Source organism: Adiantum capillus-veneris, chromosome 28 (assembly GCF_014529385.1).
Source record: "Adiantum capillus-veneris isolate H3 chromosome 28, ASM1452938v2, whole genome shotgun sequence".
Classification (NCBI taxonomy): domain Eukaryota; kingdom Viridiplantae; phylum Streptophyta; class Polypodiopsida; order Polypodiales; family Pteridaceae; genus Adiantum; species Adiantum capillus-veneris.
The window spans coordinates 80,098,482-80,170,570 of NC_140958.1; the positions used below are offsets into that span (position 1 = coordinate 80,098,482).

Here is a 72,089-nt window from a genome sequence, read left to right on the forward strand (position 1 = left end):
AACCGCCGCAGCGGTTACAGCATACAGTGGGAAATTTGTGGATGTATGACTTTGTGGGAAGTCTATGTACTGTCAGATTTACTGCAGCCTTTGTTGAGCGTCAAGTGAGGTTTTATTGAGTTGGGGGATTCTCGAATGTTGAGATCCTTTCAGTGATACAGGTCTTGGAGCGATCCCTCGAGCACCCTTAGATAGGCAGCTAGGATGTATTGACTGTGAGTTAGACAGTTGGGATTGCATCTTTGCTTTACTGCCATTGAGGCATTGTCGCAGTCTATGCTTACAGGACAGTGGACAGGACAGTGAGAGACAATACAGGTGCAGGACAGGTTTACCCACAGCTTACAGTGTTAGAGAGATAGTGGTTTTTTGAGCTGTTTTTTGGTCTGTTTCTGAGTACACCATAGCCATTTTACAAAGGAGACTCTACCGAAATTTCTGTAGAATCTGAAGCTTTCTTGGTTCATTTGACAGGTTGATATTGGTTCAGAGGTCAGTTTACAGGGGAAACTCTGCCGAATTTTTCCCAGGAAAGTAAACTACTGTGAAGCGTAGCTATGGCTGGATCACAAGACACTGCTCTTTACAATATCAAGAAGCTGGATGGAACCAATTTCCCATTGTGGAAGAAGCAGATAAAACCTATAAAGCTCAAGGCGATAAAACCAGAAGATATGGACAAAGATGAATGAAGCAAAATGGATGAATTGGCACTTTCTACCATTATGCTGACTTTGGCAGAAAGCGTTTACTTCAATGTAGCAGACGAGATGTCGGCTTATCAAGCATGGTTAAAGCTGAGTGATCTTTATGAGAAGCAGAGTGCAGCTTCACAGGTATACTGGCTTAAGAAGCTTGTTGACTTGAAGATGAAAGAAGGGACACCTATGTCCAATCATCTGAATGAATTCAACACAATCTACAGTCAGTTGTCAGCTCAAGGTGTCAAGTTTGATGAACCTGTTAGAGCTATGTTCCTATTGATCACATTGCCGGAAAGTTGGGACACTTTTCACACAGCTTTGAGTAATTCTGCACCTCCAGATGGTTTGACCATAGCAGGTGTAGAAGGCAGTCTACTTACTGAAGAAACCAACAGAAAGACAATGGACAAAGGCAAAGGAACAGCCTTAGTTGTCAGGGGAAGTACCAAAGAAAAGTACAAAGGTGGAAAGAGGGATCAGTCTCGGAGCAAGTCCCGCAATGCTAAAGGCAAGAGTGACATAGAATGCTACCATTGTGGCAAGAAGGGTCACATGAAAAGAGACTGCAGAGAATGGAAAGCAGAAAAAGGCAAAGAGAAAGCTGAAGACCATGGTGAGAAGAACAAGTCCTCATTGAAGATTCAAGAAATAAATGTGACAAACACTGTTGTAGAGGATGACAATCTAGTGTCAGGAGACATCTACTTCTTGAAGAATACAATGGACTCAGGTCTTCTTACAGCATCTGATGGAAATGCACTGAGTGACTGGATTATAGACTCAGGGGCATCACTTCATGTGTCTCCAAACAAGGAGTGGTTTACCTCTTATGTGACCACTAAAGATCATGTTCGGCTAGGCAATGGGCAGACATGTGAGATCTTGGGTGTTGGAGATGTTCAATTGAAGTTTCAGAATGGCTCTTCTTTCACGCTGAAGAATGTGAGACATGTTCCCGCAATTACAAAGAGCTTGATCAGCACATGTTTACTTGATGATGCTGGCTACGTCACCACTTTTGGAGAGAACATGTGGAAGATATCCAAGGGTTCTATGACAGTAGCACATGGAGTAAAGTCTGGAGGACTTTACATGATTTATGTATCAAATGTCTCTAAAAATGTAATCAATGTAACTGAGCAGCAGAACGTTTCTTTGTGGCATAGCCGGTTATGACATATGTCCAAGAAGGGAATGGAAATCTTGTCTCGTTCTCGTTATTTGCCTGGCTTGTCATTTAATGATTTTGAATTATGTGAACATTGTCTGTATGGTAAGCAAACAAAACAGCCACATAAGCATAGAAGCAGTAGAAGAGATACACAGTTGGCACTTGTTCATAGTGATTTGTGTGGACCTATGCCTAACCTATCTCTAGGGGGAGCTTCTTACTCTATGACATTTATAGATGATTACTCGAGGAAAGTATGGGTTTACTTTCTCAAGCACAAGGATGAAGCGTTTAGTATTTTCAAAACGTTTGTGACACTTGTGGAGAATCAGAGTGGCAAGAAGCTTAAATGCTTACGCACTGACAATGGTGGAGAGTATGTTTCAAAGGCCTTTCAGGACTTTTGTGAGTCAAAAGGTATAAAACGTGAACTTACTGCTCCTTACAATCCTCCTCAAAATGGTGTTGCTGAGAGGATGAATAGGACCATACAAGAGAAGGTCAGAAGTATGTTGTCTAATGCACGGCTGCCAAATGGGTTTTGGGCTGAAGCTGTATCAACAGCTGTTCATCTTGTAAATAGATCTCCTAGCAAGGTTTTGCAGAAGGATTCAGTGCCAGAGATGGTATGTTCAGGCAAAATGCCCTCATACAAGCATCTCAGAGTCTTTGGATGTGAGGCATATACTCACGTTCCAAAGGAATTTAGGAACAAACTTGAGCCAAAGAGTAGAAAGTGCATCTTTCTAGGCTATGGTAATTCTGGTGAGATGGGGTACAGACTTTGGGATCCCGAATCCAGAAAGGTTATCCGCAGCAATGATGTTCACTTTAATGAAGCCAAATATCATTCTAAACGAGAGAGGGTTGAGGAGATTAGAAGAGTTGTCTTCCAAGAAGATGGACCTGCACGTGCAAGACAAAATGTCAAGGCTCAAGAGGAGCAAGGACAGGATAGAGTGGAACCACAGGTTGTGGCTGAGCCTGAGCCACCTATTGTGCATAGATCTGGACGTATCACGCCACCTCTTGATAGGTTTGTTCCATCTATGAACTATGTCATGTTGACTGATTGCAATGAGCCTTCATGTTACAAGGAAGCAGTGCAAATGAAGGACTCCGGGAATTGGCAATTGGCCATGCAGTCAAAGATGACAGCTCTGCATAAAAACCAGACATGGAAGCTAGTTAAATTACCACAGGGCAAAAAGGCTCTACCCTGTAAATGGGTTTGCAGGTATAAGATCATCGCTCATGATAGTCAGCCAAAGTACAAAGCAAGGCTTGTTGCCAAGGGCTTTAAGCAAGAACAAGGCATTGACTTTGATGAAGTCTTCTCTCCGGTGGTCAAGATGACTACATTGAGATGCTTTCTTGCATTGGTTGCCATATTAGATTTGGTGTTGCACCAAATGGATGTCAAGACAGCGTTCTTGCATGGTGATTTAGATGTGGAAATTTACATGCAGCAGCCAGAAGGGTTTGTTGAGAAAGGCAAGGAAGATTTGGTATGCCAATTGTTAAAGAGTCTTTATGGCTTAAAACAATCACCAAGGGCATGGTACCATAAGTTCCACAAGTTTATGCTTTCTCAAGGCTACAAACGTAGTGAGTTTGATCACTGTCTATATACAAAGAAGGCTAAGGATGGTAGTTGGTTGATCCTTATTTTGTATGTGGATGACATGTTGATTGCTGGCAAGCACTTGGAAGAAATTTCAGCTTTGAAGTCAAAGATGGCAAAATCGTTTGACATGAAAGACATGGGTGAGGCAAGTCATATACTTGGTATGCGCGTTGAGAGAGACAGATCAAAGAAGTTGATTTGGTTATCTCAAACAGAGTATATTGACAACGTTTTGCAATGTTCCAATATGGAGAAGGGGAAGGCATTGAGTGTTCCATTGCCACCATATGTGAAACTTAGCAAATAAGATTGTCCTGTGTCCGAGGAAGAACAGGCTGAAATGGATAAGATTCCATATGCTTCTGCAGTGGGTAGTTTGATGTATGCAATGATTGCTACTCGCCCAGACATTGCATTTGCAGTGAGAGTAGTAAGTCGATACATGTCAAACCCAGGCAAGAAACACTGGGAGGCAGTGAAAGGAATATTGAGATACCTGACAGCTACAAAGAGTATGCGTATATGCTATGGGAGTCAGGAGCTAAGTGTAAAGGGTTTTACAGACTCAGATTATGCAGGTGACTTAGACAACCGAAGGTCTACGTCAGGGTATGTCTTTACATTGGTTGGTGGAGCAGTATCATGGCGTTCTAGATTACAAGATTGTGTTACTCAGTCTACTACAGAGGCTGAATATGTTGCAGCATCAGAGGTATGCAAAGAATCAATTTGGCTTAATCGACTAGTAACAGATTTGGGAATCAAAGAAGAGATGCCTGTGTTATATTGTGATAGTCAAAGTGCTATACAACTGGCTCGCAATCCAGCTTATCACTCAAAGACAAAGCATGTGGATGTGAAGTATCATTTCATCAGGGAAATGCTCGAGGATAAGCAACTTCATCTTGTCAAAGTTCACACCACAGAAAATCCGATTGATCTACTTACAAAAGGACTTCCCTCAGAGAGCTTTGCGCTGTTTCGCAAGCAGTTAGGTGTAGGGTAGTACATCACTTCTCTACATCTCTTGTATATTAGCTTGTATAGTAGCTTCTCTCACACTTAAAGTACCACATTGGACTTTAAGTGGGAGGTTGTTGGGGTATAAAGCCCAATGTGGTCGCCTAGGTAAGTGGGCGGGCCGCTAGGTATGTACACGTATTCTTTTGTAAAAACCTAATAAGAACTCACTATGCTCTACACATTACAGTAGAGCGAGTTCACCATATCGTCGTGCTCTTCTTCTCGCACTCTCTCTCGCGTCACACTTCCGCTCGTACTCCTTCACATGTCACAATGCTAGCAATTATGCTTCTAATTTATGATTGGCTAAGCTTTACAGGGGCCAATGGGATGCCAGAATGAGAAATTAGCAAGAGGGGTCGACCAAGATGAGAGAGAGTGTTGCTTTTTACTCTATCTCATTGCACACACACTCACGCAAACTCATGTGTGAAGTAAAGAAGACTATCTCCTTCTCAAGATTTAATGGAAAGCTCACCACCATCTACTCCAAGCTTGTGAGAAGGGAGGCCTACACCAACAACTCTTGGCTTTGTGATGAAAATTCAACCAAGAGCCAAGCTCCAATGCATGCTCATCTCCTCTACCATGCTAAGTACTAAGCTATGCTAAGCTTTTAAGAGTGATTATGTGAGGAGAAATACTTCTTTTTCTTCCTCTAGATCTACTCTCATACCCCGCTAGCTCTCACCATCTTCGAAGGTGTGTCAGGTCTTGGGTCTGAGACCGTGAGGGAATTGATGTTGTGTTTTTCAAGTGTAATCTTGGTGCTTGAATCTTCCATCTTCATTGCACTAGCAAGTTATTGAAGGAACACAAAGTACTGTATTGTAAAATGTCTCCCTTGATGGGGGAAACCTATAATACAAAGCCCTTTGGAGGGGGGACTGGCTCCATGTAAATCCGGTCCTCAACTGTTGTCAATAGCTTAATTTCTCTCTCTTTTTGAAGTATTGCTCATGCCTATCTAACGAGGTGTTATGCTTTTGTTGCTCTCTTCAATCAAGCACTCTTGCTATGCTCATTAGGAATTTATTATTAATGAAATGCTCACTATGTCTATGTTATTTTCCGCTACGCACAAGTTACTAGACCATTAAATGTTACATTGGTATCAGAGCACAAGGTTTCTCTTTTCTTGCTCAAGAAGAGAGGTCCTCAAGCTGACTATAAATGGTGGGTATTATTAGTTGCAATTGAATAAGTAGAATAGGGATTTTTCAGCCTTATAGTGCGCCTACTTTGTGTAGATAACGGGGTATCACCGTTGAGATCTATGGTCTTAATAGTAGAGTCCTACGGGGCTTGCCTACGGCTTAACCACTATTGAGCTATTAGAAGCTTGACAGGAGCCGGTGATGTTTTGGTGGTGAAAGGCCCTCTCTTCTATTCCTTACAATCAATGATATTCGAGCCACGGGTACAGGAGCTTGAGTGCTTTTCTAAAGGGTTAAGAGGAGTAGCAACTAGGGCTTGAAGTGCCAAAGTACACTGAAAAATTTTATACCTAAAATTTGTTAGAATGGATGACAATAGTAAAGAGAGTGAATTAATGTTGATAGCTTTGATTTTGCTAATGAACAGGGTATGATGCCCCTATGATTGTTAATTACCTCTTGTTACCAGGCTTCAACAAGCCATGGGCAATCCATCCCACCAAGGTGAAGTGCAACGGCAGCTATGTACTCATGGGATTCTCCAAACTCCCCACCAAGAAGAGAGAGTACCTAGGAAGCCTCCTTGTGAGACTTCCAAAAGAGAACTCTCTCCGATAAGGGAAGAAGAAGAGGATCCATATGAAGGGCTCAAAAATCTACTACTCGACAATGCATCTCCTTCCCAAAGGAGAACTCAAGTTTCAATGATAGATCCCCCACTGAAAGAACGAGAAAGAAGTGAGTCTCCTGCCACTTTGATGGAGATAGCTCCACGAAGATGGCGGGCAAAATGCTCTCCAATACCCCCTAAATGGATAAATCAATAGCATACTTCTCTACACCATAATTCAAAGAGGGACGAGTGCAACAAGAGAAGAGAAAGGCGGGAAAGAGGTCACCCTCTTCTCCATCTTCTTCATCCTCTTCCTCTTCTAAAGAAAGTGATGGTGCAGACAAGGAGGAACAAGGGAAGAAAAAGGTGAGAAAGAGGTCACCCTCTACTCCATCCTCCTCATATTGTTCCTCTTCTGAAGAAAGTGATGGTGCAGCTCTTGAACCACTTAAAGGAAGAGGCCATAGGAAATCCTATGCCGCGTGGAAGAGGTTGTCCAAGCTCAAAAAGTTCAAACAGGGAGGAAAGAACATCTCTTTCCTTACCTACAATGGCACCTTTGGTGCTACGGACAAAGTCTTGGCCTTCATCCAACAATTCGATGCGGCGTTTGGAGATGAGGGCTTCACGGAGTCCTCTAAGCTATGCCATGTAGCTCTGCATTTTCAAAAGTCCGCTAGGCAATGGTGGTCTAGCCTACAAGCAAACGGTGAAGCTCCATGAATGTGGAAAGCTTTAAGAGCTTCCATCATGAAGCAGTTTTTGGCTATCGATGCCAAAGACAAAGTACTCACCGAATGGCAAAGCTTGAAGCTCTCTCCCTATGAATCTATTCACAAATCTGTAGACAAGTTTTGGGACTTACATCTCGAAGCCACTATCTTCAAAAATATGGATTTTAGAGAGCAAAAACAACAATTTTGTGCGGCTTTAACTGAGAATATGGCGGAGTATGTAAACTCCCAAAGGCCACGCACCATATCTGCGATCATACACCATACCATGGTGGCTTCACGAATCAATTTCCAACAAGGGGCTAAGAGAAATCCTAAGCCCACAAAAAACAAGGACCATAACGAGCCTAAGGGGAAGGACAATGTCCAAAAGTCTCCCAAAGGCAACGCCAACAACAACAAAGCTAAGGAGAAGGGAGTTTATAAAGGCAAAAATAAACTCTCTCTTGAAGATCTAGAGATTTATCGGAAAGATAACCGTTGTTTCAAGTGCGGGGAGCAAGGGCATGCCTATCGTGCTTGCCCCCACAAGAATACACGAAATGAGCCTCCTAGAGCTACCTTGGTCAAAATCCAAGAAGAGGATGCTCACCACAAAGGATCTCCTCTATGCCATGCTTGGGGAAAGGTAAGAGAACATGATGCTTTTATTCTCTTTGACCCTAGTTCTACTCACAATTTCATATCCACAGAGTTGGCCACCAAGCTAGGCATCCAAGCCTATGAGATGGGAGATGTCCTACCTGCCGATGGTGCTTTCAAGGGGCGAGAAGCCTTGGTCACTCCCTTAGTTGGGAAATTGAGACTCAATGTCCAAAGCTATGTGGACAAGGAGGATTTTGTTATCTCTTCTCTCAATCATGAGGATGTAATCCTAGGGGCACCATGGTTTGATCGCATGGCTGCCAATGTTAAATTCCCTAAAAGGCAAATCTACTTTAGGTTCGGGGAAAAAGAAATGTACATAGATGCTAAGGAGTTGGGTAACACCATGCCCATTGTACATAAGCAAGCTTCCAATAAGTCAATAAAGAGCTCTATTTTCGTGTACATGATTTTTATTAAAGATTCTAAAAATGAACCTAATGTTTTAGCAAAAGAAAATATGAACAATCACAAGGAATCAGAGTTATCCAAATTTCTAAAGGGATTTCAAGATGTTTTTATTGATGATATCCCTTGTGAACTACCTCCTAAACGAGGCAGTGACGACCATGCAATTGAACTTCTTCCAGGAAGTTCACGGCCTAATAAACCTCCTTATAGAGTTTCCTATCAACAAGAGGAGATTATGCGGCAAGTGCATGAGTTAGTTGAGAAGGGCATGGTTAGGCCTAGCTCATCTCCATTTTGTTCACCAGTGTTATTAGTGCAAAAGAAAGACGGCACATATCGTATGTGTGTCGACTATAGAGTACTAAATAGGATCACTATCAAAATAGGTTTCTCGTTCCATGGGTAGAAGACCGATTTTGATAAGCTACAAGGGTCGACCTACTTCAGTATTTTAGGATTGACCTAAAAAGTGGCTATCATCAAATAAGGATAGTTGATCAAGACATTGTAAAGACTGCATTATTTTTCACTACGTTTGGTCTTTACGAGTACATTGTCATGCCTTTTGTCTTGACCAATGCACTAGCCACATTGAACCGCTTTATGGAGAAGCTATTCAGACCTCACCGAAACTTTACTGGAGTGTTCTTTGATGATATAATCATCTACTCTAACTCACTAGACAAACACAAGCAACACCTCCAAGTAATATTTCAAGTTTTATGAGAGAATAAACTTTATATTAATCGAAAGGAAAGTGAGTTTTTCTTACAAGAGATTCACTATTTAGGTCACATTATCTCTCAAGATGGCATCCAAATGGATCCATCAAAGCTAGAGGTAATAAAAGGATGGCCTAATCCAAGAAATCTACATGAACTAAGAAGTTTTATAGGTATGTGTGCATACTATAGACACTTCATAGAAGAGTTCTCACAAATCGTGGGACCATTACATGACCTAACAAAGAAAAACGTTAGGTATATATGGTCTACCAAGGAGAACAATGCTTTGGAAAAGCTTAAAGAAAATCTTATCTCTCAACCTGTGCTTACACTCCGGATCTCTCAAAGCCATTTGAGGTCCAATGCGATGCCTCTGATGATTGCCTTGGAGCTGTTTTGCTCCATGAAGGACATGCCATAGCCTAAAAAATTCAAAGGCTCAACCCTGTTGAGCAAGCTCTAGGCATATATGAGAAAGAATTCTTAGCAGTTCTACATGCTCTAGTCTCATGGAAGCACTATTTATTGGGGACTCCTTTCATTCTACGGACGGATCACCAAAGCCTTAAATACTTCATGACACAGAACAAGCTCTCTGACAAACAAATGAGGTGGGAAAATTTCCTTTCGCAATTTCATTTTCATATTGCTCACATTGCTAGCAAGCATAATCAAGTAGCCGATGCACTCTCAAGACGACCGAGAGTGAATGCGCTTTCCATAGCAACTCACAATGATCTATCTTTTATGATGGATGAGTACGCTATTGATCCCAATTTTGGAGATGTGATTTCAGCCCTTGCACTAGGGAAGAAAGAAGAACCATTTATAGTACAAGATGGTTATCTTCTCTATGGCAATAGACTATGTGTTATTAACTCAGTACGTGAGAAAGTAATGTATGAATCTCATGCTCCTCCTTATGCAGGGCATAGAGGGATTCGGTCTACCCTAAAAGGGATAGAAACATATTCTATTGGCCTGCCATGAAAGCAAACATACAAGAGTATGTTTCAAAATGTGTGGTATGCCAAAAGATGAAGTTGGATAGAGGGAAGCAACCTGGATTTCTTCAACCTTTGCCAATCCCTAATTCACCGTGGGAGAGCATATCCATGGGTTTTATCTTTGGATTGCCCAAGTCTATCCATGGGAATACAGGAAGATGGATGATAGTAGACAAGTTTAGCAAACAAGCACATTACATACCTATCAAAAAGACTATCAAAGCCCATCAAATGGCAACCCTCTTTATATCACAAATCTTCAAGTATCATGGCTTGCCAATGTCGATAGTGTCGGATAGAGATCCTAGAATGACCAGTAATTTTTGGAAGGGTCTCTTTGAGAATTTAGGGACAAGGCTAAACTTCTCTTTGGCCTATCACCCGCAAACGGATGGCCAAAGTGAAATAGCTAATCTAACAATTCTTGATCTACTAAAAGCCTATGTAACGGAATTAGATCAAAGGTCCCAATGGGAGAAGTACTTATCGTTGGTAGAGTATGCTTACAATAACACTGTACATACCTCCACTAGAAAAGCACCTTCTGAGGTAATTTAGGGAAGATCCAAAAGTCTCCTGCTACTTAAGGTACACGGGAAGATCCTCGCTCTGTAGATGAGTATAGCCGAGACCTACAAGAATCTTTCCAAAAGATTAAGGATGCTATCTCTATCTCATAGCAAAGGCAAAAGGCTACTGCTAATAAGCACAAAACAGCTCATGCCTTTAAAAAAAAATGAGTTGGTCTTGCTTAAATTTCCCAACGCTCGATTAAGGCACACAACGAGCAAGAATCCTATGGGACACCAAAAGTACTATGCTAAGTTAGCAAAAAGGTACTATGGTCCCTTCCAGATTCTTAGACCAATCAATGAGATGGCGTATCAACTCAAGTCATTGGCTCATACACAATACTTTCCATGTGAGCCTACTAAAGCCTTACAAAGGAGAGCCACCTCAAGAACCAACTATTGAAGACCCACTGGAGATCAAGGAGCAAGAAGAGGTGCTACAGTCCGAGTCCATTCTCCGACATGAAGACAAGGTATTGAGAGGTGGTAAGATTATCTGGCGGTATCTTATTAAATTTAAAAACTATCTTTTTGAAGATGCTAGATGGATGCAAAGCATACAATTAAAGGATAACCTAAAGCTTGTCAATGCTTACAATGCTTCCCTAGAGTAAGCAAATGTAAATATGTTTAAATGAGAAAAGTTTTTGTCTTATGAGACTCTCTTTTCTTTATTGTGCACAAATGTTAAGAAGCATGCATGCTTAGATCATGTTTGCGGAGACGACATCTCCCGAACACCAAGTAGAGCTTATCACTCTACTATGGAAGATTGATAGGACTAATGCGCAGACATGCTTGAGGCCAAATGGATTAGTCATCCATTTTGGAACGGTGTCGTAGGGTAAAATAGGGATCTTCTACCCACTAGAAAAAGGCTAATGACTAGGCTTTATCTTCTCTACCTCATAGTCGAGGACGACTATGATTTCAAGAGAGAGGTAATGTCATAATAACTAATATCTAATTCTCCTAAATTATTTTCTCATGTTAAACTGATCATTTAATACGGCAAAGTACCAAGGGAGAAAAAGCTAGAATATTGGTAAGGCTAGCAGACTGGTCATCGTAGGGATCCAAAGGAGGGAAAATAGTGATCCAAAGCGGGGCCATCTGCAAAAGGGCAATGTGTATGAATGGTGCTTCAAAGACCTTAGGGTTCATCCCATTAAGACTTCCAAAATGCTAATGTTCCAATGTTCAAAGGTAAAGTCCAAATGGTCAAGCTTAACAGAATTGGATGCTTTTGTGAAGACCATAAAGTCTTCACATATCCCTAGATGGGAGGGGGCGAGCCCTAAAGGTAGGGGAAGAGAGAGAAGAGGTGAGAGAATACACACACACTCTCAAGGCTTCTCTTTACACAAAGGGCATAGTGGACACATGTCAGGTTCCTAGCCCAGTTTCCCCCAAAGTGCATTCAAATCCTATTGGATGGCCATAGAAGTGGACCAATGAGAATTAGGCTAGAGTAAATTTAGTTTAATTCATTTAAAAACACTTGATAAAAGAACCAATAGAAATTAAGCTCTCTAGCAGACTATTGGGCAGTCTACCAAGGGGTCCAATGAGCATTCAGCAACCCAATGTCTTGCATGATTCCTATTGGCCAGAAGACTAAGAGGTCCAATGAGAGTTTAATTGAATTATTTAAATACCTAAAGCTCTCACAAAAGGGGAAAGGGAGACACATGTCACAAGGCTAGCAATTATGCTCCTAATTTATGATTGGCTAAGCTTTACAGGGGCCAATGGGATGCAAGCATGAGCAATTAGCAAGAGGGGTCGACCAAGATGAGAGAGAATGTTTCTTTTTACTCTATCTCATTGCACACACACTCACACAAACTCATGTGTGAAGTAAAGAAGACTATCTCCTTCTCAAGCTTTAATGGAAAGCTCACCATCTAGTCCAAGCTTGTGAGAAGGGAGGCCTACACCAACAACTCTTGGCTTTGTGATGCAAATCCAACCAAGAGCCAAGCTCCAATGCATACTCATCTCCTCTACCATGCTAATTACTAAGCTATGCTAAGCTTTTAAGAGTGATTATGTGAGGGAATTGATGTTGTGTTTTTCAAGTGTAAGCTTGGTGCTTGAAGCTTCCATCTTCATTGCACGGACAAGTTATTGAAGGAACATAAAGTATTGTATTGTAAAATGTCTCCCTTGATGGGGGAGACCTATAATACAAAGCCTTTTGGAGGGGGGACCGGCTCCATGTAAATCGGGTCCTCAACTATTGTCAATAGCTTAATTTCTCTCTCGTTTTGAAGTATTGCTCATGCCTATCTAAGGAGGTGTTATGCTTTTGTTGCTCTCTCCAACCAAGAACTCTTGCTCTTCTCATTAGGAATCTATTCTTAATGAAATGCTCACTATGTCTATGTTATTTTCCGCTACACACAAGTTACAAGACCATTAAGTGTCACAAAAAGAGGCTCTTGAACTCCCAATTGAGCTTTTGATGCTTGCTTTGCAAATCCAACAACAAGCTACCTTCGGGCCTGCAAACAATGATGCCCTCTGATTGCCCAATTTCCACACACACTGCTTTCAAGCTTGACCTTGGGCTTCGGATTCTCTTGCAGAGATGTTAACCTTCCCCCTTTAGCTCAAGAGGGGATGCACATTCCTAGGAATCCAAGCTCTATCGCGTTTCTACTGATCCACCCTCTCTTTGGCAGATCTAGGCCGAGCTTGATCCTCAAGCTCCCATGGCCACCACCATAGCCGAAGATCTTGTCGTAAATACATCTATGTTCGAATCTACCATCGTGGCTCTGATACCACTTGTGAGTGCGCATGTGCACCGATGCGTGCGTGCGTAGTGCGGTGTGGTGTGTGCGAGGAAGGGGAGAAGCAAGAGAGTGTGTGGGTGGAGCAGCCTCAAGGCATGATTGAGGAGCTCCTTATTTTTTGCTTGGCTTTTTTAACTCAAGCTTGCCTTTTGGGATCCGCTTGTAAACCAATTTGGTGGGTTGCTTTGCGTCAGGTCTTTGATTTCAGATCTTGCTTGCTTTGTCTGGGTAATGGAGCTGGTTGTGATATTATGCTCTGTGGGGTAATTGTTTCTTGGGCACCCAAATTTGTCGAGGGTTTTCATGCACTTGAGATTTTGGTACCCAATATTTCCTAGTTTCTTACAGGCTTGGGTTATGAGGATAGATCTTGTGTTGAGCTGTTGATATAGGTGTTGTGCTTGATCTTTGTTGTTCCAACTTCGAAGCCCTAAGATTTGCTTTCCACTCTTCTTTGTTGTATGTAAATGGTACCTTCAAATGTCTACCTTTGAGTGTCCGTTCTGGTACTTTTGCATTCCAGTCTTGGATAGCTTTGTAGGTCCGCATCCATGAAACTCCTAGTACCATATCTTCGTTCATATGCTCATTAGTAATGCTAATAAATGTGTGTGGGCATAGAAACTTGTGCACAAAGATATTCAAGTTGATCACATTGACAAGATTGGGGTTTCTTAATCCCTCTAGGTTTTTAAGAGAGAGAATGTAGAAAAAACCATTCCTCCTAGCATGTTTAAAGGCTAACCCAATCATTTGTAGTAGAACATTTTTTAGCCCTAATTCACCTTCCGAAGGTATATTCTCATAGCATTGAGTGATATCTATTGTGAAGAGATGGAATATTTGTTCAGCGAGGTTAAGAGTAACCTCAATGGAGTTTTACTAGCGAAAATGGGTTATAGTGTATTTGGAGAAAGTTAGAACAGATTTTTTGTTTGGTTGCACAAACAGATTCAAATTCTGAGAGTATAAGGTCAAGGCAAAGGGTGGTATCTTTAGCAATGCCAGTAAAAATACTATTCCAAGCATTGGATATCCATCTGAATTTATGCTTGTGATGTTTATAGGTGGGAAAAAGCACTGGAAGCTTGGTAGCCTGAAGAGAATAACTAAGGTTTTCAAGATGTTTGGAAATCCTATCAGTAACCTCATAAGGATATACATTTAGCAGTGTGAAGTCCTTCCCAGATAGTCGACAGTGAGTTGCTTTCCAAGCCAAGTTTTTGCACAAAAGAGTGGGACAGTTGGAGCTTTTATCCAGCCCTACTATAAACCAATCTTATGAAAGCTTATGAAATTCAACTGCGAGTTGTGGTGCGATCCAAGAACTCTCAGTATACAACCATTTGTATGGTATAAGCGAGATTTTTTTAAAGAAACATTGTTCAATCATTTTAGCTAAGTCCAGTGGGACTGTCTTTAAAAAACAGTCACTAAACTTTTGCAAAAATGCTGACCTTTCCTTATCTAACACAGATAAATTTGACTGATCACTATCTGAGACATCACGTGCAAAAATCAAGTACACAGAAAGATGATTCTTTATTACAGAAGTGATAGCAGAAGCAGATACAATAGGGATTGACTCTCCTTTAAGCTTTACATCCAAGATGTGAGTTTTGCCCCTATGCTGTACAGTGATCTTTTTGTTGTAGGCATCCAAGACCCCATGCACTCGGAACATCCACGGGATCCGCAACAAGGCGTCACAACCTTCCAACGGCATGATGTAGAACTCTTCTGTGTCCACATACGACTGAATATGCAGACGCAGTTTTCCAATTATGGGAGTAACACACTCTGAGTGGCCAAGACATGACAACCATGCCTCTGTTGTGTACCCCATCTCTTCAACTCTGATGCCCAGCTTCATAGCTAACTCTGGTGAGATAAAGTTGGCTTTGGCACCTAGATCAAAGAAGATGCATGTCGTCTGATCCCTATCTTGGTTTATGTCAAGCATATAGTTCGCACATAGAAAATTTTGCACGCATTGCTGCACCTATGACTGATGTTTTGAAAGGGGTAAAGACTCGCCGTCAGCGCGTAGACTTGCCCGAGGCAGCCATTGAGGCTTTCGTAGCTCTCAAGGTTGCGGCGACAGAAGCACTGTGTCTTATCCTTGCCTCTTGGGACGATCCCTTTGAGGTATGGAGGATGAGAGCAATGTCGCCATAGGCGTTGTGCTTCAGCAGTATGGTCGTCCAGTAGCTTTCCTTAGCCGAAAGCTGAATACTGCAGAAAAGAATTATTCAGTTTAGCGGAAAATCCGGTCCATCGTTCAGTCGAACATGGCAGGAGCATTTGTTAGCCCAAACGGCATCACTAGAAACTCATAAAGACCAAATGTCGTTCTATACGCAGTCTTGTGCACATCCTCTAGCCTTATACGAATCTAATGGTACCCACTCTTAAAGTCTATCCTGCTGAAAATTGCAGCACCCTCTAAACGATCGAGAATATCATCAATTCTAGGAATAGGAAACCTATTCTTGATGGTATTCTTATTCAACACACGGTAATCAATACACGTGCACCATGAGCCATCCTTCTGCTGCACTAGGAGCACTGGGGAGCAAAAGGGTGAAGAACTAGGCTGAATCAGCCCCTTCTCTAATAACTTCTCAACCTGGCCCATAATCTCTTTCTGTTGCGCCCCACTAACCCTATAGGGAGGTCTATTTGGTGGGCTCCACCCTGGCACCAAATCTATCCGATGGTCCTCAGGTCTCTTTGGCGGCAATTGCGGCGGTAATGAAGTTAAAGAGTATTGATAAGGTCAGCTAAGCAGCTAAGTAAAGATGATAGAGCAAGATATGGGTTTCTTGGAAAAATGGGTATGTGATTTAGTCCTTTAGCTTAAAAAATTCGGATTGTGGTATCTTTAACTAAGTCAAGTTCACAAGTGCAAACATGCTTGCCATAAGTATCAAAATCATTACAAAAAGAGATATATTTATCACAAGCACATTCCAAAACGGTGTTGTGTTGTAAAAAATCATTAATGTAGACAATTTTTTGAAACAAGATTCTTAATAGGTTGTTGATACTTCCAACCAATAAGTACATTATCAAGTATTTCATGCTTTCCAAAATGTAAGTCAAAAAAGTCACAAAATATTGTTATTGGGTGCACCCAATCCAGAAGTTCGCTTTGGAAAAGACAATGTTCGTAGATATACTCCTTGCAAGATGTCTTCTTAGTAAGATGCATCCTTCCACACGGGCCAAAAACAACCTGCACAACATAGGTGATCATAAGTCAAGGAGGTGCCGGATAGGAGTGTTTCTTTCTCTTCCCCTAGTAAAGCTACAAGACTTTCCTCTGTTAAATTTAGGGAAAGAACTAGATGTCAAAAACGATGTGAATGGATTATTGGGGGTGGCTAAAGAGTTAGGTCTTTTCGGTGAGGGGGAGTCATCATCTTCAATACAAGGCTTGAGTAAATTGGTGATAATCTTAACACTTGTGTAGTTGGCATAAATGGTCAGATAAACCCCTAGTTCACCATCTTTAATACAAGGCTTGAGTAAATTGGTGATAATCTTAACACCTGTGTAGTTGGCATAAATGGTCAGATAAATCCCTAGTTCATCAGATTTGAGTTCTTTAAGGAACTCCAGCATAAGCCCACGAAAAATATTGGAAGCAATTTGAGCAACCACTACTTGTTTGCTTGGCCCCCTAACCAAGAACAGATAAGGGATAGATGAAAGTCCACTAGCTTCTCGGGAAAAAGTTGGTCAAGATGGTTGAGGATAAAGCAGATAGCATGGTCAAAACTAAATTCACATGAGGCTTTAGGGTCAAAAAACTTGCATGCACATTTAACATATGGCCGAAATACATTCCAAATTGATTCCATGTAGCTGATGATCCACTCCAAAAGACTCAATTTCAATTTTTCTAGCAGGTAAGAAAGGAAAAACTTTTGACTTTGGGTACGATTTCCAAAAGATTAGAGTCACTAAGGGAGCAAAGATTGTTTTGAAACTCCTTGGCAACTTCAAGTGCCACACTATCTCAGCAAAAGATGCCACAGGTTTGAGGGATAGCCGGAGTAGCAGGGGTACTGATAAAAGATGGATTGAGGCCACATAATTTTTTGATAAAGTTAGATAGGTCAGCTCCAGAGAAGAGAACGAGGCTAGCTCTTGTTGATATTGTAAATAAAGTATAGGTAACTAGGCTATGTAACGGGAAATCATAGCAACCCCGTCTTTGGAGTCCTTGTCCAGGGTAGCCAAAATCTTGACCCAATCATTGAAATAAAGCATGTGTAAGATAGATAAATTTTTATCCGAGGCAAGAGCCAAATCATAGATTAATTGAGAAGCATCCAAAATGAAAATACATTTGAGGACGAGAGAGGTTTCGACAGAGAGGGGCTCATAGGATAATTCCAGGCCTTGCGAAAGAGCAAGGGTCTACAATAGACAAAATTATTAGTAAGCAAGGGATTACTTAGGGTAACAAGAACACAACTTTTGGCCTGTCGAGCCAGAAAAAGTCTAGTTCTAATAGCCAAGGGTTTTTTTGGAGAATGGTCCTTTAGGTAAAACCTAATTTTTTATAAAATCCTTGTATGCTTCTCCGGGTCGTAGATCACTCTCATGCAAGCTATCAGTCTAAAATGTTTGTGATCCTAAAAATTAATAGAAAAGTACATAATTAGTATTGTAGGTTGGACCTGTACTCCTTAAACCAGCAAATAGTAGATGTGAGCAGGTATCCAAAATATTAGCCTAAGAGGGACCACCTAACACCAACCAACCAAAAAAAGGAATTATAAGCAATGGGTCCAACTTAGAAATAAGATTCGAGCTAGTTTCCAAAGCCAACATTCTGGTTTTCCCAAAGAGCTGGAAAAACCTTACGTAAAGGACATGTGTGTAGCTATTTTACTTATATAATATAATAAGACATAAATGAACTTTTACGCTCAAAAGACAACTGGCTTTAGAAAAGTGACAATGATTAGTACAAAAACAACTCAGTCGTAGAATTATCTTTCTACATGTCTATAAGAATGAGATCTTATTCTAATATACAAATACAATAACCAGTCAAAGAAGTAATTCGCAAATAGTAGTAGGTGCAAGCGAAGTCACGGGCACTCATTTGCTTCAAGCCAAAAATTTCCAAGAAAGGATAGAGCCCTCACCTGCATCCATTCAAACAAGACAACAAATACGTTAGCCTTGAATGCATTTTATAGGTGTTAATGGACTATATCAATTGTTATACATGTCCAACTTACAACTTTTAACTTAAAACAAACGTCCGAAGTGCATATGTAATCCAGTTTTGTAAAGTATAAGGTATGTGTATTTTTTATACCAGTTTGTGGAAAAAGACAAAATCATTTGATTTATGGAAGTAATTATATGTATGGTTCCTATATAGCCCCATTTTATTTAGATCGTAAGATAATAATATAGTTATCATTCTGATCAGAAGGCCACTACCCCTTCTAATCAAAGTGTCTCAGAAAAAGTCTCCCGAAGCCTTCCCTAAAACACCTAAAATACTTTGTAAGTTAAATATTTAATGTTTATTCAAAGCAACTCATCTATGCGGTTTTCTTCTTATCGTCTTTCTCCATGAAGTCATAGTAGTATGATATCAGACTCAGTCCTCAAAACCCTTTGTTTGGTTTAGGTATCAAAATCCGGTCCAGCAGTTCAAGCCAAAACAAAATACCAGGATCTAATCGAATACGCAGTACCCTATATCACTATAGATTGTACCAACTAGTGTTATGTTCAAAACTACAATAAGATATGGTTTGCTCAACCATAATGTTGTTATAAGAAACCTACAAAAAAAAACAGTGAGCAGTACCGAGAGAGCAACACCCACAGTTCACTCCTTTTTTGGTGGAGCAGAAGCTACTTAAAGCATGTAACCAAGATATTGATACCTAAAATATGTATAAACCCCAAATCAAAAAAAGTACAATTGACTGGCACCTTTTGGGCGTGAAGTATCCACTCTACTTAACCATAATAGATCAAAACATTCTTCCGACCATCCTCCTTTTTCTTCTTTTTTTTTAAAAAACTCAGGTAGCATAGTATCAATTTAACCAAGCCATAAACCATGTCACAACCAGTACCAAGTCTCAACACATCAATGGCCGTCCAAGAAAAACCTCTTAATTCAAAGCCTGGTGTAGTAACCATCACCAGGTGTACTTAGCCCTACAACACACCCATGAGACAATATCTGATGGTATTATCGATAAGAGCCCATAACATTATGAGATTTAAAAAAAACTCAGATTTTTGGTTAGCAAGACGCAGAGAATGATCACTAGAGCTAGAAACCATGTTCCTGAAGAAGATCAGTAAATCACAACAAGGAACCTTTTTTAGAAAAAGATCACCACACTTTGCAACCTGTAAAGTGAGCCAACCGGGCCAAGAATCCTTATCTAGGTGCCCATAGAACCACCAATCATTGTTTCATTATGCTGCGCAGTATATTAAAAACATCTGGTGCGACAAAAAAAAAAAAACCAGTGAAAAGGTACTTTTTAATAAAATGCGGACCTGAGAAGCACCATATTTTCTATCATCTCCATAGTCAGACAGTAGGTAGGCCACCAAAAAAACCCTCAAATCTCTCTTTACTTGGACAGAAACACTCAAGAGACAAGGCTAAGTGACGGGCACAGGGCCATCCTCACCTCATTTATATAGTATTCTATAAGTGGAGGGAGTGATGAGGAAGGCCAGCATGTAGGATTCCTTCTCGATCTTTGCTCGATTCCCAAAGCCCCCGGCTAGAAAAGGCAACCGTCATGGCACACTACATAGAGGACAGAGTGGGAGAGAAATGGGGACATCATACTGCGTGCACGTGCAAAGAGAACAGGCGGCAACAGAGTCATGAGGTAGAGAGGCTAAGAAGACAAGCATGAAGCACTTACTACGCATGTAATCCCGTCATCAAGACACCTAATACGGTATCCCAAAAAACAAAAAATGAGCACCAATTACCCCATTTGGGGTGGTGTCACATAGTTTAGGCACCCTGTGAAGGGTAAAGGCCTATGTCCGCCTAAAACAACTTGAGAGGCCAAGAAAAACCCATCAAAGTGGTAAAGCACAGCCCAGGTCCCATTGGGGGGGGTGAGGGGGGTGTTTGGTGTTGTTAGTGGGGTTGCGGGGTTTTCTTAAATTTTTTATAAGGAAAGGGAAAAACCAAACATGGTATAGAGGCAAAGTTGTACTAGGCTAGCAATTCGTACTAGTGAATGGGTAAAACTGTGTATACAGATCTTTAGTTGCATTATTACTTAGGTGTGTGTGTGTGTGTGTGTGTGTGTGTGTGGTGGGTGGGGGGGGGGGGGGGGGGGGGGGGGGACACCACCACACACCTATTTTGCTTGTCCTCTACTTCTGTCCTAGTGCTTGATCTGCTGCAATTTTGAAAGTGCTGATTCAAGCCTTCAAGGCGTGCACACTTGCTTCAAGCCTTTGCTACTCCCACCTGCTCGACTTTAATGTCTCTGCAGAACCCGCAAGCCTCCCGATACATATAGTCAAGCTATTATATTTCCTTGCGAACCAAAACATGTGATGACATTTAATGTGTTGCACATGTGAGACAAAGCAAGCACAGACATTCCACATGAGAGGGATCAATCCCATCCAAAACAAAAAACAAAGTGCAAATCAGAACATTATCATATCAACAAACCATTTACATTACCTTGTAGTAAGTGATGTGCTAATTTTTCTAAGCATTGATGAATGTCTTGTGGAAGGTCTCCAAAGCCTCTTGGAAATTCTCAAGTAGGCATTAGTCCATGTGTTTAGTTCAAAAAACTTGAATATTGCAACCAAGCTTTTCCATGCCTTTGCCTTGCTAGTCATGGCTACACCATTGTCTACATGATCAACTACTACACTATGGTTTTCTTTTTCACTATGGCAGTTACATGTCCTTGTGTACTATGCTTGTCTTTCTTGTGGACTATAGCTTTTACGTGTTCTTCTAGTCATAGGTTTTGATAGAGTCACGCTTTCATGCCACCAATGGATAGCTTATTTGGAACATCCCAGTCATTCTTAGACCTCTTTTCATCCTGCTCTATCTTAACATGTCTTCCATCATGAAAACGCCTCTGATAACACTATCTCTAAGATTGTGATTACCCTTTTCTTTGCAAGGGCAAGTCAAGTGGTCCATGCAAAACAGATATAGAGAAACATTAGTTTTTCTATTATTTTACAAAATGCATGCATTGTGGATAGTGGGATATCTAAAACACGTCAAAATTTAGGGTCGTGAAGATGCATATATGGCACTCTTCTTTAATATGCCTTTTCCAATATATGAACCCCTCCCATGCAATACAAGCAATTGCTTGTTGCTCCTCTGGAAACATTGCACATGTATTTTGAGGTCTGTAGGTCTCTAGCCATGTGCCACTCAATTGTGTACGATCCCATGTCCTCAACATCCAATTTCTTTTCATTTCTTTGTTCACTTATTATTTTTGAGATGCTAGTTTGATGAAAACCCAATGCAATATATCGAAGTTCTCGGCCGGCACCTGAAAATGGTACTTTTAAGTTGTTGGGAATGTACATTCAAAAGCATACAACTTCCACTAAAAATAACATCAACTCACCTTACAATTTGCAAGAATGAAAATTTGTGCTCAAATTGCACGCTAAAGCTTTTAGGATCATCGGGGTGCAATGCTTGCTTCTAGAGCTCTATTCATGAGTATGATTGTGACTCGCTCAACCTTTGTCTCTTTCACAACATCACACTCATTTAGCTTGATCATAAGCTTTGGAGCACCGTCTCACCCTTTAGGAGTAACATCAAACAATTGCACAATGTATGTCTGTACAGAGATCAAATCATAAAAAGTTCTTATGCTTGTCATATACCACTTCCTTCGCTTTTGGTGATTTGTATGTTGATTCAATGTGGAAAGGACTTCTCGCCATTTGAAGAACCTCTTCATTCACTTGTTGTTTTGTCTTTTGAATAGAGAAAGGGTTTGGAAGTAGTGTTTGCTTGATGTGAATCTTCTTTACCTATTTTTGCATAGACCTTTTTTCGATATAATGGCTTCTTCATCGAAAATTGATTGAACCTCCCATGCATGGAGTTGGTTCTCCTTCAAAAGGTTGTCAAGCTATTTGGCAACAGTCTTTCCATAGTTCTTGTCATCCAAGAGGCCAACAACATTTTTTTGATTCAATATGAGACCATAAAGAGCGGTCGTGTTGCACTCCACTTATTTGTCAAGGTGAAGCAAAGATTTGGGCATGTTTATCAAAAGTAAGAGATATGTCTAAGTGTGTATGAACTTAAACCTATAAGGAATGGATGGACTTGCTTGATGGTTCCAACCTTTTTTAAATTCTTTCCAAACCAACCTTCAAGTCCTTGATGTCCCGTAGTCTTATTTCTCTTCGTTGAGGACCTAGTGCTATTTTTTTATTCTTTGACTTGTTGTGTAAGCTCCTTGATGATCTCCTTACTACCTTCCACTTATGAGAATATTGTACGACTTTCTTGTGTAAGCACGCATTCTCATTGCAAAACATCATTGTGTGTGTGGCCAACTACCTGGTGTAGCCATAGAGGCCATTGTGGCCATCTCCCACATAGTCATCAAAGAGATTATATCGTTGAAAGGTGGAGTGGAGTTTGTGATGAAATGCACCCGAAGGTCTACATTTGTCATCCCATGTGACCCGTGTTTTATTTGTTTTTCTTGCAGAGGGGCTCATACTCTCGTGAAAGCTCTATGTGCATATGATACACCTCTTTGTTCTTTGTAGATCTCTTTAGGGAGAAGCTATAAGCTTTGACTAAGACATGACTAATTAAGCTTGTTGAAGAGGTAAGGGCAATGGAGGAAAGAACATTGAATATTCGTGCGCAACAACACGTATGAGGGATTTTTATTTTTTTTTGAAAGGGGGGGGGGGGGGGTTTACTCTAGAAAGAGAAGGGAGTTGGATTTATTTCTAATTGCATATGTGGATGAGGACAAGGTCAAGGAGGAAGAAAGAGCATGAGGGAGAGGGTGTGGGAAGAGATGTGTGTGTGTGTGTGTGTGTGTGTGTGTGTTTGGCCTGTTTTTCCCGTCAAAGAGAGAGAGAGAGAGAGAGAGCCCTTGGTGGCCAATAATGCATGAGAAAGAGCAAGGGAGGAGAGGCAAGGGGCTGAATGGTGGGGGTGTGTGAGCTTGCTCTTGCCGTCAAACTCGTCCAAGGAAGGGAGAGAGAGGGGGTTGTCACCTTGCTGGATTGCACACACACACACACACACACACACACACACAAAGCCGTTTTTTGATACGATACTCCTTGCATATTTATAAACTCCAAAGCACCGGTACGGATTCCAATCATCCACATCAACACCATTGGCTACCATATCACAGCAATTCGAGACCTGAGGAGGTCATCTGAACCCATCCTCTACAATAGTTATCTCCCATGCATAACCCTGACTTCACGGTCACAATTTGGGCACAATGGCACCTTTTAAATGGTTTACAACCTCCCCCCATGCTTGTCGAGCTTCCTGTGCTGCACTTGAGACAATCTCTAGGTCGAAAAACCCAGCTGAGCATCTTGTGTGGCTAGGCTCAGCCTCTTGCATATGATGTCGAGATGCAAGTATTATGCATCTAGAGATACCCTTTTTTATCATCAAGAGACCATTTAGAGTTTCCCTGTCTTGAGTATATTACACTCGTCATCAATGCATTACCTACTCAGCATTTGTCACCCTAGCTCAGAGAGCAGATCTTAGTTTTCAAAAATGCAAAAGATTAAAAGATTCAACATTGAATTCCTAGCCATTGCGGGCAGTGAAGTGTTGTCATTAGTTGATTACTTCTTGTGTTTTTTATGAACGTATCCTATAAACGAAGGAGATATTTGGATTTTGGAAAAACTTATATGGAAAAGGAGAAAGTGAATTTCCTATTATCTCTCTCTATGTTGACATGGCATTTCTTAGAAGGCTCAAATTTGAGTCCAAACTTTTCCTAATGACAACTGTTATAAACGTAAGAAGGGGGATCATAATTACCATATACTAATTTTAAATAGAATTTTTTCTCAGACCCTTTGGTCGCACGTGGCATGTCCTTTTCTATAAGCATTGGGTCCCCTGAGCTTTCATTGGAACCACAGTGCTATCCTCAAAATCAAAAAGAGACTTCGCACGAGGGAGATACGACCATATAGAGAAACTAGGTAGATAGGAGTAACAGCTCGTTGAGCACTCAATTCATTATCTTCAAAAGCTCACATATGTTTTTACAAAAATTGGCCTCTATACTTGTGTCGAAGGTCAAAATCAGGTTCTATAGCCAAAATGGCTCTCAAACTGGCATACTAAGTGCCATGGGTAAAAGAATTAAAAGTTGGAAGCCATCATATCCAATTTAATGAATAAGCGCTCTAAAATACATCCATAAAACAATAAGTACAATCATAAACACTACAAAAATATGGAATCCGGTTCTGCACATAATGAAAATTTTACAAAATTGCCACAAGCATTGGCATATGTTATTCTAGTTGGTAACATCCCCCCGCACCTTGGCCACGTCATCCTCAATGTGCCTAGCTATAAGGAGGTCTTTGTATGCATTGTCGTTAATGCAACTCCTTGAGAACCCACTTCCAAGTAGCTTGCTATTTCTTTTCTTCCTCTATGATGAGAATTTTTTATAATGAGTTTTTAAGCTCTATGGAGCAGTAAGCCATGAACCTTGCCCATAGATTTGCAATGTTGGGCCCAAATATGTGGGATCTCAACTCAAAGAATCCAATGTAGGCCTCTTCAAAATTTTCCATAAAATACGATGGTAGAAAGTGATGCTATTATAGAAGCCAAATAGTACATCAATTGAGGACTGCTCTGAGCGATCATAACATAATCCTAAAGATCCTTCTAGAAAACTCATCCATCCAACATCCGTGTACTAGTAGATATGGCATATTTTTCACATCAAGACACATGTTATGTCTGGACCTCCCTAAAAAGTCTATGCAATTCTGTCCAAAATCTCTCTCATATTTTCTTCTGTTGTGAGTCATATTCTCGACCTTGGAAACAATGGATAATTTAGCCAAGTGGGCCAGTTCTTCTGCATGTAAGTGAAACCATCCCATGGTCTTCTTCTTGGTAGTGGACAAAAGGTAGGGCCCTCTCTCATTTCCTTTGGAGCAATAGTGACGTGTATCTCCCACCTTGGGTGCTTTTGCAGCCAGTTGTTTCTCCAACTTGGTTCTTGTTGCAGTAAATCTCTAATATTTTCATGAAAATGTAGTACCTTGTGTTTGATGAGAGGATATGGGAACCTTCTCTCGTGCCAATCTGCTCTAATGGAATTAGGTTTGAGCATACAATTAATCTATGGATTATCCTCTTCTTCCATATTGTAGCTTCTCTCGAAGCCTCATCTTCTTCACAAGAAGATTTAAAATTTTCTTATGTAGAAAAACAGAGTCTTTTTCAGTGTTTTTCATACAACGCATAACATCATGAGCTTCTGTGAGGGAGGCATCGCATACCTAGCTAGGTACGATTGGGGGCAGGGGACCGCCTGCCCCTCCATCGGGCTGGCGGTCCCCTGCCCCCAATCGTACCTAGCTAGGTATGCGATGCCTCCCTCACAGAAGCTCATGATGTTGATGTAAGTCATAATGTGGTAATTATTGTGAGAATTTGTCCAAAACTTCTTGTGCTTCCAGTTGTATTGCTTTCTTTAGTAAATCCTTAGCTTGATTTATGTAGCTCCCTCTCTCTGTATATTGAAGTTGCGGCTTTACCCTTGCCTTTGTTCTGATCTTCAATAGTCTCTAGAGGATTGAATTCTATTAAATATGGATCACTTGTGCCAAAGAAATCATTGCTTTCAATGGTAGAAGCTTCTCTAGTACACAGTACCATTGGTCCTTGTTGTAAGAAACTCCTGTTTGGCAAGTAATTCAATCGTTAGCATCTGCACTTCTGCCTTGTTGCCTTTGTCTGCAACAACTCCTAACCCTTATGAAAACATGGAAGCTTTCATCTCAGGTATATCTATATCACGTATGAGAATAGTTTTCACCTTTTAACTCTATGCAATGAGCCTTCCATTCTTCTTATACTCTTTTACATACATACCATCATAATTATCTACCCAACAGACACAGTTTTTTGCAATGTTGAGAACATGCAGTACATTAGTTGAAACGTCCCCTTGAAATCTTTCAAAGACAAGAGCACACTCCTTGTATGCACAATAGCATGCATGGTGTCATCCCCAATCTCAATAAAGATTGTCCAAAGTTTACGAGTCCATTAACCATTCCCCATGGCTATGGCTTGGTTATGTGATTCAATGCACCCAAATCCACATACCACATATTATCATCACAATTTGATACATTTGCAAACATAGTGTTCATCATATGCCCTACAAAAAATGGTCTTTCTAACGCATGTAACAGTACTTGCATAATTGTTTTTTTTTTGCCTTCTTCTGGGACAATTATGCTCAAACCGGTCTCTTCATCCCCCTGTCATTATTCTACATGTTTTTGTGAAAGTTTCGTTTACCTATGTGGATGCTAGCGATGGCAATTGGAACCTAGAGACGGCACCCTTTGAAGAACTTTGTCAAGATACTCCTCCAATGGACCTAGAAATGGAATCTCTATATGGGGATTGGGGTTCAAAAAAGTTCGAGGGACTCCAAGGTGAATACCCTGAAAACCCTACCATCATTCTCGGGAGAATGTGCAAACAAACCTCTTGTATGCAAAACCACAAAACTTTGCACAACAAAACAAACTTGCCAAGAATTGCACTCAATCTTGTCCAAACCAATCCAATGTACAATTACTTAGACTCAATTGTTGAGGAGAAGACGGCACTTGATGCTTTAAAGAACTTGGCAAGATCATGGCCCTATTATTTATCTATTGCTTGATCCTTAGTATGTATTTAGCTTCTAAAAGGAGCTACAAAACTTCATCTTGATTAATTGAAACAAATAAGGCTTTTGATACCACGATGTACGATAAAAGCTATAAGTGGTTTAAATTACAACATACGATCAGATCAAAATTTCTCAAACAGAATTTTCAACAAGAATGTGTAAATGTAGGCAAAGAAATGAGAGACAATTAGTGAGACTTACATATACCTAGAATTGCAACAAAGCAACACAGCATGTCTTAGGTCAGGTTAGAAGGACACGAGATCTCAGCCGTCCAAGGCATCGGCATTCCTTAGCAGAATCTGCCGATGCAACCAGCTGATGTCAGACACGTCAGCAGTCAGACCGAACTGTTGCATGCCAAGTCTTCGAAGGGAATGAGCTGAGCATCCAACACATCAACAATAGTAATTTACAGATTGTCTAGCAATCCGTGATTGGCACGTCAGCTATCGCCAGCGTACGTGCAGCCTGTCATCAGCTCGTGTGCAGTCTGTGGTAACAACGTTTGCTTGCAGTCTATTGTACGATTCATGCATGGTGATTGGCCCTCCTCCCCCCGACTCTTGACGGGAGGGAAAGATTATTGACTGACCTTTCCCTGCAATCCACGCTCCCCATGGCTCCCGGCATCTGTTGATCACCATGAGTCGTCTGGATTACAGGGAAAGGTAACCCTGGCTGACCTTTCCCTACCCCGTCAAGGTCGGTGGTGGAGGGGAAACTGATCGTGGCCCTCCATTTACTAGCGCTTCTACGCCCCCAGAATATCAGTTGCAATCGTGGATGTGCCACAGTTTAACAGCCATAATATGGCCAGTCCATGAAGCCAATGACTTCTCTCCAAGTCAGCACACAGAATTGTGCTCACCTGACTAATCAGCTGGCAGGAACAGGAGCACAGCAGGTGAGTGTCGTCTTTGCTACTAATCAAATGGCACATGTTGCCCCCTCCCACCGACACCTGACGGCCAGGAATCACCATTCCCATAATATTAACTCCCACCACGGCTCCCAGCCTCCACTTGTCGCCATGTGGCCATCAATATTATGTGGAATGGTCATTCCATGACCATTCCCTACCCCATCATACGATTTTCATGTCTAAACCTTACAGAATAAATGCTCAATTTCCATTACACATTCATTTTGGTCCTTCAAATTCCTAGCATATCATAAAAATTGCCAAAAGCATGAACAGCGACTCACTAATTTGTTAGGACGGAATTATAAAGTGCTAGAGAGTTCCACAATTTGACATTCACAATCCTTTTGCAAAATTTTAACACACAGCAACAATTCTGAATAAAATGTGAAGCATTAGTCACAGAGCATGTTCTACTCTGCAACCACCAATATTCAAGTCAAAATGCAACCATGATTCTAGAAATTGACAGTAGAAGACATAAACAACTATGGAAGTCTTTACTTATTTCTATCTCAACAATGAAGCCTTCAAAGTCGCATGGGTAACATCTTTTCAACAAAAAGGACAAATCAATTAGACACTCCTTAGTTCAGTAAGCAATAAATTTGAAGCATCCTGATGCAAAATCCTCTGCTATTTCCACATACCCACACAATTGTAAAATCAAACGTGTTCCGTAGGAATCACGATAGGATCCCCTGATATTTAGCCCTTGACTATTCAGAATAAGCAATAATATTACACAGAGATTGGTAAAGCAGGACTTGACTATGGGGTGTGTCAGCAACAAAAATTTGTGCAAATTTATTCTAGAAGACAGCTTTTCAGCAGCATAACATGGTACAAAAAGTTGACTTGATAGCATCCCTTCACAAGATTTGATTCGAGAAGCAGAGGGCATCAAGAACACATTATCAACTGAGAATATCTATTTGTGAAGCACTAGGGTATGGGGCCTCCAATATTCTGAAAAGGTCCATTTACATTCTCCAACCCTCTGAAAAGGTTTCATTTCCATCTCTACAGAGAAGCTAAATCCCAACTTGTAGACTAACTTCTTTTTGAACTGGCAGATATCGTTGGCAACATCCACCCCAAAATGAATGTACTTACTGCAGACACCGTACCGTGTCATGGCCGTCAAAAAGCAATGGTTGGCACATGAAGCGTCTCTTTCAATCTGCTAAGAAGACCGCCTCAATTTAGTGTTAAGTGAAGCCTCTTTGTAGGAAGTGAAGGTGCCAAGAGAAGATCGCCTGCTGGGTCGCCCACTTGGCAACTCCCCTAGAGATGAAGAAGAGTCATGTGCACACCGTGGCAGTTGTTCACCGTTTGAAATATCTGCATCAGGAATTATGCTTGACGAGGGATTTTGATCTTCAAGCACATCACCAGACAAAGAGCAGGACTCACTCTGAGGGACTGTTTGAGGGCATGGAGGAAGTAAAGTCTCTGCCACTTCCTCGTCTGCGCTGCTTGGCATTGCAGCAGGAGTAACATTCTGTTCATCCTCACACACTTTATGTAATTGCTGAATCCGCCTTTCTCGTCGATGAAAAGGCTTCACCTGACTAGGGGTACTATCGAGCTGCCTCAGTTTTGTTTTCAGAGAGGGCTCCTTGTAGCTTAGACTTGCACGGCGCCTTAATGTTGATCTGCAAGAAAAGTTAAGATTACTGCATTTGACACTTCAAGCCTATGTTGTGGTGGGTCACAACTGAATAAAAGCACAAAACCTGCACGTAGCAGAGAGCTCAGATCTTTCATCTTTGACGAAATCCAATGATTCAGTCAACGCTTCACCTGAGGAGAAGTGAAGATTCACAACTTCAAAACGAAGCGGCCATGGAAAAAACCTGAGATAATACCACAATCTTGTACTTAACAGGAGCTAACAGTTCGGCGAGCTCTTGATTCAGCAAGTTTAGCAAGCAGATTTGGCATAGTGGGTTGCTTATCAAATGGAGCCTATCATCAACAGAAAAGCATTTAGAAAACTTAATGACGTAGTAAACATTTCTTGGAAACTTAATCTCAATAGAAGCACAATAGTAATAATTGGCTCAAAACGCAGCATAGCAGAAAGTGGTGATAGGTCATATACTTGCCCATTTTATTTGCCCATCAATAATAACATTGGCGTGTGCTTAGTCAACAAGGTATGTTGTGAACCATTCCCTAAGCTTGTTCAAAACAGGAAAACTTGTGCGCTTGCATAATTTTCAGCTCCCTAACTTCTCTCTTTTGCAATAACTGCAATACTTCAAGTCTCCTGCCTAAGTCAGTGGACATTGACAACATTCACTTCTCTCCAAAACATCACAAGAGAGACTTGCACACCTTGATATTTGACCAATAATAAAAGCCTAAGTCATGAACACATCACAAGTTTCAGCACAGCAGTAGCATCGCTTTCCACAGACACAAACCAAGCAACAGCACGAGATACGGCATGATACTAAAAACAAACCTCAGACTAAAAACTTGGCAAGCAATGCACCACTCTGCATCTTTGGATCAATAATGCCCAAACCTCTCTCTCTCTCTCTCTCTCTCTCTCTCTCTCTCTCTCTCTCTCTCTCTCTGATTGGTTATGCCATTTCCCTCTTGAATAACAGGTCTTGAGTTCAACTCCTCGTCGGCTAGATCTTTAAGGTCTCTTGGGATAGTTTCCTACGACGTTAAAACTCTCTTCTTGGGTGTGTGTGTGTGTGTGTGTGTGTGTGTGTGTGTGTGTGTGTGTGTGTGCGTGGGTGTGTGTGTGTGTGTGTGCGCCAATAAAAAGAGGAAAATGGTATAACCTTTCTATCACCCAAGTGTGGTAGATTGGTTATGCCATTTCCCTCTTGAATAACAGGTCTTGAGTTCAACTCCTCGTTGGCTAGATCTTTAAGGTCTCTTGGGATAGTTTCCTACGACGTTAAAACTCTCTTCTTCTTCTTCTTCTTCTTCTTCTTCTTCTTCTTCTTTTCTCTCTCTCTCTCTCTCTCTCTCTCTCTCTCTCTCTCTCTCTCTACGCGTGCATACGTGTGCGTGTGCAGAGACCCATGAGAGAGTTCATGGGATGATCACCATTGTATACTTTCCCCACTCTGCACCTCATTAGCCCTCATGTGATTGTACCCCTCCCCATATGTTTTGAGCTGATGTATTATGTGATGATGATGAGGATGTAGGTTAGGGCTTACATACCTACCCACTCTAGGTACCGTCATTTACTTTTAACTTTACGTTCAACATTGTACTAGAGTCATACATGGACGTAACCTTTTGGTCTCATCGGTCATTTTGGCCTTCTGAAGACGTTAATATAACATTTCATTTCATTTGTCACAGGATAACATGGCATGCACGTGGCACGGCCTAGCTGGTAGAACCTGGCCCATGGACCCAAACCCTAATAAAGAGAAGCAAAAGAAGTTTTACCAACTTACAGATTATGACCGAGAGGCCTAAAGGGGTCAGGTTTTTAATCCTAACCCCTCCCAACTTATAGAACTTGACCGAAGGGCCTACAGCCCTTAAAAAAAGCAAAGGACCCAAATCTCCGTAGAGCTGATAACGTGGCACTGCTATACGGACGCCCCGCATTTTCTGCAGACTACTCATGTGGCACTATACGAACACCCGCGTTTACGCCATAACCGATGGGGTGCCAGACTTTTGGATTATTGCTTTTGGGACCCACTGCTTTTGGAAACAAGGCTTTTCATGTATTCTTTTGGTCTATTCTTGCAAAGTAGTAATAAAAAATACAAGAAGGGGCGCCAGCCTGTGGGGCCAGGGCATCTTGGCTCGAAACTACGCCATGCCATATCGGCACCCCTCTTCTCTCTCTCTCTCCCTCTATTCAAGTTTACTTAGTTTTTGCAGTTTTTCTCACATGTTGCAATAGATCTTGGGCTTGGAGTGTCCAAGTCTATTACAGTTGTATCAGAGCTCAAATTATTCTTCTTCTACAAAGGATCCAATCCCTTTTTCGCAACACACATGGATTCTGGCAGTGAATCCGACAAGGAGGAAACTCTTCCACCTACTCACATGAGTGAAGAGACCAAAGGCAACGGGAGCGGAGCAGGCCTCTTTCCGAGGAATCGCGAGCAAAGTATGGCCTAGGTCCACCAACTAACCTTGACAAGTACAAGTTGACAATTGCTCTAATCAAATGCTCAAGTACTCCAAGGATCCACAACATGCAAAGTTTCTAAAGAATCACCTACTTGACGAGATTCATTTGCGATGGTAGGCTGCCATTCAATCACCTTTCAAGTCCGCCATGAAACAGAAAGCAAAACCGAGTGCAAGCAAGCAAAAACTGTACTCGTAAGATGAATCTAACACTGTTGTTCAACAACACGTTAATAAAGTAATGAAGACTACAAACAGCTCTCAGAAGAAGAGTCGCGCAGCTGACTATCCCAGCTATTGGGTTCGGAAATCTACTTTCACGGCAGCTAGCAAATCCAAGAACCGTGTCCGCTTTGCAGATGACTTCCCTTTTGATAGGTCTTAGAGTTCCTCCTCCGGCTCCTACGAGGACGACGGGAAGCACCGAAAGCAGAGAGAGACTCAAAAGAGCAAGAACAACAAGCGAACCAAGAAGAGAAGATCCCATAAGAATTTCGGAAGCATCAGAAACACTCTGGCAGTTCTAACGAGGACACCTCGTCCTCAGATAGTTTTCATTCAGATGAGTAAATGTTTGGAAATAAGCGAAGACACCGGTACCGTTTGAACCAGTACGATCATCTCGAAGAAAGGCCGAAAGACCAAGGATTTTAAAGAGGGTGGACAAGCACTCAAGTTTGACACGTTTTTAGGCTATAAAGACACCCATGAAGGGCTTCGAAAGTGCCCAGGAGTGCTCAGTCGTGGTGGCGATAGATAGAGCATAGTGTGTGCAAGTGTATGTTCAATACAACAGAGCAAGAAGAGCAGGCAACTGAGAACTCGACTTCTCTCAAGTGTGTAACCCTCGAATATGTAGGGGTCCACACACATGTTTTATTACTTATACATTGGCCTTTAAAATTAGGTCCGTCCACACTGACCGGACACAAAGAATAAGTGTGTATCTAGAGCACGTGGGAATGAGAGGGCCTTTACACCCAACAACCTCCCACTTAAAGGCCCGAAATGGACCGTGAACCAACTCAGACTAGACACAAGCAATGCTCATGTGATGTACAAGCAAGGCTTTTAGTGAGAGCATCTACAGAGTTGTCATGGGTAGTGATTTTAGTCAGATTGACTAAACCATCTTCCAAGCTCTATCTAATAAAGTGATACTACACATCGATGTGTTTAGTACGAGCATCAAACATGGCATTCTTAGCCAGACACAAAGCACTCTAGCTATCGCATGCAAGCGCAAGCGATGGTGTCCATGCAGCAAAATTCATGGGAGGTCTACTTGTTCAATGAGTTAAAGTGGTTACAGCAAGAAGCCAATTTTAAAGTGGATCTCTTCAGCAAAGAAAAAAGGCTTAGTACATTTGAGGCACAAATACAAAGCATGCAGATTCAGCAACAGCTACAGGAGGCAACCAATTAGGAACAACATGAAAAATTACATGACAAAACACACACACACACACATATATATCTATATATATATATATATAGATGAACCCAGGATAAGCCAAGATCTGACAATACTTAATCAAAGGTAAACTCCAACCATGTAGTTATAGAAGTTGCCTGACAATACTTAATCAAAGGTAAACTCCAGCCATGTAACTATAGAAGTTTTGTCTGCACTCATAAAAGAGAAGTCTGAAGAGTTTATAAAACCGTATTGTCTCCCTAAAAAATGGTCAAAAGTAGGACCAGAAGAAGATATACCAAACTACACTGGAGAATTATTTGCTCAAAGACAAATTTTGAGCAATATTGAAGTGACTACAAATTTGGTAGCATATCATCCTTATCCCTTCTTTTCCAGTCGAAGGTGGTTTTCACAACAGTTCTTGATGCAAGATGCCATATTCCAAAACATCAGGAAGGGAACATGTGGTATGACAGACAATCTGGACTCGCCACTTTATCAGGTGAGTCATATCAAAAGAATTAATTTGGCTCATTTGGGCATTTATGGTTTGATGTCCACACTCCTATGCAACCCTACATGTACACCCAGGTTAGGGTGTAGGTTGGTCGTAAGGGACACCAACTATGGAAGGAGAAGGTTAGTAAGCATGTTGTGGACATAGTTACAAGGGAATGGAAACATTTTGAGGAATGAACAATTGTTAGAACCAATGATAAGCTCAAATGGAGCACATCATTGCACAATTGAGTCTATACACATACTTTATGTCTCCCAATAATTTGCTTATAGAACTAATAAAAGAACGAAACTCAAACCACCTCAATGGTGGACGTGATAATGTTTACATGTATTCTACATTAACCTAGTTCACAAGATTTTTATGCATATTTTGTTGTGTCATTTTGGCGAATAACTCCATATAGAAAATGTTTCACTGATCCAAGACATTGCCTTACGATTATGGTCACAAAGACTCCTCAGCTAAAGGCTTGGAGAAGAGTCCAACGTTAGTTCCAACACTTGTCTTCTAAAGGGAATGGCTTGGGTTGTGTACGTGAGCAAGATGTATCGAATTCCCACACAACACGTCACAACGGGCGGTTGCGGCGCCATGTTCAACCAATGTGAGCTAGCCACTTCAAAGGACTCGTTCAGGAATCAGATTAAGGTGTGATCACCATGACTTGGACTCCAGACCCTACGCAGCCCTCCAAATACACCCAAATCAGGGTCGTGGTTGTATGGGATGCCAACTCTTTCCTTAGAAGGCTAGGCCAGTGTGTTGTACGAGCCAGTTAGGCTGAGAGGTGAGTAAATTGTCAGTTCTCTACTCTTGCCTCATGTATGGGTACGTCTTGTGTCATGTCATGTATGCACAATGTGGATCCTAGGGGAGCACATGCTCCAAATTCTTTCAAGTTTTTTCTTTGAATTTTTGCAGATTACATACAGTGGTCATAATACTAAGCTCTCTATATGTGAAGGACTCTCTATTACTTCACATTGCAAGAGATTGTCCTGCATGCTCAAGTAACCTTGGACTCTCATGAGGGGTCATGAAACTCCTATAAACAATTCATAAACAACATCCGAAGCAATTACTCATTTTCAACTTTCTATGACTTGTTCGTCTGATAGGTCATTTTGATCATTCTGAAAGTAAAAATCCCTCCTCTCTTCTCTCTCTCTCTTCTCTCTCTCTCTCTCTCTCTCTCTCTCTCTCTCTCTCTCTCTCTCTCTCTCTCTCTCTCTCTCTCTCTCTCTCTCTCTCTCCTCTTCTCTCTCCCTCTCACTCACTCTCTCTCTCTCTCTCTCTCTCTCTCTCTCTCTCTCTCTCTCTCTCTCTCTCTCTCTCTCTCTCTCTCTCTCTCTCTCTCTCTCTCTCTCTCTCTCTCTCTCTCTCTCTCTCTCTCTCTCTCTCTCTCTCTCTCTCTCTCTCTCTCTCTCTCTCTCTCTCTCTCTCTCTCTCTCTCTCTCTCTCTCTCTCTCTCTCTCTCTCTCTCTCTCTCTCTCTCTCTCTCTCTCTCTCTCTCTCTCTCTCTCTCTCTCTCTCTCTCTCTATCTCTCTCTCTCTCTCTCTTCTGATTTGATTTGATGGCCTTCTGAGCAGAAGCCATTTGCGCATTTTCATGTTGAAGAATCTTAAGCTGCACATACCAACTGCCACATTAATGAAGGAGGAACATCGTGTTTGAAATTGCAAACCCTTACGTAGCAAGTACTATGAGGACCTTACCCTATCGCGTGCTTGCATCAATTCCTACACACAATTGGAAAATGAGAGATTTAACTGAAATGGACACTGTCTGGATTTGCAACAAACTTTCTGGTTCCTAAAACAAATCAACTTAAAAGAATGAACTCTAAACAGTCGATTTCCAAGATCAAGAAAAAAGGCTAACCTTGTATAGATACCCATTATGTCGGATGATGTCCTCGTTTTGCTTGGTTTTCTTGTTAAAGTTGGACCAAAGTTTTTCCATGTTGACTTTTTGGGCCTCAATTAGTTCTCTTCAGTTCAAATGTAAGAAAAACGTACTTGTACAACTTCTTATTTAACTCTCAAGGCAAACAATCTTGCACAAGGATACTCTTTCTGTGCCAGAGCTTTTCGCAAGTTTGCCAATTCCTGAATTGATGGTAAGAACAGAAAAGTAGTAAAAACAAAGACCAATGGAAGATCACGAGTAGGTGCTTGACAAAAGAAATTTTATACTTCTATCTGCTTCAAACACATATCTTCAATTTATAAATTATAATCACAACAAAGACAAATATCACAATAAGGCCTTCAACTTTATTCGACTGTCCAAAGTTGGAACTTGTCACATCATTTCGCAGCTATAAAAGAGTAACCTGAGTTGCCTGCAGTCTTAACACTTGGTCTAGTGAAAAGGTCATCCAAGGTACTTATGAAAGGGTGTTTCCAATGGTACATAAAGGGTACTGCCACAAAATTTACATGTGCACTGCCCTTCAATGCACAATAATGCGTTGGCAAAATAGTATCCGAACCACACAAGTGCATGAACAAGCTAAAAATTTCTAATCAGCAATTTTCCATTGAAAGGATACTAAATGGTGCAATGCATGTACACTTGGACTTTAAAATATACGACACTATAAATACGTTCACTTTTGGATACAATTTTTATTGTTTGTGAATTATGGTGCAATTCTTGTCCAGTAAACAAAGCTCAAGTAGAGGGATCAAAATCTATGAAAAAGGACGTCAAATAAAGGCCCGCCGCCCTAGTATGCTCTAAATGTAAAAAGAGCTCAAAAATCTAATTTTTTAAGAGCAAGCTCTTTACTACTATCACATTTTCAAGTGTAGCTGTTAAAGTGGAAATTCTTATTGTTAAAAATTTCCACTTTAATCTCCAAAAACTTTTTCAGGTGTTGACTACCATCTAAAGCATTAGTTTGCAGACCCGCTTTTAGCTACTCTTCATTTCATCCTTTGCACAAAAGATGTTGAACGGATATACACCTCAAATTGAAACCTTTTGAAGGTGCTGACTACATCTACAGCATTAGTTTGCAGAACCACGCTACTCTTCATTGCATCCTTTGCACAAAAGGTGCTGAACGGTTATGCACCTTAATTTTATTATTTCAGTTAAAACATATTCAACAAATTGCTATTATGATCAATCAGTAAGTAAACTAAAGCACAAAAGTGCATAATGTAAACATGGTCAACCAGGCAATATCACAATATTTATTGCAAGTGGGCGTTCTGTTGCTCAAACATCTCCTACCTTTCTTGCTGCTTTCCAAGCTTCTATGCCCTTGAAACTTTATCATGGCCATCTATGTATGCCCAATGCATAAATGTGAACAAAGACTTTCTGAGCAGAGCGAGCCTACCTTCTGCAGTTCGGTGTCACGTCCTTTGATGGCATGATCGTCTACTCGATGCTTGGAGAAGCTGAGAGGTGCTGTGTTGGTGATATCTGAAAGCCTCGCACGCTGTGGTGTTTTCCGACCTGTAGTCTCTGAACCCATGTGTGAGCCCTTCAAGGGCATGGTGCTATAACGGAGACCTAGGGTTTGCGAAGCTACTGCTCTTTAGAGCTGTTTGAGCTTCCCGCTCCAGATGTTCATGGGGGATCACCTGCATTCAGAGCTGTAGAAATGTCGCTTGCGCGGGCAGTCCATAGAGTAAATTTGAACCGCTTCACTGAGCCGTTTTGAAAGCGCCTTAATGTAGGAACTTTTTTTTTGGCCTGCCCAAAAGGACAGGGCCAAATTGGCCAAGAGCGCCTTCCCATAGGTCGCATCTCTCATAGGGAGGGCCTTCCAAAGGTAGCAAGCCTGTTAGCGAGCGGCATGTCTCCTATCCCATAATTGGGCAATTTTCCACCACCAAGATGCTCAATGCCGGTCATTGTGTGACTGTTCCAGTCCACAAGCAGCTGAAGACACTCAGTTAACAGGCTTTAGCCAATTTCGAAGGTAGTTCAAGCGTCTAGAGGGTGGTTGAACGACTCCCCACATCGGAGTCGAAACTGCTTCTTACCTTTTGGCAACGGCACTTTGAGCTATGTATGGGATGGTTCAAAAAAGCAGAAAGGGCCTTTAACAGTGCTTTGAGCTGGCCTATGAGAAGGCACTCTAAGAGGCCTCTAAATGAACCTTTGGAGGGCCCTCAAAAAGCATCATCTTTGCCCCATGTTCATGCATCTGCAAGAGGAGCCGACGGCTTCCCGATAGAGAGCTATAGCATTTTTTCTGGAGGGTGCTTCAACAACCCCCTACATTGATCAAGGGCCCTTTTGACAAGTTGTAGCCCGTGTTTTCAGCATGAGATTGAAAGGCTAGTCGATTGGCGATTGCACAAGCAACAATGGCCCCTTATTGTTGTATGTCTATGGGGAGGGCTCTAAGAGGCCTCTCCCATAGAGCCCCAACAATGATGAAGGGCCCTTTTTACTACACACAAGGAGCCACCGCTAGCGTCAATCTTCTTCCCAAAGCACGTACTATGCCGCACAAAAGCATGGTTCAATAACCGTTCAATCTCGCCAAAAAGTAGCGGTTTAGTATCAGTTAGCAATTGCAAGAGCATGTACTACGGGGCACAGAAGCTACTAGTTTGAGGGCCTATGAAGGAATGGGTAAAAATGGTTATTGATTGAATGGGGAAAATGATCACTTATTGACACAAGGATAAATAGAGTATGTGTTCCTTCCCAAAGCACCCGGGTGGCCTAGGTGAAGACTTCCCAACTAGAGCATTCAAACTTTTGGCAAAGCCAATAATCAGAGCACTCCAACCACCCCAAGATGATTAGCCTATCCTCCTCTTTGCATAATTCCACTTATAACTCTTCGGTCCCTTCCCCTTCTTCCCAATGACTCTCAACTTATACAATTCATATCACAAGCTTCAAGTAGGTCCTCCCAATTTTGGGAAGGAGGTGAATTAAAGAGAATCTAGAAAGATCCGCCCAAGGCTTAAAGGGAAGCTTTAGGGGAAAAGTCGATAACAGCAAGAATCTTGAGAGATGACAGGTGGAGAGAGAGAGAGAGAGAGAGAGAGAGAGAGAGAGAGAGCAGTCTTCTCATAAAAAGCCACAAATTTTTTTATTTTTGGAGAAATTTACTCACAACCAGGGGTCTTTTTATGAGAGACTTCTCTCTCTCTCTCTCTCTCTCTCTCTCTCTCTCTCTCTCTCTCTCTCTCTCTCTCTCTCTCTCTCTCTCTCTCTCTCTCTCTCTCTGTGTGTGTGTGTGTGTCTCTCTCTCTCTGTCATAATAATCAATATCTAATTCTCCTAAATGATTTTCTCATATTAAACTGATCATTTAATGTGGGGAAGTGCCAGGGGAGAAAAAGCTAGAATATTGGTTAAGCTAGCAGACCGGCCACTATAGGGATCCAAAGGAGGGAAAATAGGGATCTAAAAGGGGGGGCATCTGCAAAAGATCCATGTGCAACAATGGGCTAAAAAGACCCTAAGGTTCAGCCCATTAAGACTTCCAAAATGCTAAGGTTACAAAATTCAAAGGTTGTGTCCAAAGGTCAACCCTAGGGGAATTGGATGCTTTGTGTGTGTACAAAAAAGTCTTTGGCAATCCCTACTTAGGAGGGGGCGAGCCTTTCTTGTAGGGGATGAGAGAGAAAGCCACACACACACACACACACAAGCTCCCTTTACACAAAGGGAATGAGGGACACATGTCAGCTCCCTAGCCCAGATGCCCACAAGGTGTACCCAATTCCTATTGGATGGCCTTGGAGGTGGACCAATGAAAATTAGGCTAGAGTAAATCTAGTTTAATTAATTTAAAAACACTTAATAAAAGAACCAATGAGAATTAAGTCCTCTAGAAGACTATTGGACAGTCTCCCAAGGGGTCCAATGAGCATTCAGCAGCCCAATGGCTTGCCTGATTCCTATTGGCCAGGAGGCAAAGGGGTCCAATGAGAGTTTAGTTGAATTATTAAATTATCTAAAGCTCTCACAAAAGGGGAAAGGGGGACACATGTCAGAAGGCTATCACTTATGTTGCTTAATAGTCATTGGCTTGACCTGGGGAGGTCCAATGAGGGTAGAGGAAGAGCAAATAGCAAGAGGGCTCGCCCAAGAGAGAGAGGGGGCTGATTTTTGCAAGGCATTATCACACACACACTCACACAATCTCATGTGTGAAGAAAATAAGACTATCTCTTCCTAAGCTTTAATGGAGAGCTCATCACCTACTCCAAGCTTGTGAGATAGAAGCCTACATCGACACACTCTTGGCATGTGGATGCAAATCCAACCAAGAGCCAAGCTTCAATGCATGCTCATCTCCTCTACCAAGCTAATTACTAAGCTAAGCTATGCTAATATGAGTGATTATGTGAGAAGATGTACATCTTTCTCGTAAGATACTCCTTCTTCCTCTCAATCTACTCTCATACCCTGCTAGCTCTCACCATCTTCGAAGGTGTGTGAGGTCTTGGGTCTGAGACCGGGGATAATTGATGTTGTGTTTGCTAAGTGTTTTGCTTAGTGCATGAAGCTTTCATCTTCATTGCACTAGCTAGTCTTGAAGGAACACAAAGAATTGTATTGTACAATGTCTCTCTTGATGGGAGAAACCATAATACAAAGCCTTTTGGAGGGGGGACCGGCTCCATGCAAATCTGGTCCTCAACTGTTGTCAATAGCTTAATTTCTCTCTCTTTTGAAAGTATTGTTCATGCTATCTAACTAGGTGTTATGCTTTTTGTTGCTCTCTCCACCCAAGCACTCTTGTAATTCTCATTAGGAATCTATTCTAATGAAATGCCCACTATGTTCATGCTAATTTCCGCTACACACAAGTTTTTAGGCCATTAAATGTTACATTGGTATCAGAGTACAAGGTTTCTCTTTTCTTGCTCAAGAAGGGAGATCCTCAAGCTAGCTATAAATGGTTGGTATTATTAATTGCCTATGAGTAAGTAGAATAGGGATTTTTCAGCCTTGCAGTGCGCCTGCCTTCGTGCAGTTAACGGTGCATCACCGTCGAGAGCTATGGTCTTAATAGTGGAGTCCTACGGGGCTTGCCTATGCCTTAACCACTATTGAGCTATTAGAAGCTTGACACGAGCCGGTGTTGTTTTGGTGTTGAAAGACCCTCTCTTCTATTCCTTGAAATTAATGGTATTCGAGCCACGGGTACAGTAGCTTGAGTGCTTTTTCTAAAGGGGTAAAGAGGAGTAGCAACTAGGGCTTGAAGTGCCAAAGTACACCTAAAAGTTGTTAGAATGGCTGACAATAGTAAAGAGAGTGAAATTAATGTTGATAACTTTGATTTTGCTAATGAGCAAGCTACTAATGATGCTCCGATGCTTGTTAACTATCTTGTTTCTAGGCTTCAACAAGCCATGGGCAATCCATCTCTCCAAAGTGAAGTGCAATGGCAGCTCCGTGCTCATGGGATTCTCCAAGCTCATCACCTTGACAAGAGAACACCTAGGAAGCCTCCTTGTGAGACTCCCAAAAGAGGTCTCTCTCCGATTCGGGAAGAAGAAGAGAATCCATATGAAGGGCTCAAGAATTTACTTCTTGATGATGCATCTCCTTCCCAAAGGAGAACACAAGATCCTCCACCGAAGGAACGAGAAAGAAGTGAGTCTCCCGCCACCTCGGCGGAGATGGCTCCACGAAGACGGCAAGCTAAAGGCTCTCCATCACCACCAAAGCGGAGAAGACCATCACACTCTTCTCCACACCATAATTCAAAGAGGGATGATAAAAAGCAAGAGAAGAAAAAGGCGAGAAAGAGGACACCCTCTTCTCCATCTTCTTCATCCTCTTCCTCTTATGAAAGTGATGGTGAAGATGACGAAGATCAAGACAACAAAAAGGCAAGAAAGAGGTCACCCTCTTCTCCACCTTCTTCAAATTCTTCACCTTCTGAAGAAAGTGATGGTGCAACCTTTGAACCATCAAAAAGAAGAGGCCATAGGAAATCCTATGCCGCATGGAAGAGGTCGTCCAAGTTGAAGAAATTCAAAGAGGGAGGGAAGAGCATCTCTTTCCTTACCTATGATGGTACCTTTGGTGCTACGGACAAAGTATTGGCCTTTATCCAACAATTTGATGCGGCGTTTGGAGATGAGGGCTTCACGGAGTCCTCTAAGCTACACCATGTAGCTATGCACTTTCAAAAGTCTGCCAGACAATGGTGGTCTAGCCTACGAGCCAACGGTGAAGCTCCACGAACATGGAAAGATTTAAGAGCTTCCATTATGAAGCAGTTTTTGGCCACCGATGCCAAAGACAAAGTACTCACCGAATGGCGAAGCTTAAAGCTCTCTCCCTATGAATCCATCCACAAATATGTAGACAAGTTTTGGGACCTACAACTCAAAGCCACTGTCTTCAAAAAGTTGGATTTTGGAGAGCAAAAGCAACAATTTTTTGCGGGCTTAATCGAAGAAATGGCGGAGTATGTCAACTCCCAAAGGCCACGTACCATATCGGCGGTAATACACCATACTATGGTGGCCTCTCGAATCAATTTCCAAACGAGGGCTAAAAGAAATAATAAGCCCACGGAAAACAAGGGTCCAACAAGCCTAAGGGGAAGGACAATGTCCAAAAGTCTCCTAAGGGCAACTCCAACAAAGCTAAAGAGAAGGGAGTTTACAAAGGTAAAAACAAACTCTCTCATGAAGAGCTTGAGCGTTATCGCAAGGATAACCGGTGTTTCAAGTGCGGCAAACAAGGGCATGCGTACCGCGCTTGTCCCCAAAAGAACAACCGCCAAGATCCTCCTAGAGCTTCCTTGGTTGAAATTCAAGAGGAGGAGACTCACCAAAGTCATCACAAAGGATCTCCTCTATGCCATGCTTGGGGAAAGGTAAGAGAACATGATGCTTTTATTCTCTTTGACCCTGGTTCTACTCACAATTTTATATCTATAGAGTTGTCCACCAAGCTAGGCATCCAAGCCTACGAGATAGGAGATGTCCTACCCCCAGACAGTGCTTTCAAGGAGCAAGAAGCTTCAGTCACTCCCTTAATCGGGAAATTGAGGCTTCATGTTCAAAGCTATGTGGACAAAGAGGACTTCTTTATCTCTCCTCTCAAGCATGAGGATGTAATCCTAGGGGCACCATGGTTTGATTGCCTGGCTGCCAATGTTAAATTCCTGAAAGGAGAATCTCCTTTAAGTTCAGGGAAAAAGACATGTACATAGATGCTAAAGAAATGGGTAACACTATCCCCATTGTACATACACCAGCTTTCAACAAGTCAATAAAGAGCTCTATTTCCGTGTACATGATTTTTGTTAAAGATTCTCAAAATGAACCTAATGCTTTAGCAAAAGAAAATAAAAGCAACCAAAAGGAATTAGAGTTATCCAATTTTCTCAAGGGGTTTCAAGATGTTTTTATTGACGACATCCCTTGTGAGCTACCTCCTAAACGAGGTAATGATGACCATGCAATCGAACTTCTTCCAGGAAGCTCACCGCCTAACAAACCTCCTTATAGAGTTTCTCAAGCTCAACAAGAGGAGATTATGCGGCAAGTGCATGATTTAGTTGAGAAGGGCATGGTTAGGCCTAGCTCATCTCCATTTTGCTCACCTGTGCTATTAGTGCAAAAGAAATACCGCACATATCGTATGTGTGTCGACTATAGAGCACTAAATAGGATCACTATCAAGAATAGGTTTCCTTTTCTTGCAAGAGATTCAGTATTTAGGTCACATTAACTCTCAAGATGGCATCCAAATAGATCCATCAAAGTTAGAGGTAATAAAAGGATGGCCTAAACCAAGGAATCTTCATGAACTAAGAAGCTTTATAGGTATGTGTGCATACTATAGACGCTTCATAGAAAAGTTCTCACAAATTGCGGGACCATTACATGACCTAACAAAGAAAAGCGTTAGGTATATATGGTCTGCTAAGGAGAAAAATGCTTTTGAAAAGCTTAAAGAAAATCTTATCTCTCAACCTGTGCTTACACTACCGGATCTCTCAAAACCATTTGAGGTCCAATGTGATGCTTGTGGTGATTGCCTTGGAGCTGTTTTGCTCCAAGAAGGGCACGCCATAGGCTATGAGAGTCGAAGGCTCGACCCTGTTGAGCAAGATTTAGGCATATATGAAAAGGAACTCCTTGCAGTTCTACATGCCTTAGACTCATGGAAGCACTATTTATTGGGGACTCCTTTCATTTTGCGAACGGATCACCAAAGTCTTAAGTACTTCATGACGCAGACCAAGATCTCCAACAAACAAATGAGGTGGGAAAATTTCCTTTCGCAAGTTCATTTTCATATTGCTCACATTGCTGGCAAGCATAATCAAGTAGCTGATGCACTCTCAAGACGGCCGAGAGTGAATGCGGTTTCCATAGCAACTCACAACGATCTATCTTCAATGATAGATGAGTATGCTATTGATCTCGATTTTAGAGATGTGATTTCAGCCCTTGCATTAGGGAAGAAAGAAGAACCATTTACTTTACAAGATGGTTATCTTCTCTACTGCAATAGACTATGTGTTACCAACTCACTACGTGAGAAAGTAATGTATGAATCACATGCTCCACCTTATGCGGGGCATAGAGGGATTCGGTCTACCTTAAAGGGAATTGAAACATATTTCTATTGGCCTACCATGAAAATGAACATACAAGAGTATGTTTCTAAATGTGTGGTATGCCAAAAGACAAAATTTGATAGAGGGAAGCAACTTGGATTGCTTCAACCCTTGCCAATCCCTAATTCACCATGGGAGAGCAGATCCATGGATTTTATCTTTGGATTGCCTAATTCTATCCATGGGAATACGAGAATATGGACGATAGTAGACAGGTTCAGTAAACAAGCTCATTTTATACCTGTCAAAAAGACTATCAAAGCCCATCAAATGGCAACCCTCTTCATTTCACAAATTTTCAAGTACCATGGCTTGCCAATGTCCATAGTGTCGGATAGAGATCCTAGAATGACCAGTAATTTCTGGAAGGGTCTCTTTGAGAATTTAGGGACAAGGCTAAACTTCTCTTCGGCCTATCATCCACAAACAGATGGCCAAAGTGAAATAGATAACCTAACAATTCTCGATCTACTAAAAGCCTATGTAACGGAAGTAGATCAAAGATCCCAATGGGAGAAGTACTTACCCTTAGTGGAGTATGCTTACAATAACACTGTACATACTTCCACGGGAAAATCACCTTTCGAGGTAATAGAGGGAAGATCAAAAAGTCCCTTGCTACTTAAGGTACATGGGAAGATCTTCGTTGCAGATGAGTATAGCCGAGACCTACAAGAATCTTTTCAAAAGATTAAGGATGCTATCTCTATCTCACAGCAAAGGCAAAAGGCTGCTGCTGACAAGCACAGAAGAGCCCAAGCCTTTAAAGAAAATGATTGGGTCTTATTAAAGTTTCCTGAGGCTCAATTAAGGCACACGACGGGCAAGAATCCTACGGGCCACCAAAAGTACTATGCTAAACTAGCAAAAAGGTACTATGGTCCCTTCCAAATTCTTAGGCCAATCAATGAGATGGCCTATCAACTCACGTTGCCCAATCATTGGCTCATACACAATTCTTTCCATGTGAGCCTATTAAAGCCTTACAAAGGAGAGCCACCTCAAGAACCAACCATTGAAGACCCATCGGAGATCGAGGACCAAGAGGAGGTGATGCAGCCCAAGTCCATTCTCCGACATGAAGACAAGGTATTAAGAGTTGGTAAGACTATGCGGCGATATCTTATTAAGTTTAAGAATTATCCTTTTGAAGATGATAGATGGATGCAAGGCATACAATTAAAGGATAACCTAAACCTTGTCAATGCTTACAATGCTTCCCAAGAGTAAGCAAATGTACAAAATCTTAAAAACGAACAAAGTTTTTGTCTTATAAGACTCTCTTTTCTTTATTGTGCACAAAAATGAAGTAGTATGCATGCTTAGATCAAGTTTGCGGAGACGACGTCTCCCAAACACCAAGTAGAGCTTGTCACTCTACCGTGGAAGATTGATAAGGACTAATGTGCAGACATGCTTGCGGCAGCCTCAGGCTCTCAAGCGCCAAATGGACTAGTCATCCATTGTGGAACGATGTCATAGGGTAACACAGGAATTCTCTACCCGCTAAGAAAAGGACTCATGAATATGCTTTATCTTCTCTACACCATAGTCGAGGACGACTATAGTCGAGGAGGACTATAGTCGAGGACGACTACGAAATCATAGTCGAGGACGACTATGATTTCAAGAGAAAGGTAATGTCATAATAATCAATATCTAATTCTCCTAAATGATTTTCTCATATTAAACTGATCATTTAATGTGGGGAAGTGCCAGGGGAGAAAAAGCTAGAATATTGGTTAAGCTAGCAGACCGACACTGTAGGGATCCAAAGGAGGGAAAATAGGGATCCAAAGGGGGGGCCATCTGCAAAAGAGCCATGTGCAACAATGGGCTAAAAAGACCCTAAGGTTTATCCCATTAAAACTTCCAAAATGCTAAGGTTCCAAAATTCAAAGGTTGTGTCCAAAGGTCAACCCTAGGGGAATTGGATGCTTTGTGTGTGTACAAAAAAGTCTTTGGCAATCCCTACTTAGGAGGGGGTGATCCTTTCTTGTAGGGGATGAGAGAGAAAGCCACACACACACACACACACACACACAAGCTCCCTTTACACAAAGGGAATGAGGGACACATGTCAGCTCCCTAGCCCAGATGCCCACAAGGTGTACCCAATTCCTATTGGATGGCCTTGGAGGTGGACCGATGAGAATTAGGCTAGAGTAAATCTAGTTTAATTAATTTAAAAACACTTAATAAAAGAACCAATGAGAATTAAGTCCTCTAGAAGACTATTGGATAGTCTCCCAAGGGGTCCAATGAGCATTCAGCAGCCCAATGGCTTGCTTGATTCCTATTGGCCAGGAGGCAAAGGGGTCCAATGAGAGTTTAGTTGAATTATTAAATTACCTAAAGCTCTCACAAAAGGGGAAAGGGGGACACATGTCAGAAGGCTATCACTTATGCTGCTTAATAGTCATTGGCTTGACCTGGGGAGGTCCAATGAGGGTAGAGGAAGAGCAAATAGCAAGAGGGCTCACCCAAGAGAGAGAGGGGGCTGATTTTTGCAAGGCATTATCACACACACACACTCACACAATCTCATGTGTCTCTTCCTAAGCTTTAATGGAGAGCTCATCACCTACTCCAAGCTTGTGAGATAGAAGCCTACATCGACACACTCTTGGCATGTGGATGCAAATCCAACCAAGAGCCAAGCTTCAATGCATGCTCATCGCCTCTACCAAGCTAATTACTAAGCTAAGCTATGCTAATATGAGTGATTATGTGAGGAGATGTACATCTTTCTCGTAAGATACTCCTTCTTCCTCTCAATCTACTCTCATACCCTGCTAGCTCTCACCATCTTTGAAGGTGTGTGAGGTCTTGGGTCTGAGACCCGGGATAATTGATGTTGTGTTTGCTAAGTGTTTTGCTTAGTGCATGAAGCTTTCATCTTCATTGCACTAGCTAGTCTTGAAGGAACACAAAGAATTGTATTGTACAATGTCTCTCTTGATGGGAGAAACCATAATACAATGCCTTTTGGAGGGGGGACCGGCTCCATGCAAATCCGGTCCTGAACTGTTGTCAATAGCTTAATTTCTCTCTCTTTTGAAAGTATTGTTCATGCTATCTAACTAGGTGTTATGCTTTTTGTTGCTCTCTCCACCCAAGCACTCTTGTAATTCTCATTAGGAATCTATTCTAATGAAATGCCCACTATGTTCATGCTAATTTCCGCTACACACAAGTTTTTAGGCCATTAAATGTTAAACTCTCTCTCTCTCTCTCTCCCCTCACCACACGCGTCTTGCCATCCACACTTGACTTGTCTGTATGTTTTGAGCCTACAAGCGGTGGAAGGGTACTTTACCAGGCATAGCAAGAGCCGTGATGAGGAAGCAGCCTAAACACACAACACCGTATCTGACCTTCAGTGCAATTTTGATGGTGCTAATCTACCCGTGGCAAGGGCAAGAGTGAATGCAAGTTTGTATGCATGGCAAAAAGGGGCTCTTAGAGTTTTGTGTCTCCAGGAGGGCGCTCGCAGTGGAGCAAGGCGAAGGGGCGAGAGAATGGGGTTGGATAGCGAATGTGCAAAGGGACAGGGCAACACCGTTTGCTTTAGAGTTCACTTGCACGAGGGCCAGACGTATATGGAGCAGGAGGAGGTCTGTAGGGGGTGATTATAGTTGAAAAGCGCCACTCGCCTGTTGCGCACAAGATGTCAAGTGCACCCAGAGAGGTCTGGAGGGGGGAATCTTGGGTGGAGCACTGTGCAATGGCGTGGACAAGAGCTATAGTGGACTATTGACAAGCAGGGGGAGCTCGATATTGCAGGAGTGCAGGAGGAAGGGGGTGTGGAGCGTGCAAGGTGCCTCGCTTGCAAAGGGGTGAAATAGAGGGGGAGACCCAGTAGATACTGACCCCTAATTCAATGGAGCTCCCAACCTAGAGGAGCCCCTTTTTCAACAAAAAACAACTCCCTCTAGTGGCCCCTTCTTGAAGTCCACCCTATCCAATTGTAGGATCGACTGTGAAATTCAGGAAGGCAAATGGTAGGTGCTATCATTTAACGAGTGGTGAAAAGCGAGCAAGAGACAAAAGGCGACCAAAAAAAAAAGAGAGAAAGTAGATAATTCCTTGACAATCGAACCTTTGAATTCACTAACATAGCGTCGGGATAATGTAGTAGTGATGAAACTTATACCTCCATCGATTAACAATCAAAACTACAAACCCAAAGGCATGTTTGCTTCAACAATCTTTTTTTCCGCCCCAAACTCACAATAATGAATGTATATATATATTACAAAACCAAAAAGGGTTATATAGGAAGCCATGCTCGTTTCAAGTCATGGCATCAGACAACAACCCTGTTAGAACGAACAAATACATCGACTGACCAAGGGTGCCATCCCAAAACCATCCGACACAAACGAGAACTTACAATCTTGGCGTTGTCACCAAGCAGCAAGCTCTGCCATAGCCCGCCCCTTAACCGCCAAGCTAGAGTCCCGAATGCCAACACCGCCAAGCAGAGAAACAACTTCACTTTTTCTTCTTCTTTCTTTTAATCAAACTGACAGTGCTGGTCGTAGGACTCGCTACACTTACCACATGGCTTATTAGATCTAACTTCTGAACGTGAGCTTCATCTGCAGTGTCAAGATAGGAGGATTCAATGGGTCCTTGAGACTCCATGGCTAATTAGATCTAACTTTTGGACGTGAACTTCCTCTGCATTAGTGTCAAGATGGGAGGATTCAATGGGCCCTTGAAACTCCATGGTTGAGACGACAAGCGGCTGAGGCTTATCTTGGTTCCCAACTATGGGGCTCTCAGGCTTGTCTTGTATGTCCTTTGAAGGGTTCACAGGCTCTTTACTTAACTCACTTTGCTTCACCTCATTGATACCAGCTTCCTCCATAGGCTTGTCGGAGGCCGCAAGAGGCACGGTATCCGTGAAACAAGTCTCCATGTTGTCTTGCCTACCGGATTGCGGACCACCTCGACCTCGGGGCAGTTCTTAGCATAGTGCCCAATTCTTTGACATTTATAGCATGTGTTGGGAAATAAAGCAAAAGACAACTCTTGCCAATAGGCACCAAAATCTCCCATATTGAGATCGAGGTATTTCGGAATGGGCATGCACATGTCCCACAAAATGCAAACTTTCACATCCAATCCCGGCCTAGCACACGACCCATCGTAGCCAGAGAGGAAGGCTCTTAAGCGTGACCCACACTGAACAGAAATTCATAAACTCATCATTTGGACAGAACTCGGGCGACCACAACATTGCATAGGTGAAGTAAGATGCCCCCCAGATACATCCTTTAATAACCAGATCCTTGACACTGTGCTCAAACAAGCACTCTGCCACGTAGAACCCTTTGCCAATTGTTGTGAAATGGCATATAGCATTCATGTTGTTTGTAGCCGCCACCGCCCAATCTCATAAACCCAGGGAAGTAATTCGTCGGTCTCATAAACTATAAGACCGCTGAGTGAGCCGAACACGTCTCTAAGCCTTGCAATGCTAGCTCAGGATGAAGTCAACCTGCATCACAAACCCGTCTTCACCTTTATTTAGACTGGATAAGTTCACCCCGTGCAAAATCTCTACCATTAGGTAGTCCAAACGAGGACGGCTTCATTATCCTTAACGTGGTTTGCTTCAGCAACCTTATTACTGAAGTTAAAAAATGTGCAGTCTAAATGGTTACATGTCAAAGCTAAAGGCATATAAATACAAGAAGCAAATAATATTAACCATCTTAATCCCGATTTAGGTAAAATTAGCATCACATCTTGAATTGCCATAGCATTATTCAAAGATAACTTTTCCAACCTTAACATAAACAACATGATAAAAAAAATTATTTCGAGGCTCGCCATTTTCATGACCACGTATAAATATTTGTGGTGTTTTTTTGGGCTTAAAATAAATCATCAAATAACTCTTAGTTTGTGAGTGATTAAGGCTCCAGCTCCACTCAGCTCTACGAAGAATATTGCAAGTGTGCTCACAACAAATAGGAAGGTATATATATATATATATATATATATATATATATATATATATATATATATATATATAGTCAAAGGAGAAACCAGAATGAGTTTGCCCAATAAAAATGGTGTGCCTTAACTTGTTGGTTGATTTCCCTCTTTCTTTTTTGTATCTTGCAAAACTCACAATTGCGAGTAGATTATATTACCATAACAAAAAAAATTACAAATTCTTGACATGCTCGTGACAAGCCATGATAGCTTCAAAGGGTCATAGTTACATCGGTTGAAAGGGAAGCCAGGGATGAGCCCACACCTTTACCCATGCAAGTCAGTCACCTCGATGCGCAAGGCCCTATTCCACTCATCCCCTTGCTTTCTTGGATTATCTTCGTGAATGTAGCTCTTTCCATGGTATTCTCGAAGATCCGACAGTTCCTTGCCTTCCAAATATGTTTGAAGTAACAAAATCTCATGATTTGCATTGCGATGAGTAGCGCTTGGCTCTTGAACACCTTCCCTCCCAAGAGATCGTTCTTGAAGAATCCTATTTTCCAAGTCTTTTGAACCCATTTGCAAATCTTCCCTACTAAGCCACAAATCTTAGGGTACTCCTTGCACATGCACTACAACATGTTACGCGCTTTTCGACGCGCAATATTTCGACAATCGTACCTTTCCACACGCATTTCGACGGGCATACCCTGTGTCGATATACGCGTCGATACATAATGCCATGCCATACAAAGTGGATCACAATGTTAGTTTCATGGATGTAACCCACAAATAGGTATTAGTGCAACCCACCAATACCTGTTTGTCCACTCATCACATGTGGATGGCAATAGGTTTGGCAAAGCACGAAACCTCTTCTTATTGGGAGAGAGGTAGCTTGCTCTCAATCATTGGTCCACATCAATGCCATGCCATACAAAGTGGATCACAATGTTACTTTCTTGTATGTAATTACGTGTGCAAGATTTTGCATGTAGAAAGGAGATGGTGGGCATCAAACCATGGACAATGCTCAAAATGTTGACCTTGACCTGCTCAATAGTACCCTTGATATCTTTCAAGGCCTTGCTACATTGGAGGTTCTTTCCTTCCTTGTATAATCTCTATAGCCATCCATCATGAGTGCCTTCATTCCAAAGTCAAAATACCAAAAGAGGCGGGTGTGAGGGGTGGGGAGCAATATCTACTATAGTTAGATGATGCCTACTTGGGTGAAAAGCACAATATTACCCTCATGCTAGGCCATAGTCTAGTTGCATCATTTGCGTGTCCTTTTACAGTCATTACTACACAAATGTGATATATAAATCCTTCATCAAGCACCTTGACTTTAACAATGATTCTAAATCTATCCTTACCAACATTGGTAGATGACAATTACTCAATGAAGGCATTGTAAAGATATGGAACACATGGGATACAAGGCTACCTATATCTATCAAGATGATGGGGATACTGACACCCCCAATACTTGTTCTTGGGCCTCCCCATTGGCATGATGATTATCATCAATGTGTGGACCCTTTCCCTTCTTCTTGCAATTTTTGTAGAGAGTCTCTAATAGCTTTCTACAATCCATAAAGCATGGTTGAGACTTCACTATTGGGTCAACGGAGTCAACCCTCACTACTTGTCCAAAAATTATAAGTTTCATTTGCTATATATCCTCCTACCAAACTCTCTATGCCACTAGGTGCTTTGCCCTTCATCTAAACCAAAGCATTGTATGCATCCTAGCATAGGGAACCAACAAAGGTCTTGAATGTTGAAGCCTTGAAGAAGATTTGGAGATTATCAATCATATAAAATCCATTATAAATTGATGCTTTGGTTTTGTGACCTTGCTCATCATGATGTATGGAGTACCTATACTAAATGTGCATCATTCGCATACTCATAAATCTAGGAAAAAGTAAGAAATAGATTAACAAATCATTTTTATTGACATGATGACAAATTACAAGCTAATGCAATACATTGTGACCATACAAAAATGCAATCAATCAAACTAAAATACAATCAAGCAAACTCAGAATGGTCAAACGCTTACCCCACCCTGGACACAACTATAAACCAAGCAAACAAAAACTATAAAACAATGATATTGCATGCAATCTTGGCCATTTTAAATGCCTAATCCATCCCGTGATCAAACATAAGGGTTTTTAGCGCCATTGTAAGAGCAAGGGAGTAACCGCAGATCCAAACACCAGGAAAGATTACATTGAAAGAAAGTCATTATGTCTCCCCATGAAGGAGTACGAGCCGAAGTGCGACGCGAGAGAGAGTGCGAGAAGAAGAGCACGACGATATGGTGAACTCGCTCTACTGTAATGTGTAGAGCATAGTGAGTTCTTATTAGGTTTTAACAAAAGAATATGTGTACATACCTGGCGGCCCGCCCACTTACCTGGGCGACCACATTGGGCTTTATACCCCAAGTTGAAGGAGTACGAGCGGAAGTGCGACGCGAGAGAGAGTGCGAGAAGAAGAGCACGACGATATGGTGAACTCGCTCTACTGTAATGTGTAGAGCATAGTGAGTTCTTATTAGGTTTTAACAAAAGAATATGTGTACATACTTGGCGGCCCGCCCACTTACCTGGGCGACCACATTGGGCTTTATACCCCAACAACCTCCCACTTAAAGTCCAATGTGGTACTTTAAGTGTGAGAGAAGCTACTATACAAGCTAATATACAAGAGATGTAGAGAAGTGATGTACTACCCTACACCTAACTGCTTGCGAAAATGCGCAAAGCTCTCTAAGGGAAGTCCTTTTGTAAGTAAATCAGCAGGATTTTCTATGGTGTGAACTTTGACAAGCTGAAGTTGCTTATCCTCGATCATTTCCCTGATGAAATGATACTTCACATCCACATGCTTTGTCTTTGAGTGATAAAGTGGATTGCGAGCCAATTGTATAGCACTTTGACTATCACAATATAACACAGGCATCTCTTCTTTGATTCCCAAATCTGTTACTAGTTGATTAAGCCAAATTGATTCTTTGCATGCCTCTGATGCTGCAACATATTCAGCCTCTGTAGTAGACTGAGTAACACAATCTTGTAATCTAGAACGCCATGATACTGCTCCACCAGCCAATGTAAAGACATACCCTGACGTAGACCTTAGGTTGTCTAAGTCACCTGCATAATCTGAGCCTGTAAAACCCTTTACACTTAGCTCTTGACTCCCATAGCATATACGCATACTCTTTGTAGCTTTCAGGTATCTCAATATTCCTTTCACTGCCTCCCAATGTTTCTTGCCTGGGTTTGACATGTATCGACTTACTACTCCCACTGCAAATGCAATGTCTGGGTGAGTAGCAATCATTGCATACATCAAACTACCCACTGCAGACGCATATGGAATCTTATCCATTTCAGCATGTTCTTCCTCAGACACACAGGACAATCTTGTTTGCTAAGTTTCACATATGGTGGCAATGGAACACTCAATGCCTTCCCCTTCTCCATATTGGAACATTGCAAAACGTTGTCAATATACTCTGTTTGAGATAACCAAATCAACTTCTTTGATCTGTCTCTCTCAATGCGCATACCAAGTATATGACTTGCCTCACCCATGTCTTTCATGTCAAACGATTTTGCCATCTTTGACTTCAAAGCTGAAATTTCTTCCAAGTGCTTGCCAGCAATCAACATGTCATCCACATACAAAATAAGGATCAGCCAACTGCCATCCTTAGCCTTCTTTGTATATAGGCAATGATCGAACTCACTACGTTTGTAGCCTTGAGAAAGCATAAACTTGTGGAATTTATGGTACCATGCCCTCGGTGATTGTTTTAAGCCATAAAGACTCTTTAACAACTGGCATACCAAATCTTCCTTGCCTTTCTCAACAAACCCTTCTAGCTGCTGCATGTAAATTTTCACATCTAAATCACCATGCAAGAACGCTGTCTTGACATCCATTTGGTGCAACACCAAATCTAATATGGCAACCAATGCAAGAAAGCATCTCAATGTAGTCCTCTTGACCATCGGAGAGAAGACTTCATCAAAGTCAATGCCTTGTTCTTGCTTAAAGCCCTTGGCAACAAACCTTGCTTTGTACTTTGGCTGACTATCATGAGCGGTGATCTTATACCTGTAAACCCATTTACAAGGTAGAGCCTTTTTGCCCTGTGGTAATTTAACTAGCTTTTATGTCTGGTTTTTATGCAGAGCTGTCATCTCTGATTGCATGGCCAATTGCCAATTCCCGGAGTCCTTCATTTGCACTACTTCCTTGTAACATGAAGGCTCATTGCAATTAGTCAACATGACATAGTTCATAGATGGAACAAACCGATCAGGAGGTCGTGAGATACGTCCCGATTTACGCAAAATAGGTGGCTGAGGCTCAGCCACAGCATGTGGTTCCACTCTATCGTGTCCTCTCTCCTCAACCCTCTTTGGTTTAGAATGATATTTGGCTTCATTAAAGTGAATATCATTGCTGCGGATAACCTTTCTGGATTCGGGATCCCAAAGTCTGTACCCCATCTCACCAGAATTACCATAGCCTAGAAAGATGCACTTTCTACTCTTTGGCTCAAGTTTGTTCCTAAATTCCTTTGGAACATGAGTATATGCCTCACAGCCAAAGACTCTGAGATGCTTGTATGAGGGCATTTTTCCTGACCATACCATCTCTCCCACTGAATCCTTCTGCAAAACCTTGCTAGGAGATCTATTAACAAGATGAACAGTTGTTGATACAGCTTCAGCCCAAAACCCATTTGGCAGTTGTGCATTAGACAACATACTTCTGACCTTCTCTTGTATGGTCCTATTCATCCTCTCAACAACACCATTTTGAGGAGGATTGTAAGGAGCAGTAAGTTCACATTTTATACCTTTTGACTCACAAAAGTCCTGAAAGGCCTTTGAAACATACTCTCCACCATTGTCAATGCGTAAGCATTTAAGCTTCTTGCCACTCTGATTCTCCACAAGTGTCACAAACGTTTTGAAAACACTAAACGCTTCATCCTTGTGCTTGAGAAAGTAAACCCATACTTTCCTCGAGTAATCATCTATAAATGTCATAGAGTAAGAAGCTCGCCCTAGAGATAGGTTAGGCATAGGTCCACACAAATCACTATGAACAAGTGCCAACTGTGTATCTCTTCTACTGCTTCTATGCTTATGTGGCTGTTGTGTTTGCTTACCATACAGACAATGTTCACATAATTCAAAATCATTAAATGACAAGCCAGGCAAATAACGAGAACGAGACAAGATTTCCATTCCCTTCTTGGACATATGTCATAACCGGCTATGCCACAAAGAAACGTTCGGCTGCTCGGTTACATTGATTACATTTTTAGAGACATTTGATACATAAATCATGTAAAAAATCCTCCAGACTTTACTCCATGTGCTACTGTCATAGAACCATTGGATATCTTCCACATGTTCTGTCCAAAAGTGGTGACGTAGCCAGCATCATCAAGTTAACATGTGCTGATCAAGCTCTTTGTAATTGCGGGAACATGTCTCACATTCTTCAGCGTGAAAGAAGAGCCATTCTGAAACTTCAATTGAATATCTCCAACACCTAAGATCTCACATGTCTGCCCATTGCCTAGCCGAACATGATCTTTAGTGGTCACATAAGAGGTAAACCACTCCTTGTTTGGAGACACATGAAGTGATGCCCCTGAGTCTATAATCCAGTCACTCAGTGCATTTCCATCAGATGGTGTAAGAAGAGCTGAGTCCATTGTATTCTTCAAGAAGTAGATGTCTCCTGACACTAGACTTTCATCCTCTGCAACAGTGTTTGTCACATTTATTTCTTGAATCTTCACTGAGGACTTGTTCTTCTCACCATGGTCTTCAGCTTTCTCTTTGCCTTTTTCTGCTTTCTATTCTCTGCAGTCTCTTTTCATGTGACCCTTCTTGCCACGATGGTAGCATTCTATGTCACTCTTGCCTTTAGCACTGCGGGACTTGCTACGAGACTGATTCCTCTTTCCACCTTTGTACTTTTCTTTGGTCCTTCCCCTGACAACTAAGGCTGTTCCTTTGCCTTTGTCCATTGTCTTTCTGTTGGTTTCTTCAGTAAGTAGACTGCCTTCTACACCTGCTATGGTCAAACCATTTGGAGGTGCAGAATTACTCAAAGCTGTGCGAAAAGTGTCCCAACTTTCCGGCAATGTGATCAACAGGAACATAGATCTAACAAGTTCATCAAACTTGACACCTTGAGCTGACAACTGACTGTAGATGGTGTTGAATTCATTCAGATGATTGGACATAGGTGTCCCTTCTTTCATCTTCAAGTCAACAAGCTTCTTACGCCAGTATACCGGTGAAGCTGCACTCTGCTTCTCATAAAGATCACTCAGCTTTGTCCATGCTTCATAAGCCGACATCTCGTCTGCTACATTGAAGTAAACGCTTTCTTCCAAAGTCAGCATAATGGTAGAAAGTGCCAATTCATCCATTTCGCTCCATTCATCTTCGTCCATATCTTCTGGTTTTATCCCCTTGAGCTTTATAGGTTTTATCTGCTTCTTTTGTACCAACACGTGCCAAATCTACTTCTTCCACAATGGGAAATTGGTTCCATCCAGCTTCTTGATATTGTAAAGAGCAGTGTCTTGTGATCCAGCCATAGCTACACTTCACAGTAGTTTACTTTCCTGGGAAAAATTCGGCAGAGTTTCCCCTGTAAACGGACCTCTGAACCAATATCAACCTGTCAAATGAACCAAGAAAGCTTCAGATTCTGCAGAAATTTGGCAGAGTCTCCTTTGTAAAATGGCTCTGGTGTACTCAAAAAACAAACCAAAAACAACTCAAAAAACCACTATCTCTCTAACACTGTAAGCTGTGGGTAAACCTGTCTGCACCTGTACTGTGTCTCACTGTCTTGTCACTGTCCTGTAAGCATAGACTGCGACAATGCCTGAACGGCAGTAAAGCAAAGATGCAATCCCAACTGTCTAACTCACAGTCAATACATCCTAGCTGGCTATCTAAGGGTGCTCGAGGGATCGCTCCAAGACCTGTATCACCGAAAGGATCTCAACATTCGAGAATCCCCCAGCTCAATAAAACCTCACTCGACCCTCAACAAAGGCTGCAATTAATATGACAATACATAGACTTCCCACAAAGTCATACATCCACAAATTTCCCACTGTATGTTGTAACCGCTACGGCGGTTGTTTGTTGCGTGACTCACAGCCAGCAAACCCTCAATAGACATACATCATCTCTGACAATACATCCCATGTGGAAGTACCTGCAATGTCAGGATGAAATCTAGAATATCAAGCAGCAAACACAAGCTACCTGATGAACTAGTGGATGTCGCCTACAGTCTGTGTGTAGGTGCGCCCGTGTCGTATGTGACACGCCTCCAAGAACTGTGAGCCGTCCTTCGTTTTGTACACAACCACAAATCAACACTCTGGAAGTGCAGATATCCTCATCACTTGCAGTCGTAGGCCGAAACCCCAAATTTGCAGAGTCGGATCTGCACTTGCCAAGACCACGTAGTCGAAAATGGCCTGCGCAGAGCTTTGTCGAAGCCGAACGGTGGCCGAGATGACCTCAGAATGAAATTCTGAGAACACCAAGCCCTTCGGGCTTACCAACAGGATTTGGGGCCGTGTCTTCGCCTGTCAAATCTCACTCCAATATGAGCAGGTGACTCTAGCTTCCTGCAAAGCTGCCCCGAGCCTCGATCTTAGCTCTGATACCAGTTGAAGGAGTACGAGCGGGAGTGCGACGCGAGAGAGAGTGCAAGAAGAAGAGCACGACAATATGGTGAACTCGCTCTACTGTAATGTGTAGAGCATAGTGAGTTCTTATTAGGTTTTAACAAAAGAATATGTGTACATACCTGGCGGCCCGCCCACTTACCTGGGCGACCACATTGGGCTTTATACCCCAACACCCCAATCTCTGAAAAATAAAAATTCTTTCAAAACATATTAAGTGCCTAAGTGAAGGGTGATTTCAGGAAATCAAAAGACAGATGAAGGTGAAAAGTCAAAAGACAAGTGAAGATGGAAAGTCAAAAGACCTTTTGTGCCCATATAAATAGGTGTTTTTCTTCTCTTTTATTTTTCTTTTAACATTTTCTTCTCTTATCTTTAGCGTTTTCTTTGCACTCTCTCTCTCTCTCCCTCTCTCTCTCTCTCTCTCTCTCTCTCTCAATGTTGTATCCGTCCTTCCGAGCTAATATTGTTGCAAATCTGTGTTCTTTGTCATTGTCTGTTGTTATTTGCTATAAACTAACGCATCGTTTTTCTTGTTGTTGAGAGGAATCTTTGAATTAGGAATACCTTTTAATTTTTTTGAAGCCATTAGGAATACCTTTTATATTGACATTAGAAAGTTACTATGAGCATAAACCATGCAAACAAAAATAGTAAAAAAATGTTTTTACAAATGTGTCTTCATGGTAAGCAAAATTCTTGGTCACACTCTGTCAAAAAATGAAATTGTTTGCAAGCCACCACGATGGACATCTATAGCATAGCTTTTTAGCACTAGAATAATGTCAATAATCAAGGAAGAGACTTGGATGGGGCATGTAGACTCTTTGAGGGTGTCAACCTCAAGAAGTGAACTTACAAAACATCAATATCTCTAGCACATGCAAATTTATCACTGTCAGATCTGGCAACTTGCCTGTGTTCTATGTCACAGCACTCGGTGATCAACCCATTTTTTCACTCGAATGAGGTCCAAATGCTATAAAACTCTAGGAGGAGGTTTAAGACACTTGGGGACACTAACCTACCAAGTTTGGGCGCAATCCCAGGAGGTACCAAAATCACAATCCATCACGATCAAGGTCTTGGCAACAGCAACAAAACATACTAGAAAGGTCGCCCTAGGGCCTATGAACACTTTCCTCTGGTTGGAATGTCAAAATATAGTCATTCACACACTCAAAATAGCAAATTTAGCCTACTAATGCGTAATCAAAAATCACAAGAGAATTGACAATGCATATACTTGAATGAAAGATAATCGAGAGTAGCCACTCTCAGTTGTACGCTTCAAACTCAAAACTTTGTCCTCTTTCCAACCTTACAAAATGAACTTTATATTTAGGGCTCTCTTGGCCAGTGGCTATCTTTGCAAGACTCAGACTCCAATACAGAATTTACAACTTAGTTGTTCAAAGATTGTCCATCTACAATTAGAGACTATCAAATAATTATAGGGATTTATGTATAAATAATGAAGGTACATCAAAATGTGGGCTAAAAAATGAAGGGGTGGACTCGAAGGGCGCATATCTGGTTGGTTTGGCTATTTTGCGGCCAACATTCCCCTTGTTTGTGCAAGGAGGCTCTAAATCCCTCATGGTAGTTGTAGACATGCTCACCAAGGTATCTCACTTAATACCAATAAAGACAACTTACTTCAGTATGCATTCTCTCTTTGTTATGGGCTATCCAAAAGAATAATAAGAAATAGGGATGTGAAGTTTACTTCTAGGTTTTGGAAGGCCTTATTGAAGCCTTAAGAACCCAACTATGTTTCAGTTGAGCATATCATCCTCAAACTAACAGCCCAAGCTCGGGGGGTGCACCTTTAAGAAACTATTTCATATAACGTGCATTCAAAGAGTATTAAAAGAAACCCTTTAGTTAAATGCTTCAAGTAATAAACTGACCCCTTTTTCTTTAAAAAATGTGGAATTTTCTTTAAAATCGATTTAAAAACCCTTTCTATTAATATAATCCTCTTAAAATTTTAAAATTTTGGCAATTAAAAAAACCATTCATTTGAACTCACGTGGTAACTTACATGTTTAAGAGGTGAACCCCCATGCCCAATTGAACGATTATATCAGGTAATTGAAGACATTCTCCAAGCCTCAAAAATGGATACAATCTCTTCCTTTGCCAGAGTTTGCCTATAGCTCTTCTTTTCATAAAAGCATTAGGATGTCACCTTTCAATCCGCTTTATATGCATGAATGTATATCACCTTTGAAGATTTTTGATCCAACTATAGGAGTAGAGGCTTCAAAGAGAACGTTAAATAGAAGATATGGGCGTGCTAACCAAGGCCATATGACAAGATATTCAGGCGGCTAAGGATCGCCAAAAGCACTATGCTTATCAAAAACAATCTCATCGGGCTTTTAAGCAAGGTGATAAAGTATTTCTTTGAGTCTGACAAAAGAGAAGCATTACATCCTTAGGAAAATTCAAAAAGCTTACCCTTGGTATTTTGGTCCCGATGAATTAATCAAAGTACTTAGTGATCAAGCTTATAAACGAAAGTGACTTGAAAACATCAAAATTCATGATGTATTTCATAATAGTCTTCTAAAGCCTTACATCCCTAATCCTATCATTTTTTAGCCAACATGAGCAAGTTATAATGCAAAAGAAAGGAGTGTTTGAACTTCAACTAGATTGAATCGTGGAAACCAAAGAAATAACCCTTATAAACTGAGTGATCAGAGAACATCTAGTAAAATGGAGGGATTATCCCAATGAAAACGCTACTTGAGAGGATGAAGTCTCTTTTTAAATATTTTCCCAACTTTGGTTGAGATGAGAACATCTCAAGTTCTTAAGTTGGGCTGACTATAAGGTTTCAACCTTTTTTGTAATAAAGAAAACGTGTTACAAATTTAGCTTAAGAATATTGGATACAGAAGTCAATAAGCCTTAACCTAAAAGTAGTTGCAATTGGTATTTTTTTAATCTTAAGGACAACTTTAGTTTCGCAAGATATTTTTTGAATTCAAATAGAAATTGTTATCGAAACCTCTTTCGGAAGTTTTCACGGTTACCTTAATAAATTGAATAATTGGAAGCCATGGCATATATTATATCACATGAGATAGAAGATATTAAACCACATGGTCTAACATAGATTTTATCACATGGGCTAGATATTTCCAGTATGGAAATTTGTCGATGTATTCCAAAAGTATGTTCAACATATGAGCTGCTTCAACTAGCAGAAGAACACAATGTTTTGTATCTCATCAAAACGTTGGCAAGTATATAATTCAGTTGAATAAGAGGGATTTGTTGAAGATGTGAGGGATGGAAGTGGTTGTGGAGGCCACTAGAATTCCTTTTGATGTTTTTGTCATTCAACAAGTCATATGTACTTTTGATTTTGATGCAAAAACAATTACCATCAATGGCAAAACCCTTCAAATAGTTGTTGTAGCAATAGCACATGTTTTTAGTGTACCTTTTGATTCAAAAAGTCATAGATGTTACTGTCATTAAACATGTCATAGATACTTTTGATTATAATTTAGGACCAACCATCATCAATGGAAGAAACCTTCAGATAATTGTTATAGCATTATAACATATTTTTAGTCTATCTTTTGACTCAAAATCTCAAGCCCACTTAGTTGATGCTATTAGCAGCTTTCGGAAGGAGACACCTCAGACCAGAAAGAAGCGTAAGGATGGGGGTCAAGGTATCCCAATTTCAACACTGGAATACAAAGTAGTATACAAGCTTGCTATTGAAGCCATCAAGATTGCTATTGAAGCCATCAACTTGAAGAACAACCCCACCTATGTATCTGAGAAGATGTTCAGTATGCTACTGGCCCAGACAATGAGGACTTTGGAATCAATTTGGGTTCCATACTTTCCTTTAATAGTGTAATGATCCAAACTGCAAAGTGAAAACTTAGAATTTGTTCAAAGCTTGGTATGTAGGGCAACTTTTTAATGGGCAACTAGCATACCAATGCATGTGAATGCCACAAATTCTTTGGCAAAGATTAGTGGAGAAGAGGCACCTAAGGACCAGACTATTGATCTAGAAATTCAACAAGGACAGTCTGCAAAATAGATAGCTCTGGTCACAATAGGGACATAGAAGGATTTTGCACAACCAAAAGCCATGACATCCAAGCCCGCATTAAAAAAGATTTTTTTTGGGACTAGCTTAGAGCTTGAATGAAAACACTTCCAACAACACTTTCGAGACCACCACAACGTCAATTGTGGTGATCTTGTCTAGGGGACTTTGACAAAGAAATCAATTATGCCACAAGTGAAGCTCCAAACAAGCTTGATCAAGCCACAACATCTAAAAAGACCATTGTGGTGAATTCTTCAATAAGCTTTATGGAAGAAACCACCTATGGTGGAAAACTTAGTGGTAAGTACATCTTGAAAGTTATCTGTTCCCTACTAGATGTCTTTCCTCACCTATGAGACTGATCAGATAGAGAGGGACACTATCACTAATGGATGTGTTTCCACCATCCAAATGGGGTGAACACCATGTGCATGCAACATGCTAGATGATGGATGCTCATAGATCCATCAAACAATATGATGTTACCTAGTTGGAAGTAGAACTCAAAAAGGAGATGATTCAATCTAAAGCACTACGGAAAGAAAATATCCATGTCAAAGGACTTCTGATCAATATGCAATTTAAACAAGAAGAGAGCATGAAGGCGTTAAATCACTTCAACAATAGGTTGAGATTGCTAGGAGATAATTGGGTTAAAAAGTGAGGATGTTGCTTGAAAAAAATGTATCCAATAACAAAGGGCCCAAGACAAAAATGAGCCTTCAAGAATAAGAAATATTCTTAAAGAGTTTTTTTCATTTGATTCAAATCTTGAAAAAGATGATGAAAGAGGATCAGATAGTCCTAAAATTCATTGAGTTATTACATGATTTTTTGGTTCTCATGTATTCTACTAGTTATCAATCACTCTTGGTATTTGATGGACTTTCACCTTTTGGTCCCAAGCCTTGACCGAGTTGATCCATTAGCACTAAATTAATTTCGCTTATTCTCTTTTTATTATCCTTGAACTTAAGTGTCCAATTTACGTTGGTAATATTCATGACACTACCTCTCCCTTGAAATCATAGTCGCTTTCGACTATGAGGTGGAAAAAATAAAGCCATAGTTAGTCATATTGCTTTGGGTAGAGGATCCCTTTTTACACATTTACATTCTTCCATAGTGGTGATAGTAGTTCCTCTTGGTTTTTGAAAGACTTATCTATCACAAGCATGTCTTTACTTAGCCCTAATCATCTTTCAAGTAGATTGGAAAAGTCTACTAGATGCTTGAGAGACAAAGCTGTTGCAAGCATGATTCATGGTATGCATGCACTTAAAACTTACGAACATTTAAAACAAGTCTTAGAGTCAAAACAAGACAAAATTATTTATAAAATAATTTTGTCATACGTGGTTCTTACCTTTGTCAGGAGTCATTGTAAGTATTTACAAGGTTTACATTATCCTTTAGCTGGGTATCTTGGATCGCCCTTGCATCTTTAAAAGGTTAATTCTTAAACTTGACAAGATATCATCGGATAGTCTTACCACTTCTTAAAACCTTGTCTTCATGTCTTAGGATTCCATGTGGTGCAAGAGGCTCACATGAAAGGTGTTATGAATCAGCTAGGTACTTGGTAACCTTAACATGTAAGTTGTTTCACTAATAAGCTTAAGAATTTGAAATGGTCCATAATATCTTTTTGCCAACTTAGCATAATATTTTTGGTGACCGGTTGGGCATCCGTGTGTTCCCTTGCCCGTAGTGTGGCTTAGGCACGCTCTTGGAAACTTGAGCAATACCCAATTATTTTCTTTGAAGGTCATGTATCGTCTATGATTATCATTCACAACCTTTTTCTTTTGTTGCATGATGGATATATCTTCTTTGATGTTATGAAATGATTCTTTAAGATCTCTACTATACTCTTCTGCAACAACAAACATGTTCCCAAGTGTCTTGACTATCAACGGGATCACTTTGAAGGTGCTTTTCCTATAGATGTATAAACAATATTATTGTTTTCATACTCTACTAAGTGTAGATACTTTTTCCATTGTTCTCTTTGATCTAATTTTGTAACATAGGCTTTAAGTAGATCAATGATAGTTGAATTTGCTATCTCACTTTGGCCATCCATTTGTGGGTGATAGGCCATAGAGAAATTCAACTTAGTACCCAAATTTCCAAAGATACCCTTCCAAAAGTTACTGATCATTCTTGGATCTCTATCAAATACTATAAATGTTGGTATGTCACGGTACTTAAAGACCTGTGAGATAAAGAGGGTTTTCATATGATGTGCTTTAATAGTATTTTCGATCACTAAATACGCTTGCTTGCTAAACTAGTCTACTAGTGTCCATATTCTTGTATTCCCATGTATGGACTTGGGTAAGACAAAGATATAATCCATGGATATACTTTTCCATCGAGAATCACGTATGAAGCAAGGCAGGGTGCTTCCCTCTATCATACTTTGTCTTTTGGCATAGAATGCATTTGGTAACATAGTCCCGTATGTCTCCCTTCATTGTTGTCCAATAAAAGTATATCTCTGCTCCCTTGAGAGTATCTTGAATCCCTCTATGTACCGCATAACATGGAACAAGAGATTTGTACATAACCTTTTTATGTGTAACTCGTGGCCTATTGGGCCATAGAATAGATAACCAACTTACACATCGTATGGTTTCACTTTCTTCCCTAGTGCAATAGCTAATGTTACATCTTTGAATTCTGGATCTATAGCATACTCATCTATCAAAGAGGATAGATCATTGTGAATAGCTACTGATATAGCATTCACCCTTGGCCTCATGAAAGTGCATATGCCACTTGGTTGTGCTTACCAACTATGTGAGCAATATGAAAATTAAACTGTGAGAGAACATTCCCACCTGATTTTCTTATTAGTGAATTTAGTTTGCATCAAAAATTATTTAAGACTTTGATGATCTGTGCGCAAAACAAGTGGAGTGCCTAGGAGATAATGCTTCCAAGCATCTAGGGAATGTAAGATAGCTAAAAGCTCTTTTTCATATATGCTTAGGTTATTTTCTTGGTCATCCAATCTCCTACTTTCATATGCTATGACATGCCATTCTTGAAGCAAAACAACTCCAAGGCATTGTCCACAAGCATCACACTAGACCTCAAAAGGCTTTGAAAGGTCTGGTAATATTAAGACGGGTTGAGAGATAAGCTTTATCTTTAAATTTTCAAAATTTTCATTGTCTATTGCAATCCATACAAATTTAATATTATGGGCTTGCTATGAGACTTAATTTTTTTGCAAAGCACCTGCACACATTCCTATAAATCTTTTTAATTCCTGTAAATTCATTGGTGTAGGCCATTCTTTAATTACCTTCAACTTTGCAGGGTCCATTTGGATCCCTGTTTGAGAGATAGTATGATCTAAATACCGAATCTCTTTGAAGAAAAATTCTCTGTTCTTTTGATTAATGTAAACTTTGTTGTATCTCAAAACTTGAAATATTACATAAAGATGCCGCTTATGTTCCTCATTAGTCTTTGAGTAGATGATAATTTCGCCAAAGAACACTCTCGTGAAGATTCAATGATGTCTAAATAGCCTCTCCACCATTCAATTAAAGATACATGGCACATTGGTACGTTCAAAAGGGAGTACTCCCAAGGTTCCATCATAGGTATAAAATCTGATGTTCTTTTCTCTCTCTTTGAATTTCTTCAACTTACATGGCCTCTTCCATGCTACATAGCTCCTCCCTTTCCCCCTTCTTTTCTCTATCTTGGATGGCAATTCACTGTCCTCCCAGCTAGAAGATGATGATGATGATGAAGAAGAAGAGGAGGAGGAAGGCGAAGATGGTGACCGCTTTCTTCACTTCCTCTTGCTTGGGTCTCTTTCTCCCTTATTTGGATTGGCATGTGAGGGAGTACTTGAAGACTTCCTCTTCTTTTTTGGAGGAGTAGGTGACTTTCGTGCCCGCCGTCTTCTCAAGGAAGTATCACTTTCAGAGGTAAATGGAGTGTCACTTTCCTAACTCTCCCTTGAAAGTTCAGGGTGCACTTCTTCTTCTCAAACATTTTGCCTTGGAGGTTCTTCCAGTATCACCTCTTCATTACCCAAAGAGATTTCTCTTTTAGAGTTCTCACTTGGAGGCCACACAAGAATTCTCGGGCACTTGGGTGATACTGATTCTAATGCATGTTGATTTATTTATGAAAATCATGCCATGTGGATGTATGGACAAATTTTACACTTTTATCATTTTTTTTGGCAATGTATATACAGTAGAAGACATGTTTAATTGTGCATATAAACTCATCACTATGTATTGCATCTTTCTTGAGTTTTGGGGCACCTACTATCACCAATAAGTGACAACACAAAGCCGATATTTTTTTTCTCCATTTTACAAAAATTAGACTCATTTTGAGTTAGAAATGTAGTATGTCCAATATTGATTGATTCCTTCAATGAACACGGTCAGTTTGGATCTTAAATTCAAACCTACACGTACAATACCAATTTGGCTATAAGTACATACTTTTCAAAGAGATCGAGGTGACCACAATGGTTTGTGGGTGTTATTATGAAGGTGAATTGCCAAGGTGTATTGATAAAAAGCATGCATAGAAGTAAATATGGGTGTAGTCATGCAAACATCGATGATCATAGAAATGCAGCTTTTTTGTACTTAATTTTATGCACCAAAAGGAAAATGTTGGGCTATAGCAACCTTATACTGACACTAGAAACCCATTGAAGTTAGCGAAAAAATACATTAGTTGCATGAAAAATTCTCTATGTGATGTGGCATGGGATTAATCGTGAAAATATGATGCTTTTAGTCAAATACAACACTACATTGGCTTTGGAATCTTGTCATGAACTAGGAATCAAGAAATATGCATGATACTTATTTTTCCCATGTAGAATGAGTTCTTGGAATTAAGCTCATGTACATATACAAGAAGTATGGATTATTTTTCAAAAACCCTGAAAGGTATAAAGTAGTTTTCAAGATGTCTAGTTGCTTATTTGTTTATAACATACTTTGGTGATCTAATTTATTTTTTGTAAAAGTCGTTAATCGGTTTTGAAGAACAACAACCATTATAGCACATATGGTAAACATGCCAGAGATAGGAAATGCATTGTCGTACAAAAAAACATGTGCGTATAGTTTAGGTACGAGCAATGCAACAAGGCTGGCACTAATTTGCCAACGGCGGCAATGCCAGAGAGAGAGAGAGAGAGAGAGAGAGAGAGAGAGAGAGAGAGAGAGAGAGAGAGAGGGATTTGGTTACACTTAGTCATAGAAACATAGGGAAATGGTCTCATCTGTTGCACGAGTGTAGAGAGATATAGGGACTCAGAAGATGGAAAGAAACCAGAAAACTGGCAAGTGAATAGGACAAACAATCCCTTCTCAAAAGAGACGAATAAATTAGTCAATCTCTTTGCCTTCAAACCTTTTTTTAACGCGATATGTAGTCTGGAGTCTGAGCTACCTTGGTAGCCTATATTCTTATCTTGGGGATTGGATAAGAGATTTTGCGAAAGGGTTTTGCAACTTGAGATGCTTAAAACTTTTTGGGCCAGTGGTCTCGACACAGCATTTTGTACATAAGGATGAATGCAATGTATGGTTAGGCAGCTTGGGAGCATGGTATGCAATGGCCTGTATTTGCATCTTGCAGCTAGTGGTTTCAAATATCAGACCACCATCATTGAAGGACCCCAGCAGGCCTCCATCCTATCTTAATGTGACGCTAACTCTCCCTGCATAAAAAAGGAACCCAGGAGTTAAACAGACGACATGCTAAACTAAACCTCACACAACCATCTGGGTTTTCTGCTTCCAAAGTGAGTTGGCCCAAAAAACTACCTTAGACACAACAATTTAAGTTCAAATCAACAGCGGTGAGTTACATTTTGGACTTACCTCTTTCTTACCCTCGTAAAGCATCCCAAGCAGAAGCGTATTCGTCCTCAATGAGGACGAGTAGAATGAGCCCACCATTGTGTAATGGAGTAAGATTTGAAGCTATCGCCATGCTGTCTGCTTGAAGCCAGATCTAAATCCTCTCTCTCTCTCTCTCTCTCTCTCACACACACACACACACACACACACAACACTACTGGTCCTCCTCCTACCTTGCGTGTAAACGCTCTGCTGCTTGCTCCTGCTCTCGACCTCGCAATGGTAGAGGTTTTCTTCAACAGCAAGTGCATAAACCAACGCTAATTTTTACAACCATCTCTATTTTTATTCATGGGTCGAAGGGGAATCTGAAAATAGCCTCAAAAAGCCTAAAAACGACCTTAAAAATGTGTGCCCAATTTCATAGGCAACACGCCTATATCACTTGCTCCAAGCAGGCAGTGCCAACAAACTACTCCTAACCTACTAGCATTCAAGCCATCTATATATACACTATGTATACAACGAAAGATAGAAAATGCATTGACTTCAAAACATAGTACCACTATTTTACAAGAGATAAATTACAAACAATTAGCACTCAAGCTCTATGAGACAAGCTCTCACTTTCTTTTTTACCCAAACAAGATTGAATCCAAACCATACGCCTTTAAAGTCACACTTCACTAGGGCATTGAACGCATCTCTACATCCTTCACCTAGAATTCCTATCAAAACCTTGTGCACCAATACGACCTCTTACATGACATTGGCAATGAAACACATGCTTGCCTGTACTACTAAATCAAATTTTGCATGATCAATAACATTTCGAGACAATAATCCAGCTTATGTAGTAGGGTATATACATAGACAATCACAAGAATGTGAAAGAAGTTCAAAATTATGCACCTCGACTCCTCGAGCATGTATTGCGATAAGTTCATGACGGATGTTGGTGGAGAACAAAGGGGATGGAGATTGCAATTTCATGAACTCCACCCAAATCGATAATTTAGGCAATTGCTAATGGCATGTCCGCACGGGCAAGGTTTAACCCCAGCCTGCTAACGCAAGCCAACTATGCCTTCCTCGTTCAACTCTGCCGTAATTGATAGAGTTGGAAATCGCGTGCTTTGTCTCTACCTCTTTTAGTGAGTGAATTTCCTGCACACAAAATGGTTCCTGCTTTTATATCCTAGACTCCAAAATTGCTTATGCACGACGGAGTAGCACCTCCACGAATGCGAATCTGCTCAAAAATGAAGTTGTTGTTCCTCTACCCTTCAAAATAAAAAAATACCCATGTAACAAAAAGAATGGAAAAGACCCATGTGAAGCTCTTAAATGAAAGCACCCCGAGAAAAAAATTCAATCGTTCAATGCTTCACTGGGCAAAAATCAAATGTATGCCTAAGGTAAGGCTTGTTGTAGAAGGCCGGAAAGTTTGTCATCTTCGGCTTGTCTAATTATCCACGGTCCACAAATTATAATTGCAAAATTTAAATGATTTGGATTACCTTTACTTCTTTACTAATAGAAAATCTTCAAAATCCAAAATCCAAATGTTACAGGAAGATTTAGAAATTTTCTCATGTAGGAAAGAGGAGTCTTTTTCAATGTTTTTCATAGAATGCATAACAGCATGAGCTTCTGCCCGAGAGACACCACATATCTAGCTAGGTACGATTGGGGGCAAGGGACCGCCGGCCGGTGGCTCAAAGAAACTCATGATGTTGAGGAATTTGTCCAAAACTTCTTGTGCCTGAACTCCCCCTTGTTGACGTAGCAACATTAATCTGGATTCTGCAATCATAAAAGCTTCAAAGAGCGACTTCAGTGAATTGCTTGCAGAGAGCTTACCTTGGCATATGGTTTGCGCGAGAGAGAGAGAGAGAGAGAGAGAGAGAGAGAGAGAGAGAGAGAGAGAGAGAGGCCACACGCCTTTGCCACACGAGATCCATGCAGCAAGTGTTAGTCCCATAGCCTTCTGCTACAGCAAGCGCCATGCAGCCCAGGTTTTTTGCTTTTTTTTCCACACACTATCATGGGTGTCGTCTGTAAAAGGCGCATGGCCTCTCATGTGTTTGAGAGAGAGAGAGAGAGAGAGAGAGAGAGAGAGAAAGAAAGATGAAAAAGACGCAGAGACGATATATATATATATATATAGCCATTAGACGGGCTTCTTGTACCGCAATTTGTACTAAACTTGAGCTGTACTACCGACTTTCTCAACACCCAAAACTTTTTCCCCCATGAAAAGGGCATACTTACAACTTTTCTGCCTTTTAGATCTTTCTACATACTTTTATTTTTTTATTTTTTTTGGGGAAGCCCCATCATGGGGATCTATGATGGGGAGTTAAGCCTGCGGGATGCAAGATACATTTGGCCGTCTGATCTTAAATGGACGTGTTCGAGTTTATCGTTTTTGTCTCAATTTATTTTTTCTTGCAAGAGCTTTGTAGGTTTTTGTTCGGGCTTTAGGGACAACAAAACGCACTCGTGCACGTGGTTAGCTTGTCATGTTGCCTCAGCCTAGGTGGCGGGTTCAAATCGGAGGAGGGGGGAACATTGGCTGATGCATTTTTGTTTGAAGTCTATTGTCCTCAAAATTTGTGTCGGTGTTTGAGGGCCATAGATCCATCATGGTGTACCCTATGCCCTTGTCTTGTGTATGTGTGTGTGTGTGTGTGTGTGTTTGGGGGGGGGGGGGGGGGGGGGGGGGAGGGGGTCATTTTTAATGTTTTAATAGTGAGAATCGAGAAAGATCCCCTTTGACAAACAAGAAGGAAAGGAAAAGGCGGACATGCATGGTGTGGATAGTGCACAGAGTGGCCATTGTTGGAGAGAAAGTAGGTGCCCAACAAGGATCAACGTACGAGGACGAGTTGAATGCTATGTGTAAAGCAAGGTGGACACGAGGTGGTGTCACCATGCGCTAGCAAAGGGCAGAAGGTAAATCTACTTTTTTTAATCCATATACGTGGCAATGGAGATGACGAAGTTGGCAGGGTGGAATGGTCAACCGGGAAAGCAATCGCTATTTTTCTGCGTGTTGAGCTCGAGTCCTGTTGATGAGCACATGCGGTTTCATCCCTTGGTGCATCGACCTTAGGTTGCAAGGGAATCTTCATTGAATTCCGCATAAATTTGAAGGAGTTGCCCCTTTATACACTAAAATATATAAAATTCTACCAGTTTTCTTCAAGAAAAACTTAGAATCTTGGATTTTGCAATTGTAGCCAGCTACAAATACATTAAAGGCCAATTTTGTGCGAACACCGCGCAACTCCCACTATTTAAGCACCTTTCGGGGGGGAGGGGGGTCACTCTTTAATTACATGACTATCACTTGAGTGTAGCAGAAGGGGTTATTAAATTATGAGCGCACTTGAATGGGTTATTAAATTTCATTTTTGGCCAAGAAGGCCATAGGGGGTGGTAGAGAACAAGTGCAATTAGTCTTTGCACCTCTCACCGTCCCCAATAGTCACCATCACATTTACTTTGAATGAGAAAAATGTTCGAATGAAAAATGACTTGAAAGTGTGTGTGTGTGTGTGTGTGTGTGTGCGCGCACATGCATCTCTCTCTCTCTAATCTCTCTCCATTAAAGTGTTGGGAAAATTTCAACCATACAAAA

The 72,089-nt window shown here is 41.1% G+C and overlaps 2 protein-coding genes and 1 long non-coding RNA gene across 4 annotated transcripts; all 3 read right to left on the reverse strand.

Annotated features, from left to right (window-relative positions):
- Positions 1 to 28,773: 28,773 nt before the first annotated feature.
- Positions 28,774 to 30,839, reverse strand: LOC147420752 (uncharacterized). 2 transcript variants are annotated; one of them, XM_086504850.1, is made up of 4 exons: positions 29,990 to 30,839; positions 29,840 to 29,906; positions 29,517 to 29,758; positions 28,774 to 29,444 (listed from the first exon to the last, which is right to left on the reverse strand). In XM_086504850.1, exons 1-4 carry the CDS (start codon positions 30,045 to 30,047, stop codon positions 29,287 to 29,289), a joined length of 525 nt encoding a protein of 174 aa, XP_086360976.1. In that variant the 5' UTR covers positions 30,048 to 30,839; the 3' UTR covers positions 28,774 to 29,286. The 2 variants fall into 2 exon arrangements, with proteins under 2 accessions (XP_086360976.1, XP_086360975.1); XM_086504849.1 differs by having other exon boundaries at positions 28,774 to 29,758; positions 29,990 to 30,826.
- Positions 30,840 to 35,152: 4,313 nt separating this feature from the next.
- Positions 35,153 to 37,853, reverse strand: LOC147420753 (uncharacterized). Its single transcript, XM_086504581.1, has 6 exons — positions 37,528 to 37,853; positions 36,246 to 36,283; positions 36,057 to 36,165; positions 35,891 to 35,914; positions 35,731 to 35,801; positions 35,153 to 35,219 (listed from the first exon to the last, which is right to left on the reverse strand). Exons 1-6 carry the CDS (start codon positions 37,684 to 37,686, stop codon positions 35,153 to 35,155), a joined length of 468 nt encoding a protein of 155 aa, XP_086360707.1. The 5' UTR covers positions 37,687 to 37,853.
- Positions 37,854 to 67,931: 30,078 nt separating this feature from the next.
- LOC147420754 (uncharacterized) lies at positions 67,932 to 70,574 on the reverse strand. The gene is made up of 2 exons (XR_015187030.1): positions 68,465 to 70,574; positions 67,932 to 68,301 (listed from the first exon to the last, which is right to left on the reverse strand). It is a non-coding gene; the product is annotated as an uncharacterized LOC147420754 (long non-coding RNA).
- Positions 70,575 to 72,089: the final 1,515 nt, after the last annotated feature.

What these genes read in the sequence shown, in the direction of transcription:
- LOC147420752 (XM_086504849.1), bottom strand. Translation starts at nt 30,047, where the DNA reads ATGCCAAATCTGCTTGCTAAACTTGCTGAATCAAGAGCTCGCCGAACT. An exon ending in TCGCCGAACTGTTAGCTCCT is followed by an intron (nt 29,907 to 29,989) that starts GTTAAGTACAAG and finishes ACTTCTCCTCAG; the next exon opens with GTGAAGCGTTGACTGAATCA. An exon ending in GAGCTCTCTGCTACGTGCAG is followed by an intron (nt 29,759 to 29,839) that starts GTTTTGTGCTTT and finishes CTTTTCTTGCAG; the next exon opens with ATCAACATTAAGGCGCCGTG.
- LOC147420753 (XM_086504581.1), bottom strand. Translation starts at nt 37,686, where the DNA reads ATGCCCTTGAAGGGCTCACACATGGGTTCAGAGACTACAGGTCGGAAA. An exon ending in AAAGCTCTGGCACAGAAAGA is followed by an intron (nt 36,166 to 36,245) that starts GTATCCTTGTGC and finishes TTTGAACTGAAG; the next exon opens with AGAACTAATTGAGGCCCAAA. An exon ending in ATCAAATCAAATCAGAAGAG is followed by an intron (nt 35,220 to 35,730) that starts AGAGAGAGAGAG and finishes AATTGTTTATAG; the next exon opens with GAGTTTCATGACCCCTCATG.